The sequence below is a fragment of the Garra rufa genome, chromosome 14 (assembly GCF_049309525.1).
Source record: "Garra rufa chromosome 14, GarRuf1.0, whole genome shotgun sequence".
Taxonomy (NCBI): Eukaryota; Metazoa; Chordata; class Actinopteri; order Cypriniformes; family Cyprinidae; genus Garra; species Garra rufa.
In genome coordinates this window covers 43860791-43932879 of record NC_133374.1, presented here as the reverse complement: position 1 = coordinate 43932879, position 72089 = coordinate 43860791, and the positions used below count along the sequence as shown (strand labels likewise).

General features: G+C 43.2%; 2 protein-coding genes across 2 annotated transcripts; one reads left to right on the top strand and one right to left on the bottom strand.

Moving 5' to 3' along the window:
- Positions 1–52854: 52854 nt before the first annotated feature.
- On the bottom strand, positions 52855–54849 carry LOC141284464 (uncharacterized). The gene is made up of 2 exons (XM_073817431.1): positions 54083–54849; positions 52855–53235 (listed from the first exon to the last, which is right to left on the bottom strand). The coding sequence occupies exons 1-2, from the start codon at positions 54674–54676 to the stop codon at positions 52855–52857; spliced, it is 975 nt and encodes a 324-aa protein (XP_073673532.1). The 5' UTR covers positions 54677–54849.
- Positions 54850–66630: 11781 nt separating this feature from the next.
- Positions 66631–67731, top strand: LOC141284463 (uncharacterized protein F54H12.2-like). The gene has a single exon (XM_073817430.1). The coding sequence runs from the start codon at positions 66631–66633 to the stop codon at positions 67729–67731; it is 1101 nt and encodes a 366-aa protein (XP_073673531.1).
- Positions 67732–72089: the final 4358 nt, after the last annotated feature.

Genomic DNA, 72089 nt, shown 5'->3' with positions numbered 1-72089 from the left:
TTCTGGAGCAGTCACCCCTCCCTCCGATTCTAAATACAAACTGCTGAAAGAGTGTATCAGCTCTTGAACTGGCTCACGTCGGGTCGTGAAAGGCTCAGAGGTATAGTCTGGATCCATTTCGGGAATACAGTCGATGTTGTCTCATGCAGGAGATCCAGCCAAGACTTTAATTAAAATTCATCTCATTCTTTAAAAGGATCTGTTAAGGTGGTGATCAGGTCCCTGTTCGGGCGCCAAATTATGTAACAGTTACCTGTACTGAACCTTACATAAAGAAAAGAAGGGGGATCAATCACCATCAAACATCACATTATATTTTTCAAGAAGAGCATACAACTTCAACATTGAACATCACAACATCTGAACCATAAGCAATAATGTAAACAGTCCATTCGTACTGAGTGGCAAAAACCTTTTTAAATGTCCAACCAGCGTTGCAGACCCGAGTTACCATCAATGTCCTTGGTTCATCACATCATTGGAGAATGATGAAAAGGCTGATGAAAGGCTAAAGTCCAAGATCATCCGCAGCTTTAAAGTAGTTCAAAGGAAATTCCAAAGTCCAGGTGAATGGTACATCAGCGACGATAACCAGTTGAGATGCCCTCAACATTAAGCGGATAAAAGAAACCCTCTAAGCAAAACAAACCAAACAATACAACATGAGGCTCAGTAAACAAAATACATTTTCCACTAGAAACCTCTGATAAATCTACAGAAACAATAAAGCAACTCACGTTGAGATGTTGAACCCAAAAGTTCCTCAACAAGGGTTTGAAAAAGCATAAAGAGAGCAAACACTCTCAGCTCACAAGTGCCCTCATTCACACTTCCCACTCCTCTTATTCTCTGATCTAGAGAAACTTCCTTTGATACCAACTCCCTTGCACCCTCTCATGATCGGGAGTAAAATTACACTTAAAATACAAAAACAGGTAACAGTTTACCAGATCTGTTACAAATTAAACCTAATAAAGTGCTATTAAGGTTAAGAAAACATATGGAATACACTGCAAGTAAGCTATAATTACGTTTCAAATTGACTGCAACCAGTTTTTGCTCCAGTTCTGGTTAAGTTACTGTCAGGTTACTCCTAGGTTGTGGTTACGTTATGGTTACGTTGCTTGAAGGTTATAGTTGGGTTATTCTTCAAATTTTTGGTTTTAATCTGCAGTTATGTTGTCTCTCGGTTATAATTGGGTTACCCTTGGGTTGTGGTATAAGTTGTGCCTTGATCGCAGTTAAGTTATTCTTCATTTGCGGGTAGAATACGATTAGCTTGGAGCTGAATTACTGTGTTGGTTCGGGCCTAGATTTAGTTCCTGGGTCTACCAATGCTAGGTTTAGGCGAAGTGTTGGTTCGGGCCTTGATTTATTTCCTGGGTCTACCAATGCTAGGTTTAGGCGACGTCTTGGTCCGAGGCTAGATTTAGTTCCTGGGTGTACCAATACTAGGTTTAGGCGACGTCTTGGTCCGAGGTCAGATTTAGTTGCTGGGTCTACCAATGCTAGGTTTAGGCGAAGTGTTGGTTCGAGGCTAGGCGACATCTTGGTTCCGGGCTAGATTTAGTTCCTTGGTCTACCAATACTAGGTTTAGGCAAAGTGTTGGTTCGGGCCTAGATTTAGTTCCTGGGTCTACCAATGCTAGGTTTAGGCGACGTCTTGGTCCGAGGTTAGATTTAGTTACTGGGTCAACCAATGCTAGGTTTAGGCGAAGTGTTGGTTCGGGCCTAGATTTAGTTTCTGGGTCTACCAATGCTAGGTTTAAGCGACGTCTTGGTCCGAGGTCAGATTTAGTTGCTGGGTCTACCAATGCTAGGTTTAGGCGAAGTGTTGGTTCGTGGCTAGGCGACGTCTTGGTTCCAGGCTAGATTTAGTTCCTGGGTCTACCAATGCTAGGTTTAGGCGACGTCTTGGTCCGAGGCTAGATTTAGTTCCTTGGTCTACCAATGCTAGATTTAGGTGAAGTGTTAGTTCGGGCCTAGATTTAGTTTCTGGGTCTACCAATGCTAGGTTTAAGCGACGTCTTGGTCCGAGGTCAGATTTAGTTGCTGGGTCTACCAATGCTAGGTTTAGGCGAAGTGTTGGTTCGTGGCTAGGCGACGTCTTGGTTCCAGGCTAGATTTAGTTCCTGGGTCTACCAATGCTAGGTTTAGGCGACGTCTTGGTCCGAGGTCAGATTTAGTTGCTGGGTCTACCAATGCTAGGTTTAGGCGAAGTGTTGGTTCGTGGCTAGGCGACGTCTTGGTTCCAGGCTAGATTTAGTTCCTGGGTCTACCAATGCTAGGTTTAGGCGAAGTGTTGGTTCGGGCCTAGATTTAGTTTCTGGGTCTACCAATGCTAGGTTTAAGCGATGTCTTGGTCCGAGGTCAGATTTAGTTGCTGGGTCTACCAATGCTAGGTTTAGGTGAAGTGTTAGTTCGGGCCTAGATTTAGTTTCTGGGTCTACCAATGCTAGGTTTAAGCGACGTCTTGGTCCGAGGTCAGATTTAGTTGCTGGGTCTACCAATGCTAGGTTTAGGCGAAGTGTTGGTTCGTGGCTAGGCGACGTCTTGGTTCCAGGCTAGATTTAGTTCCTGGGTCTACCAATGCTAGGTTTAGGCGACGTCTTGGTCCGAGGCTAGATTTAGTTCCTTGGTCTACCAATGCTAGGTTTAGGCGAAGTGTTAGTTCGGGCCTAGATTTAGTTTCTGGGTCTACCAATGCTAGGTTTAAGCGACGTCTTGGTCCGAGGTCAGATTTAGTTGCTGGGTCTACCAATGCTAGGTTTAGGCAAAGTGTTGGTTCGTGGCTAGGCGACGTCTTGGTTCCAGGCTAGATTTAGTTCCTGGGTCTACCAATGCTAGGTTTAGGCGACGTCTTGGTCCGAGGCTAGATTTAGTTCCTTGGTCTACCAATGCTAGGTTTAGGCGAAGTGTTGGTTCGGGCCTAGATTTAGTTTCTGGGTCTACCAATGCTAGGTTTAAGCGATGTCTTGGTCCGAGGTCAGATTTAGTTGCTGGGTCTACCAATGCTAGGTTTAGGCGAAGTGTTGGTTCGTGGCTAGGCGACGTCTTGGTTCCAGGCTAGATTTAGTTCCTGGGTCTACCAATGCTAGGTTTAGGCGACGTCTTGGTCCGAGGCTAGATTTAGTTTTTTTTACAGCAGTAATTTGCATATGCAATTCAGCTCAGCCAATGTGTGTTTTTGGCAATGGTTGGTATTTTTGTTGCTGTGGCGCTTGTTTGCGGATCTATATCGTGTAGATATTCTGTTTCTGGTGCCAGTCCATTACTGCTAGCATGCTAATGCTAATAATAATCAATTAACTCTTAAAAGAACACCAATAAGGCTAAAATACTATAATTAATGAGCTTTAAATGTTAATCTAACTTGAGCTTAAATCCTCTCACATCCGCTTAGATCCCATCTTTCAGACGAGAGAATGGCTCAAGCTTTTATGTTAATTAAACCTAATAAAGTGCTATTAAGGTTAAGAAAACATATATAATACACTGCAAGTAAGCTATAATTACGTTTCAAATTGACTGCAACCAGTTTTTGCTCCAGTTCTGGTTAAGTTACCGTCAGGTTACTCCTAGGTTGTGGTTACGTTATGGTTACGTTGCTTGAAGGTTATAGTTGGGTTATTCTTCAAATTTTTGGTTTTAATCTGCAGTTATGTTGTCTCTCGGTTATAATTGGGTTACCCTTGGGTTGTGGCATAAGTTGTGCCTTGATCGCAGTTAAGTTATTCTTCATTTGCGGGTAGAATACGATTAGCTTGGAGCTGAATTACTGTGTTGGTTCGGGCCTAGATTTAGTTCCTGGGTCTACCAATGCTAGGTTTAGGCGACGTCTTGGTCCGAGGCTAGATTTAGTTCCTGGGTGTACCAATGCTAGGTTTAGGCGAAGTGTTGGTTCGAGGCTAGGCGACATCTTGGTTCCGGGCTAGATTTAGTTCCTTGGTCTACCAATACTAGGTTCAGGCGAAGTGTTGGTTCGGGCCTAGATTTAGTTCCTGGGTCTACCAATGCTAGGTTTAGGCGAAGTGTTGGTTCGGGCCTTGATTTATTTCCTGGGTCTACCAATGCTAGGTTTAGGCGACGTCTTGGTCTGAGGCTAGATTTAGTTCCTGGGTATACCAATGCTAGGTTTAGGCAAAGTGTTGGTTCGAGGCTAGGCGACATCTTGGTTCCGGGCTAGATTTAGTTCTTTGGTCTACCAATACTAGGTTTAGGCGAAGTGTTGGTTCGGGCCTAGATTTAGTTCCTGGGTCTACCAATACTAGGTTTAGGCGGCGTCTTGGTCCGAGGTTAGATTTAGTTACTGGGTCAACCAATGCTAGGTTTAGGCGAAGTGTTGGTTCAGGCCTAGATTTAGTTCCTGGGTCTACCAATGCTAGGTTTAGGCGACGTCTTGGTCCGAGGCCAGATTTAGTTACTGGGTCAACCAATGCTAGGTTTAGGCGAAGTGTTGGTTCGAGGCTAGGCGACGTCTTGGTTCCGGGTTAGATTTAGTTCCTTGGTCTACCAATGCTAGGTTTAGGCGAAGTGTTGGTTCGTGGCTAGATTTAGTTCCTGGGTCTACCAATGCTAGGTTTAGTGTCTGAAATCCTGGTTTGTCGACATTCTTGAATAGGATGAAATCTTTTGTATCTAAATGCTAAATGAAATTATTTACAGTGAACCAGGAGGCGATAGACCTGTCTGGGCCACACGCCCCCCCCCCAATAAGCCTGTCTGGGCTTAGGTTCACCTCCCCCTCCCATCTCCTCCCCGCACAAACAGGAAAGAGACGTCGGAGGGAGCGAATTTCAAATCGCATTCAAAAAACAAGCCCCTATAGAGGATTCTGTGCGTAAAATCTGGTATGTCAAGTCCGATGGCTCTGGCGAAGGTTAGGTTAGAAAAATTACAACAGCTCCCCCCAACCTAGCACCCGTCTAGGAAAGTTTGAAGTAGGGAGACTGAGGATAGTGCACGGGCCGACGCATGTCTGACTATACCAAGGAAGCCTTTATCTATCTCCCATTCCAGGAGAATAGCCTTAGTAGGCATGGGGCTAAGAATGTGGAAGACCAGGAATTCGGTTTCGGTTAGATTTAGTGCGAAGGTTGGTTCGAAGTTCGATCTGAACATCAATCGGCTCTGGGAACGCAAAGTTTTTGACTAAACTTACTCCGGACCAGCGAATCAGGCAGTAACCCGAAAGTCACTGCCCGATAATCCTGATCGGGCATTGCATTCCGTCAGCGAGTGCTGTTTAAGGTTTCAAAATTGACTGCGACCAGCCTTTGCTCAAATTGTGGTCAAGTTAACGTCAGGTAACTCTTAGCTTGTAGTTCCGTTGTGTTGGGAAGACTAGGGTTCAAGTCCATAGGGCTACGAACGGTAGGTTTAGGTTAAGTGTTGGTTCGGGGCTAGATTTAGTCCTTAGGTCTACCGATGGTTGGTTTAGGTTAAAGTGTTGGTTCGGGGCTAGATTAAGTCCTTAGGTCTACCGACGGTAGGTTTAGGTTGACAGTTGGTTTGCGTAGTGATAGATCAAGTAGAAGATGCGTATATTATTTCTTCAAAGAGGCAACTCTTGCCATACTTTCTCTGCTCCCTCAAAGTAGGGTTACGAGAGGGAAATGTTTAAGACACTTCATCGGTAGTGTACCTCAGATTCATCGGGTGTTTCGGCACTTTAAACACTAGACACCCTCCTCTGAGGCGGCCCGCCTTGGTTGATCATTTCCAGGCGAGTGTCTCATAGCCAATTGCTAATTGAGTTTGGTCAGGCCCACAATCGTGTAGTTGGGGCCAGGTTTGAGTTTTGAACGAATTTGTCCTTTAAAACGAGTTTTAAAAACATTAAATGCTATTACTTGCATTGAACAATAAAGCAGTACCAGTGTAGGTTGAAGTAAATTAGAGAGAGCAATGTAAAAGTCAAAGTTAGATGTCTAATAACAGAAATAAGGACTGAAATGCCGCCCTAAATGGCCTAAAACAACCACGTAAGGTCAAAGGTCAATCTGTAATTTGAATGTTTAGATAGTGGAGTCAAAAGGTTATGTAGCCATTGAGATTATTTAGAGGCCTTAATATAATAACCGGGTCTAAAATAGCATAATTTAGGACTGAATTTTCCACATAAGCGCCAAAAAAGGCAACGGACGGCGAAAGGTCGAAGGTCGTGACTGGCGGATGTCAAGCATCAAGCTTCTACCAGACCTCCCTCCTAAAAGTTATGGCAACGCAAACAGACATCACCCTCACACATGGATAACCGCTGGATGCGATAACTTCTGAAGAGGAATGGAAATTAATCCCTGGTTTTGTGTTTCGGCCTACCTGACTATACGACGGTGAGTAAAAAAATAATTTTGAGATGACTATCCTTTTGGAATCCTCCCGGTCCATAAAGTATATCTGCAAGTTTTCTTAAGTTTTTATGAAGCATAAGTAGCTTTTTTTAGCCTTTTTAAACCGATTTTTACAGCAGTAATTTGCATATGCAATTCAGCTCAGCCAATGTGTGTTTTTGGCCTGTTTTTTGGTGGAAAAAGGGTGTATTTTTGTTGCTGTGGCGCTTGTTTGCGGATCTATATCGTATAGATATTCTGTTTCTGGTGCCAGTCCATTACTGCTAGCATGCTAATGCTAATATTAATCAATTAACTCTTAAAAGAACACTAATAAGGCTAAAATACTGTAATTAATGAGCTTTAAATGTTAATCTAATTTGAGCTTAAATCCTCTCACATCCGCTTAGATCCCATCTTTCAGACGAGAGAATGGCTCAAGCTTTTATGTTAATTTGTAACAGTTACCTGTACTGAACCTTACATAAAGAAAAGAAGGGGGATCAATCACCATCAAACATCACATTATATTTTTCAAGAAGAGCATACAACTTCAACATTGAACATCACAACATCTGAACCATAAGCAATAATGTAAACAGTCCATTCGTACTGAGTGGCAAAAACCTTTTTAAATGTCCAACCAGCGTTGCAGACCCGAGTTACCATCAATGTCCTTGGTTCATCACATCATTGGAGAATGATGAAAAGGCTGATGAAAGGCTAAAGTCCAAGATCATCCGCAGCTTTAAAGTAGTTCAAAGGAAATTCCAAAGTCCAGGTGAATGGTACATCAGCGACGATAACCAGTTGAGATGCCCTCAACATTAAGCGGATAAAAGAAACCCTCTAAGCAAAACAAACCAAACAATACAACATGAGGCTCAGTAAACAAAATACATTTTCCACTAGAAACCTCTGATAAATCTACAGAAACAATAAAGCAACTCACGTTGAGATGTTGAACCCAAAAGTTCCTCAACAAGGGTTTGAAAAAGCATAAAGAGAGCAATCACTCTCAGCTCACAAGTGCCCTCATTCACACTTCCCACTCCTCTTATTCTCTGATCTAGAGAAACTTCCTTTGATACCAACTCCCTTGCACCCTCTCATGATCGGGAGTAAAATTACACTTAAAATACAAAAACAGGTAACAGTTTACCAGATCTGTTACAAATTAAACCTAATAAAGTGCTATTAAGGTTAAGAAAACATATGGAATACACTGCAAGTAAGCTATAATTACGTTTCAAATTGACTGCAACCAGTTTTTGCTCCAGTTCTGGTTAAGTTACTGTCAGGTTACTCCTAGGTTGTGGTTACGTTATGGTTACATTGCTTGAAGGTTATAGTTGGGTTATTCTTCAAATTTTTGGTTTTAATCTGCAGTTATGTTGTCTCTCGGTTATAATTGGGTTACCCTTGGGTTGTGGTATAAGTTGTGCCTTGATCGCAGTTAAGTTATTCTTCATTTGCGGGTAGAATACGATTAGCTTGGAGCTGAATTACTGTGTTGGTTCGGGCCTAGATTTAGTTCCTGGGTCTACCAATGCTAGGTTTAGGCGAAGTGTTGGTTCGGGCCTTGATTTATTTCCTGGGTCTACCAATGCTAGGTTTAGGCGACGTCTTGGTCCGAGGCTAGATTTAGTTCCTGGGTGTACCAATACTAGGTTTAGGCGACGTCTTGGTCCGAGGTCAGATTTAGTTGCTGGGTCTACCAATGCTAGGTTTAGGCGAAGTGTTGGTTCGAGGCTAGGCGACATCTTGGTTCCGGGCTAGATTTAGTTCCTTGGTCTACCAATACTAGGTTTAGGCAAAGTGTTGGTTCGGGCCTAGATTTAGTTCCTGGGTCTACCAATGCTAGGTTTAGGCGACGTCTTGGTCCGAGGTTAGATTTAGTTACTGGGTCAACCAATGCTAGGTTTAGGCGAAGTGTTGGTTCGGGCCTAGATTTAGTTTCTGGGTCTACCAATGCTAGGTTTAAGCGACGTCTTGGTCCGAGGTCAGATTTAGTTGCTGGGTCTACCAATGCTAGGTTTAGGCGAAGTGTTGGTTCGTGGCTAGGCGACGTCTTGGTTCCAGGCTAGATTTAGTTCCTGGGTCTACCAATGCTAGGTTTAGGCGACGTCTTGGTCCGAGGCTAGATTTAGTTCCTTGGTCTACCAATGCTAGATTTAGGTGAAGTGTTAGTTCGGGCCTAGATTTAGTTTCTGGGTCTACCAATGCTAGGTTTAAGCGACGTCTTGGTCCGAGGTCAGATTTAGTTGCTGGGTCTACCAATGCTAGGTTTAGGCGAAGTGTTGGTTCGTGGCTAGGCGACGTCTTGGTTCCAGGCTAGATTTAGTTCCTGGGTCTACCAATGCTAGGTTTAGGCGACGTCTTGGTCCGAGGTCAGATTTAGTTGCTGGGTCTACCAATGCTAGGTTTAGGCGAAGTGTTGGTTCGTGGCTAGGCGACGTCTTGGTTCCAGGCTAGATTTAGTTCCTGGGTCTACCAATGCTAGGTTTAGGCGAAGTGTTGGTTCGGGCCTAGATTTAGTTTCTGGGTCTACCAATGCTAGGTTTAAGCGATGTCTTGGTCCGAGGTCAGATTTAGTTGCTGGGTCTACCAATGCTAGGTTTAGGTGAAGTGTTAGTTCGGGCCTAGATTTAGTTTCTGGGTCTACCAATGCTAGGTTTAAGCGACGTCTTGGTCCGAGGTCAGATTTAGTTGCTGGGTCTACCAATGCTAGGTTTAGGCGAAGTGTTGGTTCGTGGCTAGGCGACGTCTTGGTTCCAGGCTAGATTTAGTTCCTGGGTCTACCAATGCTAGGTTTAGGCGACGTCTTGGTCCGAGGCTAGATTTAGTTCCTTGGTCTACCAATGCTAGGTTTAGGCGAAGTGTTAGTTCGGGCCTAGATTTAGTTTCTGGGTCTACCAATGCTAGGTTTAAGCGACGTCTTGGTCCGAGGTCAGATTTAGTTGCTGGGTCTACCAATGCTAGGTTTAGGCAAAGTGTTGGTTCGTGGCTAGGCGACGTCTTGGTTCCAGGCTAGATTTAGTTCCTGGGTCTACCAATGCTAGGTTTAGGCGACGTCTTGGTCCGAGGCTAGATTTAGTTCCTTGGTCTACCAATGCTAGGTTTAGGCGAAGTGTTGGTTCGGGCCTAGATTTAGTTTCTGGGTCTACCAATGCTAGGTTTAAGCGATGTCTTGGTCCGAGGTCAGATTTAGTTGCTGGGTCTACCAATGCTAGGTTTAGGCGAAGTGTTGGTTCGTGGCTAGGCGACGTCTTGGTTCCAGGCTAGATTTAGTTCCTGGGTCTACCAATGCTAGGTTTAGGCGACGTCTTGGTCCGAGGCTAGATTTAGTTTTTTTTACAGCAGTAATTTGCATATGCAATTCAGCTCAGCCAATGTGTGTTTTTGGCAATGGTTGGTATTTTTGTTGCTGTGGCGCTTGTTTGCGGATCTATATCGTGTAGATATTCTGTTTCTGGTGCCAGTCCATTACTGCTAGCATGCTAATGCTAATAATAATCAATTAACTCTTAAAAGAACACCAATAAGGCTAAAATACTATAATTAATGAGCTTTAAATGTTAATCTAACTTGAGCTTAAATCCTCTCACATCCGCTTAGATCCCATCTTTCAGACGAGAGAATGGCTCAAGCTTTTATGTTAATTAAACCTAATAAAGTGCTATTAAGGTTAAGAAAACATATATAATACACTGCAAGTAAGCTATAATTACGTTTCAAATTGACTGCAACCAGTTTTTGCTCCAGTTCTGGTTAAGTTACCGTCAGGTTACTCCTAGGTTGTGGTTACGTTATGGTTACGTTGCTTGAAGGTTATAGTTGGGTTATTCTTCAAATTTTTGGTTTTAATCTGCAGTTATGTTGTCTCTCGGTTATAATTGGGTTACCCTTGGGTTGTGGCATAAGTTGTGCCTTGATCGCAGTTAAGTTATTCTTCATTTGCGGGTAGAATACGATTAGCTTGGAGCTGAATTACTGTGTTGGTTCGGGCCTAGATTTAGTTCCTGGGTCTACCAATGCTAGGTTTAGGCGACGTCTTGGTCCGAGGCTAGATTTAGTTCCTGGGTGTACCAATGCTAGGTTTAGGCGAAGTGTTGGTTCGAGGCTAGGCGACATCTTGGTTCCGGGCTAGATTTAGTTCCTTGGTCTACCAATACTAGGTTCAGGCGAAGTGTTGGTTCGGGCCTAGATTTAGTTCCTGGGTCTACCAATGCTAGGTTTAGGCGAAGTGTTGGTTCGGGCCTTGATTTATTTCCTGGGTCTACCAATGCTAGGTTTAGGCGACGTCTTGGTCTGAGGCTAGATTTAGTTCCTGGGTATACCAATGCTAGGTTTAGGCAAAGTGTTGGTTCGAGGCTAGGCGACATCTTGGTTCCGGGCTAGATTTAGTTCTTTGGTCTACCAATACTAGGTTTAGGCGAAGTGTTGGTTCGGGCCTAGATTTAGTTCCTGGGTCTACCAATACTAGGTTTAGGCGGCGTCTTGGTCCGAGGTTAGATTTAGTTACTGGGTCAACCAATGCTAGGTTTAGGCGAAGTGTTGGTTCAGGCCTAGATTTAGTTCCTGGGTCTACCAATGCTAGGTTTAGGCGACGTCTTGGTCCGAGGCCAGATTTAGTTACTGGGTCAACCAATGCTAGGTTTAGGCGAAGTGTTGGTTCGAGGCTAGGCGACGTCTTGGTTCCGGGTTAGATTTAGTTCCTTGGTCTACCAATGCTAGGTTTAGGCGAAGTGTTGGTTCGTGGCTAGATTTAGTTCCTGGGTCTACCAATGCTAGGTTTAGTGTCTGAAATCCTGGTTTGTCGACATTCTTGAATAGGATGAAATCTTTTGTATCTAAATGCTAAATGAAATTATTTACAGTGAACCAGGAGGCGATAGACCTGTCTGGGCCACACGCCCCCCCCCAATAAGCCTGTCTGGGCTTAGGTTCACCTCCCCCTCCCACATCTCCTCCCCGCACAAACAGGAAAGAGACGTCGGAGGGAGCGAATTTCAAATCGCATTCAAAAAACAAGCCCCTATAGAGGATTCTGTGCGTAAAATCTGGTATGTCAAGTCCGATGGCTCTGGCGAAGGTTAGGTTAGAAAAATTACAACAGCTCCCCCCAACCTAGCACCCGTCTAGGAAAGTTTGAAGTAGGGAGACTGAGGATAGTGCACGGGCCGACGCATGTCTGACTATACCAAGGAAGCCTTTATCTATCTCCCATTCCAGGAGAATAGCCTTAGTAGGCATGGGGCTAAGAATGTGGAAGACCAGGAATTCGGTTTCGGTTAGATTTAGTGCGAAGGTTGGTTCGAAGTTCGATCTGAACATCAATCGGCTCTGGGAACGCAAAGTTTTTGACTAAACTTACTCCGGACCAGCGAATCAGGCAGTAACCCGAAAGTCACTGCCCGATAATCCTGATCGGGCATTGCATTCCGTCAGCGAGTGCTGTTTAAGGTTTCAAAATTGACTGCGACCAGCCTTTGCTCAAATTGTGGTCAAGTTAACGTCAGGTAACTCTTAGCTTGTAGTTCCGTTGTGTTGGGAAGACTAGGGTTCAAGTCCATAGGGCTACGAACGGTAGGTTTAGGTTAAGTGTTGGTTCGGGGCTAGATTTAGTCCTTAGGTCTACCGATGGTTGGTTTAGGTTAAAGTGTTGGTTCGGGGCTAGATTAAGTCCTTAGGTCTACCGACGGTAGGTTTAGGTTGACAGTTGGTTTGCGTAGTGATAGATCAAGTAGAAGATGCGTATATTATTTCTTCAAAGAGGCAACTCTTGCCATACTTTCTCTGCTCCCTCAAAGTAGGGTTACGAGAGGGAAATGTTTAAGACACTTCATCGGTAGTGTACCTCAGATTCATCGGGTGTTTCGGCACTTTAAACACTAGACACCCTCCTCTGAGGCGGCCCGCCTTGGTTGATCATTTCCAGGCGAGTGTCTCATAGCCAATTGCTAATTGAGTTTGGTCAGGCCCACAATCGTGTAGTTGGGGCCTGGTTTGAGTTTTGAACGAATTTGTCCTTTAAAACGAGTTTTAAAAACATTAAATGCTATTACTTGCATTGAACAATAAAGCAGTACCAGTGTAGGTTGAAGTAAATTAGAGAGAGCAATGTAAAAGTCAAAGTTAGATGTCTAATAACAGAAATAAGGACTGAAATGCCGCCCTAAATGGCCTAAAACAACCACGTAAGGTCAAAGGTCAATCTGTAATTTGAATGTTTAGATAGTGGAGTTAAAAGGTTATGTAGCCATTGAGATTATTTAGAGGCCTTAATATAATAACCGGGTCTAAAATAGCATAATTTAGGACTGAATTTTCCACATAAGCGCCAAAAAAGGCAACGGACGGCGAAAGGTCGAAGGTCGTGACTGGCGGATGTCAAGCATCAAGCTTCTACCAGACCTCCCTCCTAAAAGTTATGGCAACGCAAACAGACATCACCCTCACACAAGGATAACCGCTGGATGCGATAACTTCTGAAGAGGAATGGAAATTAATCCCTGGTTTTGTGTTTCGGCCTACCTGACTATACGACGGTGAGTAAAAAAATAATTTTGAGATGACTATCCTTTTGGAATCCTCCCGGTCCATAAAGTATATCTGCAAGTTTTCTTAAGTTTTTATGAAGCATAAGTAGCTTTTTTTAGCCTTTTTAAACCGATTTTTACAGCAGTAATTTGCATATGCAATTCAGCTCAGCCAATGTGTGTTTTTGGCCTGTTTTTTGGTGGAAAAAGGGTGTATTTTTGTTGCTGTGGCGCTTGTTTGCGGATCTATATCGTATAGATATTCTGTTTCTGGTGCCAGTCCATTACTGCTAGCATGCTAATGCTAATATTAATCAATTAACTCTTAAAAGAACACTAATAAGGCTAAAATACTGTAATTAATGAGCTTTAAATGTTAATCTAATTTGAGCTTAAATCCTCTCACATCCGCTTAGATCCCATCTTTCAGACGAGAGAATGGCTCAAGCTTTTATGTTAATTTGTAACAGTTACCTGTACTGAACCTTACATAAAGAAAAGAAGGGGGATCAATCACCATCAAACATCACATTATATTTTTCAAGAAGAGCATACAACTTCAACATTGAACATCACAACATCTGAACCATAAGCAATAATGTAAACAGTCCATTCGTACTGAGTGGCAAAAACCTTTTTAAATGTCCAACCAGCGTTGCAGACCCGAGTTACCATCAATGTCCTTGGTTCATCACATCATTGGAGAATGATGAAAAGGCTGATGAAAGGCTAAAGTCCAAGATCATCCGCAGCTTTAAAGTAGTTCAAAGGAAATTCCAAAGTCCAGGTGAATGGTACATCAGCGACGATAACCAGTTGAGATGCCCTCAACATTAAGCGGATAAAAGAAACCCTCTAAGCAAAACAAACCAAACAATACAACATGAGGCTCAGTAAACAAAATACATTTTCCACTAGAAACCTCTGATAAATCTACAGAAACAATAAAGCAACTCACGTTGAGATGTTGAACCCAAAAGTTCCTCAACAAGGGTTTGAAAAAGCATAAAGAGAGCAAACACTCTCAGCTCACAAGTGCCCTCATTCACACTTCCCACTCCTCTTATTCTCTGATCTAGAGAAACTTCCTTTGATACCAACTCCCTTGCACCCTCTCATGATCGGGAGTAAAATTACACTTAAAATACAAAAACAGGTAACAGTTTACCAGATCTGTTACACACCCCCCCTCTCAGAAGAAGGCCTGACCTGGCCGTAGAACCTTTTCAAATTTTCTACATGGTAGGTCTCGACCTGCTTGGGATCGGCGGACATCTCAACTTTGTAATTTACATTATTCAGCTGCTTTAAAATTTTGGCAGGCCCTTGCCACTTAGGAGCTAGCTTGGCTGTAAAAGCATCCCCTGCACGAGACAACGGATGAGTACGAACCCAAATCAATTCCCCTTCTCGGAAGGTCTCTTGCCGTCTCTTTCGGTTGTAGTACTTCCGTTGTTTGCTTTGGGCTTTTGCAACATTCCCTTTCACTTTTTCCAGAAGTGACTGCTGGCGCTCAATAACTTCATACGCAGATTGGTCAGGATCAGGAGAGCGATACTGGAATAGTTCAAGGGGTCCTTTCAACTTACGTCCTAGAGCAATTTCTGCTGGAGTATAGTCTGTACTCTCCTGCCAAGATGAATTGATTGCAAACCTGAACTCATGGATCCACTGATCCCAATTCCGATGATTATCCTTGACATATGATGCAATCATGGTCTTGAGAGTTCTGTTCACCCTTTCTGTCAAATTAGTCTGCGGATGGTACGCAGTGGTGAGTTTTTGAATTGCACCCCATTGTCGACAGGTAGCGTTCAGAAGTTGTGATGTAAACTGAGGTCCTCGGTCCGACACCAAATAAGTAGGTACCCCCCATCGGGTAAAGATATCCTTAATGAGAATGTTAGTTATCAAAGGCGTTTTAGCTGATCGCAAAGGGAATACCTCGACCCACTTGCTACAATAATCCACAGTGACCAGCAGATACTCGTTCAGTTTCGTGCTCTTCGGAAACGGACCCATAAGATCGACACCAATCATATATCCAGGTTCTTTCACAGGAGTAGATTGAAGAGTTCCAGAAAGTTTGGATATACGTGGCTTGTATTGCTGACAAATTTGGCATCGTCTGCAATAATCCCATACATCCTGTTGAACCCCTGGCCAATACACCACATTGAGCAGCCGACGCAATGTTTTCATGCGCCCAAGGTGCCCGCTCAAAGGATTATCATGTGCAAAATGGAGAAATTGCCGTCGTAGATCTTCTGGGATGATTACTTGCAAGGTATGTCCCTTCTGACCATCAGGGATACATCTAAACAGAAAGTCATTTTGTACAACATAGTGGATACGTTGAGGATCGACAGGGTTACGCTTTGCTTCATCCCACAGAAACTGCAACGATTGATCACCTTTCTGGCCTCGACCAAGTTCTTCCCAGTTAATTGGTAAATCTCCATTCACATCCTTTGTGAATGCTAAGGCATACACATGCTTTGCATACAACAATACACCCGAGTGGCTTTTCTTCAGGTATTGCTCGAGACAGAGAATCAGGTACTACATTACATCTTCCTTTCCGATACATCACAGTAAAGTCAAACTCTTGGAGTCTAATAGCCCACCTGGTAAGTCTTGAGGTCGGGCGAGGATGGTTGAAAACCCAAGTAAGTGCGGCATGATCTGTAAGCACTTCAAATGGTCTCCCTTCTAGGTATTGACGCCACTTCTCTACCGCCCAGACTACAGCAAGACACTCTTTCTCTGAAACTACATATGATTTTTCTGCTCCTTGAAGCAGCCGTGAGGCATAAGCAATAACATGTTCTCCCCTCTCTGAATCTTGAGTCAGTACTGCCCCAAGTCCAAGGTCGCTCGCATCAGTTTGCACTTTGAATGGTTTACTTGCGTCTGGAGGCATGAGAACCGGGGCTTTTTGCAGAGCATCCTTTAAGTCCTCCAAAGAATGCTGACACTCTTCAGACCAGTTCCAAGATACACCCTTCTTTTTGAGGGCATGAAGTGGGGCAGCCCGTTCTGAGAAATGCGGGATAAAACGGTAGTACCACCCAGCAAGACCTAAGAACCGCTCAACCTCCTTAACATTTTTAGGTGTAGGGAAATCCCTAACAGCACCTACTTTGGAATCCTCCGTCTTGATCCCTTCCTCTGAAATGACGTGTCCTAGGAAAGTCAATGATTTCCTTACCAGTTTGCACTTCTTAAGGTTAAGCGTCAGGCCAGCTGATTCCAACGCAGCAAATACCTTCTTTAGATCTTGAAAGTGTTGCTGGACATCCCTAGAGTATACGACAATATCGTCTATGTACACAAAACAGCACTTGCCTATCAACTCTTGCAGAACTTTATTCATCAGCCTCTGGAAAGTTGCTCCAGCATTTTTTAACCCAAAGGGTAAGCGAACAAACTCATACTGGTTGTACTTGGTGACTTTCATCCATCCCCACTTGCCAGTACCCACTTCTAAGATCTAAGGTACTGAATACTGTAGCTCCGAAGACAGACTCCAAAATATCTTGTATTTGGGGCATTGGAAAGCCATCCAAAGGAGTCTTAGCATTTAGTGCTCGATAATCCACACAGAAACGCATACCTCCATCTTTCTTGGGCACTAGCACTACTGGAGCAGCCCATGGAGATGTAGAAGGTCGTATTATACCTTTATCTAACATGGCTTTGACTTCTTCATCAATAAAATTTTGCTTATTGACTGAAACGGGATAGGCTCTTTTGCGTACTGGAATATGTAGAGAATTTTGGTTAGCTCAAAGAATTTAAGATGATCAATATATGTGTGTATATGCATGAGACTGTTCCTCTCATCACATATACACTGCAAACTCCACCAGGTCTTACGACCAATGAATAGGATGAAATGAGTTATTTAAAACATACATTTCAGTCAGGGAAAGTAGTTTAACTCACAGGAAATCGTGTATAATAATCGTCATTAAATATACGCAATTTCCAGTTTCTGATCAGTAACAGTAATAACGATATCGACTGGTTTCTTTGTCCAGCAAATTATTCAGCGATACCCATTACTCTGACGTTGGCCCGTCGTCACGGCAACGCGTTTTTACTAACCAGAACGGAGTTAAAACAATTGAACAGAATAGGGCTTAAGGTAGCAATATGAGATCGAAACAGTTTAAGTGACTTTGTAATGTAAGCATTCAGCACCGAGAATCATTATATGTGAATATATGGTTGTTTATTAAACTATTCTACTTACAAACGATCGCACATAGACAAACATACATAAAACACAAATAGACAGAGAACGCGTGAGAGAGAGAGAGTAAGAGAGAGAGAGAGAGAGAGAGAGAGTAAGAGAGAGAGAAAGACAGACAGTGAGTTTGCAAAGGGACAGGAATGAAACGGTTCTGAACATCCTGAAATCGTTTCTTTTATAAAACGCCTTAAACGCAGCTATCTACGTTTGTAGAAAGGACGGATACTTGCAAGCTTGTTGTTGTTGTGCATTGTTCCGTTTGTGTTCAGTTCAGAAAGTCCTTTCCAGTTCCTTGAGAGTATCGCAGGCCTCATCATCTCCTCCGCTAGGTGAGACCCCCCCCCCCCCCCATGGATCTGGGGGGAGGTGCGGGTGACGTGTCTTTGTGTCCCGAAGGCAAGAGCGAGAAAGTGAGAGAGATGAGGGAAGGTTTATAAACCTGTAGGTCGTTCACGCCCACAGTTGGACCTTGACCAATCCGGTTGATCTGAGTTTTGGAGGGAAGATTGAAAGTCTTTGTCTCTCACAATGGGGTTTCGCATGTGGAAGATGATTGGTTGTTTGGCCACAAAACTTTCAAAAGTTCAATAATACATATAAAGCAATGAGTTATTAAGATGCCACAAACATTAACATTTAGGGAATAATAAATGCTGCTCATAGACACCAAACATGATCTATGTATCTTCTCGTTTGACTGAGTGATTCTAAATGTGAGAGTCTTAGCATGCACAATAATTCACCTATTGCGGATTAATGTTTGAGGCCGACATACATAACAGAAACAACAATATAAGAAAAGGTAACACATTGATACGTGTACATTTCTATATAACTGTATGTGGGACTGCATGTCTGAATAAGGAAAGTCTATCTTTCCCTGCATTTCTGGTAGGAGTCTTATCTTGATGGTGGGGGGATGAGCTGGATAGTGAACAAAGGACTGGCTCATAGCACATAGGTGTTAATCGTGGGGGAGAAGTCATTTAAGGAATATAACTAGTTATTTCATGTCTGGTTGGCTCCATGCACTACAAATAGAATCGCTGGTTAGGATCTGGTGCTTAATAATAGATGTTTGGCCCAACACATCCGTACAGACAGTTGGCCAATTAAACAGCAATCCCTCTAAGCACCTTTTCTCTGCCCGAGAAGCATCAGCATGATCCACCAAATCCTTGATGGCACTTACGGTATCACTGCAAACTCGCACTATCGGCAGTGCACAGTATATGTTAACAGAGGGTGGTTGATCATAGCAAGAGAAAGGATGTGATGTTTCCTTCTGTCCAGGCAACGAATATGTGGAGGTGTCAAAATCCAAATTGATTCTACATGACACAAGGAACTCAAGGCCTAAGATGAAAGGAAAAGCCAAGTCTTCATCCTTCATGATGAACAGGCGCAATAGGTTTGTGCACCCTTGCAGGGTACATTCCCAGGTTACTTCACCTAATGCCCTCTGGACATGGCCGTTGGCAAGGGCAAATGTCTGTCCCCGACTGGACTGCCAAGACTCAGACTCATCCTTCCTTCTTCTCCACAGTGACTACTGGATCAATGAGTATGAGCTGCCTGTATCCACAATAGCTTCACAAGGCTGGCTACGCAAAATTACCGTCAAGGTAAGAAGTTTGACATTACCTCTTGTCAGCAATGCCATGCTGTGGCTCCCAGGCTTACCTCCACTGGATTTATCAGGGCCTCCTTTCTTAGAAGCTCTCTCAGCCTGCCGCTGCTTCCAGAAGGCCCTCTCCTCAGCAAGGTCCCTTTCCACCAAAGTTCCTGTGCGTACAAGGTCATCAAAAGTAATTACTGTTCCTCTTAAAATACTCGCAAGACGGGGATTACAGTTTCTCAATGTAGCCTGCAGAATTTCCTTCTCTGACATTGTTGGTTTAAGTCTAAGGCATAAGGCTCGATACTGAAAGGCAATTGATCTTAAATCCTCATCAATTCCTTGTTTTCTTTCTCTTATCCTCCTTTCCACTTCAACCTCATGATCATCAGGTAGGAAGGAACGCAAAAAGGCAGTTTTGAACTGGCTCCATGTTTTAACATGTGCCTTTTCGGCAACCCACCAATCCTTGGCTGTGTGTGTTAGCACAGATGGCAATGTAGCTAATATCTCAGCATCGCTCATAGGACGTACAGCTAAATACTCTGCACATTTCTCTAGATAAGCAATTGGATCTTCATCTATTGAGCTCCCAAACTTAGGGAATTCTATTTTTACAGCCATTTTACAAGGCAATTGGTGTAGCAGGGAGGGGAACTGTGTATGTGGTGTTGTTGTAGTAGTTGGTGTAGAAGTAGCTCCAGGTGTAAGACAAATCAAAGATCTGAGATGGTTGTCTCTTCTTTTCATGCAATCCATCACAGCTTTTCCCATGTCTTGCAATTGGTCCTCTAAAGATTTCTTCAGGAGACTACTCTTTTTATCTACTAAATCAGTAAGTCTCTCCTCCAATTTTATCAGACTTTGTGTGTCAAATGATGTCTGAATGCTCATTAGTTTAGCCAAATCTGGCATCTGTCCTTCTATAGCAGCCAAACGACTCTCTTTCTCCATTTTATCTATTCTGAGTGCCAGTTGACTCACCTTTGTTGCAATGGTCAAACTAATCAAACTTTCCTCATCCTCTTCCTCATCTGGTAGAGGTGGTGGAGGGGGTAGATCACTTAAGTCACGGTTCTCTTCTGGAGCAGTCACCCCTCCCTCCGATTCTAAATACAAACTGCTGAAAGAGTGTATCAGCTCTTGAACTGGCTCACGTCGGGTCGTGAAAGGCTCAGAGGTATAGTCTGGATCCATTTCGGGAATACAGTCGATGTTGTCTCATGCAGGAGATCCAGCCAAGACTTTAATTAAAATTCATCTCATTCTTTAAAAGGATCTGTTAAGGTGGTGATCAGGTCCCTGTTCGGGCGCCAAATTATGTAACAGTTACCTGTACTGAACCTTACATAAAGAAAAGAAGGGGGATCAATCACCATCAAACATCACATTATATTTTTCAAGAAGAGCATACAACTTCAACATTGAACATCACAACATCTGAACCATAAGCAATAATGTAAACAGTCCATTCGTACTGAGTGGCAAAAACCTTTTTAAATGTCCAACCAGCGTTGCAGACCCGAGTTACCATCAATGTCCTTGGTTCATCACATCATTGGAGAATGATGAAAAGGCTGATGAAAGGCTAAAGTCCAAGATCATCCGCAGCTTTAAAGTAGTTCAAAGGAAATTCCAAAGTCCAGGTGAATGGTACATCAGCGACGATAACCAGTTGAGATGCCCTCAACATTAAGCGGATAAAAGAAACCCTCTAAGCAAAACAAACCAAACAATACAACATGAGGCTCAGTAAACAAAATACATTTTCCACTAGAAACCTCTGATAAATCTACAGAAACAATAAAGCAACTCACGTTGAGATGTTGAACCCAAAAGTTCCTCAACAAGGGTTTGAAAAAGCATAAAGAGAGCAAACACTCTCAGCTCACAAGTGCCCTCATTCACACTTCCCACTCCTCTTATTCTCTGATCTAGAGAAACTTCCTTTGATACCAACTCCCTTGCACCCTCTCATGATCGGGAGTAAAATTACACTTAAAATACAAAAACAGGTAACAGTTTACCAGATCTGTTACAAATTAAACCTAATAAAGTGCTATTAAGGTTAAGAAAACATATGGAATACACTGCAAGTAAGCTATAATTACGTTTCAAATTGACTGCAACCAGTTTTTGCTCCAGTTCTGGTTAAGTTACTGTCAGGTTACTCCTAGGTTGTGGTTACGTTATGGTTACGTTGCTTGAAGGTTATAGTTGGGTTATTCTTCAAATTTTTGGTTTTAATCTGCAGTTATGTTGTCTCTCGGTTATAATTGGGTTACCCTTGGGTTGTGGTATAAGTTGTGCCTTGATCGCAGTTAAGTTATTCTTCATTTGCGGGTAGAATACGATTAGCTTGGAGCTGAATTACTGTGTTGGTTCGGGCCTAGATTTAGTTCCTGGGTCTACCAATGCTAGGTTTAGGCGAAGTGTTGGTTCGGGCCTTGATTTATTTCCTGGGTCTACCAATGCTAGGTTTAGGCGACGTCTTGGTCCGAGGCTAGATTTAGTTCCTGGGTGTACCAATACTAGGTTTAGGCGACGTCTTGGTCCGAGGTCAGATTTAGTTGCTGGGTCTACCAATGCTAGGTTTAGGCGAAGTGTTGGTTCGAGGCTAGGCGACATCTTGGTTCCGGGCTAGATTTAGTTCCTTGGTCTACCAATACTAGGTTTAGGCAAAGTGTTGGTTCGGGCCTAGATTTAGTTCCTGGGTCTACCAATGCTAGGTTTAGGCGACGTCTTGGTCCGAGGTTAGATTTAGTTACTGGGTCAACCAATGCTAGGTTTAGGCGAAGTGTTGGTTCGGGCCTAGATTTAGTTTCTGGGTCTACCAATGCTAGGTTTAAGCGACGTCTTGGTCCGAGGTCAGATTTAGTTGCTGGGTCTACCAATGCTAGGTTTAGGCGAAGTGTTGGTTCGTGGCTAGGCGACGTCTTGGTTCCAGGCTAGATTTAGTTCCTGGGTCTACCAATGCTAGGTTTAGGCGACGTCTTGGTCCGAGGCTAGATTTAGTTCCTTGGTCTACCAATGCTAGATTTAGGTGAAGTGTTAGTTCGGGCCTAGATTTAGTTTCTGGGTCTACCAATGCTAGGTTTAAGCGACGTCTTGGTCCGAGGTCAGATTTAGTTGCTGGGTCTACCAATGCTAGGTTTAGGCGAAGTGTTGGTTCGTGGCTAGGCGACGTCTTGGTTCCAGGCTAGATTTAGTTCCTGGGTCTACCAATGCTAGGTTTAGGCGACGTCTTGGTCCGAGGTCAGATTTAGTTGCTGGGTCTACCAATGCTAGGTTTAGGCGAAGTGTTGGTTCGTGGCTAGGCGACGTCTTGGTTCCAGGCTAGATTTAGTTCCTGGGTCTACCAATGCTAGGTTTAGGCGAAGTGTTGGTTCGGGCCTAGATTTAGTTTCTGGGTCTACCAATGCTAGGTTTAAGCGATGTCTTGGTCCGAGGTCAGATTTAGTTCCTGGGTCTACCAATGCTAGGTTTAGGCGACGTCTTGGTCCGAGGCTAGATTTAGTTCCTTGGTCTACCAATGCTAGGTTTAGGCGAAGTGTTAGTTCGGGCCTAGATTTAGTTTCTGGGTCTACCAATGCTAGGTTTAAGCGACGTCTTGGTCCGAGGTCAGATTTAGTTGCTGGGTCTACCAATGCTAGGTTTAGGCAAAGTGTTGGTTCGTGGCTAGGCGACGTCTTGGTTCCAGGCTAGATTTAGTTCCTGGGTCTACCAATGCTAGGTTTAGGCGACGTCTTGGTCCGAGGCTAGATTTAGTTCCTTGGTCTACCAATGCTAGGTTTAGGCGAAGTGTTGGTTCGGGCCTAGATTTAGTTTCTGGGTCTACCAATGCTAGGTTTAAGCGATGTCTTGGTCCGAGGTCAGATTTAGTTGCTGGGTCTACCAATGCTAGGTTTAGGCGAAGTGTTGGTTCGTGGCTAGGCGACGTCTTGGTTCCAGGCTAGATTTAGTTCCTGGGTCTACCAATGCTAGGTTTAGGCGACGTCTTGGTCCGAGGCTAGATTTAGTTTTTTTTACAGCAGTAATTTGCATATGCAATTCAGCTCAGCCAATGTGTGTTTTTGGCAATGGTTGGTATTTTTGTTGCTGTGGCGCTTGTTTGCGGATCTATATCGTGTAGATATTCTGTTTCTGGTGCCAGTCCATTACTGCTAGCATGCTAATGCTAATAATAATCAATTAACTCTTAAAAGAACACCAATAAGGCTAAAATACTATAATTAATGAGCTTTAAATGTTAATCTAACTTGAGCTTAAATCCTCTCACATCCGCTTAGATCCCATCTTTCAGACGAGAGAATGGCTCAAGCTTTTATGTTAATTAAACCTAATAAAGTGCTATTAAGGTTAAGAAAACATATATAATACACTGCAAGTAAGCTATAATTACGTTTCAAATTGACTGCAACCAGTTTTTGCTCCAGTTCTGGTTAAGTTACCGTCAGGTTACTCCTAGGTTGTGGTTACGTTATGGTTACGTTGCTTGAAGGTTATAGTTGGGTTATTCTTCAAATTTTTGGTTTTAATCTGCAGTTATGTTGTCTCTCGGTTATAATTGGGTTACCCTTGGGTTGTGGCATAAGTTGTGCCTTGATCGCAGTTAAGTTATTCTTCATTTGCGGGTAGAATACGATTAGCTTGGAGCTGAATTACTGTGTTGGTTCGGGCCTAGATTTAGTTCCTGGGTCTACCAATGCTAGGTTTAGGCGACGTCTTGGTCCGAGGCTAGATTTAGTTCCTGGGTGTACCAATGCTAGGTTTAGGCGAAGTGTTGGTTCGAGGCTAGGCGACATCTTGGTTCCGGGCTAGATTTAGTTCCTTGGTCTACCAATACTAGGTTCAGGCGAAGTGTTGGTTCGGGCCTAGATTTAGTTCCTGGGTCTACCAATGCTAGGTTTAGGCGAAGTGTTGGTTCGGGCCTTGATTTATTTCCTGGGTCTACCAATGCTAGGTTTAGGCGACGTCTTGGTCTGAGGCTAGATTTAGTTCCTGGGTATACCAATGCTAGGTTTAGGCAAAGTGTTGGTTCGAGGCTAGGCGACATCTTGGTTCCGGGCTAGATTTAGTTCTTTGGTCTACCAATACTAGGTTTAGGCGAAGTGTTGGTTCGGGCCTAGATTTAGTTCCTGGGTCTACCAATACTAGGTTTAGGCGGCGTCTTGGTCCGAGGTTAGATTTAGTTACTGGGTCAACCAATGCTAGGTTTAGGCGAAGTGTTGGTTCAGGCCTAGATTTAGTTCCTGGGTCTACCAATGCTAGGTTTAGGCGACGTCTTGGTCCGAGGCCAGATTTAGTTACTGGGTCAACCAATGCTAGGTTTAGGCGAAGTGTTGGTTCGAGGCTAGGCGACGTCTTGGTTCCGGGTTAGATTTAGTTCCTTGGTCTACCAATGCTAGGTTTAGGCGAAGTGTTGGTTCGTGGCTAGATTTAGTTCCTGGGTCTACCAATGCTAGGTTTAGTGTCTGAAATCCTGGTTTGTCGACATTCTTGAATAGGATGAAATCTTTTGTATCTAAATGCTAAATGAAATTATTTACAGTGAACCAGGAGGCGATAGACCTGTCTGGGCCACACGCCCCCCCACCAATAAGCCTGTCTGGGCTTAGGTTCACCTCCCCCTCCCACATCTCCTCCCCGCACAAACAGGAAAGAGACGTCGGAGGGAGCGAATTTCAAATCGCATTCAAAAAACAAGCCCCTATAGAGGATTCTGTGCGTAAAATCTGGTATGTCAAGTCCGATGGCTCTGGCGAAGGTTAGGTTAGAAAAATTACAACAGCTCCCCCCAACCTAGCACCCGTCTAGGAAAGTTTGAAGTAGGGAGACTGAGGATAGTGCACGGGCCGACGCATGTCTGACTATACCAAGGAAGCCTTTATCTATCTCCCATTCCAGGAGAATAGCCTTAGTAGGCATGGGGCTAAGAATGTGGAAGACCAGGAATTCGGTTTCGGTTAGATTTAGTGCGAAGGTTGGTTCGAAGTTCGATCTGAACATCAATCGGCTCTGGGAACGCAAAGTTTTTGACTAAACTTACTCCGGACCAGCGAATCAGGCAGTAACCCGAAAGTCACTGCCCGACAATCCTGATCGGGCATTGCATTCCGTCAGCGAGTGCTGTTTAAGGTTTCAAAATTGACTGCGACCAGCCTTTGCTCAAATTGTGGTCAAGTTAACGTCAGGTAACTCTTAGCTTGTAGTTCCGTTGTGTTGGGAAGACTAGGGTTCAAGTCCATAGGGCTACGAACGGTAGATTTAGGTTAAGTGTTGGTTCGAGGCTAGATTTAGTCCTTAGGTCTACCGATGGTTGGTTTAGGTTAAAGTGTTGGTTCGGGGCTAGATTAAGTCCTTAGGTCTACCGACGGTAGGTTTAGGTTGACAGTTGGTTTGCGTAGTGATAGATCAAGTAGAAGATGCGTATATTATTTCTTCAAAGAGGCAACTCTTGCCATACTTTCTCTGCTCCCTCAAAGTAGGGTTACGAGAGGGAAATGTTTAAGACACTTCATCGGTAGTGTACCTCAGATTCATCGGGTGTTTCGGCACTTTAAACACTAGACATCCTCCTCTGAGGCGGCCCGCCTTGGTTGATCATTTCCAGGCGAGTGTTTCATAGCCAATTGCTAATCGAGTTTGGTCAGGCCCACAATCGTGTAGTTGAGGCCTGGCTTGAGTTTTGAACGAATTTGTCCTTTAAAACGAGTTTTAAAAGCATTAAATGCTATTAATTGCATTGAACAATAAAGCAGTACCAGTGTAGGTTGAAGTAAATTAGAGAGAGCAATGTAAAAGTCAAAGTTAGATGTCTAATAACAGAAATAAGGACTGAAACGCCACCCTAAATGGCCAAAAACAACCACGTAAGGTCAAAGGTCAATCTGTAATTTGAATGTTTAGATACTGGAGTTAAAAGGTTATGTAGCCATTGAGATTATTTAGAGGCCTTAATATAATAACAGGGTCTAAAATAGCATAATTTAGGACTGAATTTTCCACATAAGCACCAAAAAAGGCAACGGACGGCGAAAGGTCGAAGGTCGTGACTGGCGGATATCAAGCATCAAGCTTCTACCAGACCTCCCTCCTAAAAGTTATGGCAACGCAAACAGACATCACCCTCACACAAGGATAACCGCTGGATGCGATAACTTCTGAAGATGAATGGAAATTAATCCCTGGTTTTGTGTTTCGGCCTACCTGACTATACGACGGTGAGTAAAAAAAATAATTTTGAGATGACTGTCCTTTTGGAATCCTCCCGGTCCATAAAGTATATCTGCAAGTTTTCTTAAGTTTTTATGAAGCATAAGTAGCTTTTTTTAGCCTTTTTAAACCGATTTTTACAGCAGTAATTTGCATATGCAATTCAGCTCAGCCAATGTGTGTTTTTGGCCTGTTTTTTGGTGGAAAAAGGGTGTATTTTTGTTGCTGTGGCGCTTGTTTGCGGATCTATATCGTATAGATATTCTGTTTCTGGTGCCAGTCCATTACTGCTAGCATGCTAATGCTAATAATAATCAATTAACTCTTAAAAGAACACCAATAAGGCTAAAATACTATAATTAATGAGCTTTAAATGTTAATATAACTTGAGCTTAAATCCTCTCACATCCGCTTAGATCCCATCTTTCAGACGAGAGAATGGCTCAAGCTGTTATGTTAATTAAACCTAATAAAGTGCTATTAAGGTTAAGAAAACATATGGAATACACTGCAAGTAAGCTATAATTACGTTTCAAATTGACTGCAACCAGTTTTTGCTCCAGTTCTGGTTAAGTTACCGTCAGGTTGCTCCTAGGTTGTGGTTACGTTATGGTTACGTTGCTTGAAGGTTATAGTTGGGTTATTCTTCAAATTTTTGGTTTTAATCTGCAGTTATGTTGTCTCTCGGTTATAATTGGGTTACCCTTGGGTTGTGGCATAAGTTTTTCCTTGATCGCAGTTAAGTTATTCTTCATTTGCGGGTAGAATACGATTAGCTTGGAGCTGAATTACTGTGTTGGTTCGGGCCTAGATTTAGTTCCTGGGTCTACCAATGCTAGGTTTAGGCGACATCTTGGTCCGAGGCTAGATTTAGTTCCTGGGTGTACCAATGCTAGGTTTAGGCGAAGTGTTGGTTCGAGGCTAGGCGACATCTTGGTTCCGGGCTAGATTTAGTTCCTTGGTCTACCAATACTAGGTTTAGGCGAAGTGTTGGTTCGGGCCTTGATTTATTTCCTGGGTCTACCAATGCTAGGTTTAGGCGACGTCTTGGTCTGAGGCTAGATTTAGTTCCTGGGTATACCAATGCTAGGTTTAGGCAAAGTGTTGGTTCGAGGCTAGGCGACATCTTGGTTCCGGGCTAGATTTAGTTCCTTGGTCTACCAATACTAGGTTTAGGCGAAGTGTTGGTTCGGGCCTAGATTTAGTTCCTGGGTCTACCAAAAGTCATAGCACACCATTCCCATATAGGCCGCACGATTTGACACCTGTTTCGAGGGTCTACGTCAAAAACTGCGGGACTAGTTACGCGCCGAAAATCTGTACGGAATCTATAATAATGGAATCTATGGCAAGCACCACTAACTAGATATGTACATTTCCTGAAGAAAATGTGAGTGGTGCTTGCGGTGGCAAAACTTGGCCCCGGTTGTTAGGGTGTTGATATGCAGTTGCTATGGCACCCATGATGGTTGCTAGGGCCGTTGCTATGGTACCTGGGCTGGTTGCTAGGGTGTTGCTATGCGGTTGCTAGGGTACACGGGGTGGTTGCTAGGGCCGTTGCTAGCTTACCCGGGGTGGTTGCTAGGGTGTTGCTATGCGGTTGCTAGGGTACCCAGGGTGGTTGCTAGGGTGTTGCTATGCAGTTGCTACGGTAACCATGATGGTTGCTAGGGTCATTGCTAGGGTACCCAGGGTGGTTGCTAGGGTGTTGCTATGCGGTTGCTAGGGTACTCAGGGCGGTTGCTAGTGTGTTGCTATGCAGTTGCTAGGGTACCCGGGGTGGTTGCTAGGGCCGTTGCTATGGTACCAAGGGTGGTTGCTAGGGTTTTGCTATGCGGTTGCTAGGGTACCCGGGGTGGTTGCTAGGGTGTTGCTATGCGGTTGCTAGGGTATCTGGGGTGGTTGCTAGGGTGTTGCTATGCGGTTGCTATGGTACTCGGGTGGTTACTAGGGCCGTTGCTATGCGGTTGCTAAGGTACTTAGGTGGTTGCTAGGGCCGTTGCTAAGGTAACAGGGCTAGTTGCTATAGCGTTGGTTTGCAGTTGCTACTTGTCAAAGATCATTACTATGGAGTGTTATAGAGGTCTTTGCCTGATTAGCCCTTAGCTAATTGCTATTAGCATGAAGCTATTGAGTGCTAGCATGTGTAGCATGTTGAGAGTTTACTAGCATGAGTCAAAAGTAGCAACTCCCATGTCTATGCGACATTCTGATACAAAAATATAGGTCTTGCTAACTGGTTGCTAGGGTACTCTGTTTGGTTGCTAGGGAGTGGCCAATGACGACACTGTAAAGTGTAGTTGCCAGTATGAGTGATATAAACCCGACTCAAAGGAGTCCGCCCCCTTGTCTCTATGGCACTCTGATCCAGAGATATGCATCTGGGCCCTTATAATGGAAGTCTATGGGATCAGTTGCTAGAGTGCCCTAAATGGTTGCTAGGGCGTGGCTTTACATCTTCATGATGATCCGTAGAGTCTGATTGGCCATTTGAGTAAAAATAGGCCAATGTGATTCTGAGTTATGCCCAATGCAAAATCCCTATGTTAAATTAACATGGGTTTTCATGGGACGTCCCTTCACCATTATAAGTCAATGGGGGAAATTTGGAGAGCTCTTGCACCCCAGGGGTAGAACTTTTACCCCATTGCGAGGAGTCTTCTCACACAGCTTGATAGCCTCTTCAGATGTTGCGAATCAGGTCTTTCTACGAAATTCACTCTCGGCGCTACGTCCCGTCAAAGTTGGCCGCAATGCATTGTCTATGGGATTTTGGGGGCGAATAAAAATGGGCTGTGACATCATCGTACTTATCTTAAAAAGTTCTCAGAATTTTTTGCTCAATGGGCCGCACAATTTGACGCCAGTTTCGAGGGTCTACGACAAAAACTGCGGGAAGTAATTTTTTTGCATAAAGGGGGCGTTTGCACCCCAGGGGTACAACTTTTACCCCATTGCGAGGTGTCTTCTCGCACAGCTTACCAGCCTCCCCAAATGTGGCGAATCACGTGTTTCTGTGAAATTCTCGCTCTGCGCTACGTCCCGTCAAAGTTTGCCGCAAGGCATTGTCAATACGATTTTTAGGGCCGCTTTTGCCCCCCGTGTGATGTCATCGTACCCCCGATCGCTTATAAAAGTCATAGCACACCGAATCTATATAGGACGCACGATTTGACGCCTGTTTCGAGGGTCTACGACAAAAACTGCGGGACTAGTTATGCGCCGAAATGTGTACGGAAGAAGTGGAATAATTATAATAATAACTAGATAAAAAGTTTGTTAGCAAACTTTAAGTTGGCTTGAGAAAGCCTAGCCAGTAAGTTTTAAGTAGTTTTAAAAGCTTTTAGTTTAAAGAAAGTTTAAAGGTTTTCAGTTTGAAATAGTTTTAGTTTGATTGATAAAGTTTGAAGATAGATAGGCTAGATAGATATAAATAGTTTGAAAATAGAAAGATTTATAGATATAAATAGTTAGAAGATATAGTTTGAATGTGAATAGATAGATATGAGGTTACTAGGGTACCCAGGGTGGTAGCATGATTAGCTAGTTGCTAGCATGATTTTAGTAAGACTAGCAAGTCGCTAGACCTTTCCACCGATGGCCACCAAACTCGGTCAGCATGATCTCAAGATATTGGGAATGCAAAATTGCCAGGGGATTTTTGGTATCTCGAACGGTTTGGCCGTGGCAGGGCGACAAATTATGGCGAGAAATGAGAAACAGGAAATGTCTAATAATTTTGACACACTTTATCTGATTTTGACCAAACTTTAGCAGTTTGTTCGTCGTATGATACCGATCACAGAGAGGTGACTATTATGAGTCAAAGTTATAGCGCCACCAACTGGCAGCAGGAAGTGTGTTGCTTGTAAAACGCTTTTAAATCAACCTCTTAATTTTACTCAATTTGCTTCAAACTTCATCAGAATAATATCAAAACACGGCCGATGAGAATCTGTGAAGGGGTCCTTGATACATCAAACGCTGTTGCCATGGCAACGTGTCAAACTTTAACATTTGTTTCCTGTGTTTTTAAATATAGCTGTGAATAAATTCATATCACTCATAGCAGAATCAGACAGTTCACACCAAACTTTGTCAACATGATGCCAAGATACTGAAGATGTTAAATTGTGAACGGCTTTGGGACATCTTGAACGGTGTTGATGTGGTGATTTATGAAAGTAACAATAAAAAAGATGAAGAGTTATTTTCATATATCTTTAAATTGCATTATTCTAACTCATCAAAACTTTTTACATATAAAGAACAAGAAATTCTTAGGAAATACGTGTAGTTTCAAAATGTTATCATGCTCAGAGGCCCCAAAAACATTAAAAGTGTCATATAAATTTGTCAGATTAAAGCTCTAATACCAGGGATGAACACTAGAGGTCCTCATAAGATAAGGAATCGTTTGACCTCTAATGCTATTTAGCTCATTGATAGTGTATAGGAATGACAATAATCCATAGAATCAGTTGATATGTACTGTACTGTCAGTGTACATAATTGTTTTGTATAGGTGCTTGAGCTTGTTTTTCTTTAGAAATCTCTATCTAATTATTACTCTCTGCTGTTTAAAGTATTTAAAAACAGTTTTACTCCCAACAGACTTGTGAAATTATCCGTCACACTAATCTGACCGCTTACTTTACCGGTTAACCGTGAGTGCAGTGAGCTAGCTAGCTTGCCACTTGCGGCTTACATTTTATACACGTAACGTTAACGTACTCCATTCGCGCATACTACCGCTCTCCTTTCTCTCTCGCTGATTGTTCGCTTTTATTTCAAAACCACGATCTGAAACGCGTTAGCATTCCGCTAATCGATTAGCTTGCAAATCGCGATTCCTTTTACATCCTATTTACTCCGTTGTTCCTCCTCCCATCCCGCTCTTCAAGTGCTCATCAAGTAACAGTGGTAAGTTGGGTCCTTTCTACATAAACGGTGAGTAATGGCTTCTTCTCTTGCTGTTGTTGTGTGCACCACATGCCACATGTATAGTTTATCTATCTCTGTCGGCAGTGAGTCTTATACATGTGATAAATGCAAGGAAATAGCTAGGCTGACAGAGAAGATCACAGAACTAGAGTCACGCATCCAAACTTTAATGGAGGACAGTAAGAATGTGAGGGACTTAGATACAGCTTTGGATGTGACTAGCTCAGGGAGTCATGCAAATTGTTCGGTTCCGGTAACAACGCCCGTGCAGCAGGGCAACTGGGTGACTGTGAGACGGCATAGTCGCGGGTCAAAACACCGCTCTTCCGTTCCAATCAGAACATCAAACAGGTTCTCCCCACTCAGTGAAGCACCCACTGAGAAACCTGATGAAAGTGCTCTAGTAATTGGCGATTCTATTGTACGGAACGTGAAAATAGAGACACCAGCCAACATAGTCCAATGTTTACCGGGAGCCAGAGCGCCTGACATCTTGGCAAATTTAAAAGTGCTGGCTAATGCTAAACGTAAATTCAGTAAGATTGTTATTCACGTCGGCGCTAATGATGTTCGACTTCGCCAGTCGGAGATCACTAAAAATAATGTTAAAGAGGTGTGTGAACTTGCAAGTACGATGTCGGACACTGTAATATGCTCTGGTCCCCTCCCGGCTTACCGTGGTGACGAGATTCACAGTAGACTGTGGTCACTCCATGGCTGGATGTGAGTGGTGACTGGAGTGGTGCCCGCGAAATAACATAGGTTTCATAGACAATTGGACAAGCTTTTGGGGCAGACCTGACCTGTTTAACCCTCTGGGGTCTGAGGTGTTTTGGGGCCCTGAAGAAGTTTTGACATGCCCTGACATTTGTGCTTTTTTCAGTATCTTAAAAACATATGAATGGTTAAAGTCAGATTACATTGTAATCAGCACATATTGGGCTACAATAATATGCAAGCAACATTAATGTGCATGTTTGTGTTTTTGAGAAAACTATGTTTATGCGTGGTTATTGAAAATCTAAAGTTTTGAAGTCACTGAAATAAGGCCATGAACGACTTATAGGACATTTCTTTACAAGACTTTAGATAATTGGATGTCGTAGGTTAGAATTTTTTCAACCAAATGATGTGAAAATCATCTCGTTCACTCGTTCAGAGAAAACAATATATTGATTTAAATTTTATAAAACATGTTTTGTGATCGAAAGGGATTATTCATAGGTGTGGCAATGGCCCATGAATATTTAGCAATTCACACCTGAGAGACAAAAGAGCCCTCCCTAATGGCCCCATCAATGCCTGACTTCACTAGCAGAACAAGAAACAATGTGAGAAGATTCAGAGAATGGAGTTTTAGATTATTTTTATTTTATTTACTACACTGTATAAACAAAACATACATAATGAAGGTCAAAGACACATTATTGAGCTTCCTGATCTGACCACACAGATGTGCACAGACTTTGTGGCATTTCTGAAAACTTCTTCTGAATTCTGTTCAACAAATGAAACAGGTAAATCTTACCTGCTATTTTGTGTGCACTTAAAAAAAATACAAAAAAAGTCAAAAACTTGTTTTACACTAGAATATCAGTGTAGTTGAACATCTCAAGTTTCTAGTGCTCTCAGAGGAATACAGTTTGAAGGCACTCAAGGGAAAGAGGGCAGGATTCATCTTTTGAGCAGGTTTGAGATCACTACAAAAACAAAACAAAAATCATATCAGGATCATCTGTCAGTATACAGTCATAGACTCTAGCATTTGTACTAATGTAAAAAAGGACATGTAATATCGTTTAGCACTATATTACTAATAAACATGATGTAAACATACATTCAGTGTAAGCACTCATATTACTTTTACACCCTACTGTTATACAATAAAATAAATAAATAAAGTATGATTCTACAGTCATAAACATATCGTCATAAATGCATCTCACAGTCATAATCACATCGTTTTTCTAGAACATTATAAATATCCTGGCATCGTGAGAGATGCAATGCAATCAAACGTACTTCATAATGTTTCATTTGATAAAGTCAGGAATTTTAGTTTGGAATAAGTCTAACTAGTAAAATGTGTACATGTTTTGCCAAAGGAAACAACAGCGAAAGCTAGTAGGAAAATGAAAGTAAGACTTACTCATGTAAATGTCTCCTCCTGTTGGGTTTGCGTCGCATCACGTCCTTCTTATGATCGTGGTAAATATAAATCTAATTCCTCACAGCATATCTTAATTCAGGAACAAACTGTAACCAAGATGAACTTGAAGTCATGTTGCTTTGTTGCGGTGATGTGGGAGTTTCCTCGCATACAGATACTCCGGTCCTTGCCGCGCCTGCAGCACATGGCTAATTTGCATGGCAAAAGATTTCGCGATAGTGGGCGCGGTCACATTAGAGATAATTAGTTGGAACTGGATAGACTAGACATCTCCTTGGTTTCATATAGATTAATTTATCACAGATTATTGGTTTTTGATCAAACTTACTTCGTTTAAAAGCATAAATCTCAAGCTTTCAGTAGATACCACTTTTCTGTTTGTGTGCTGAGTATTCACCGAGTTTGAATGATTTAAGTAACGCATTTCTAAAAGCAGTTCGCGGAGACAGAGAAAACAGAAATCACCCTGTTTGTTTTCTTTATTCTAAATAAAAAAGCACAACTTTCTGCTGTTCCTGTGAGTGTGCACAAATAAAAGTACACACTTTACAGTTTCCAATGATGTATATCTCTAATTTGTATGACTAAAACTGACAGAGCATTTTTAGTGTCTTTTGCGCTGATCTTAAAAAAAGTAGGTTGGTCACGCCGGCGTGACCGTCGGCCCCAGAGGGTTAAAAGAGATGGTCTTCATCCCTCCGGATGTGGAGCATCTCTTCTGTCTAGAAATATGGCACATAGTCTTAGTGTTTGCACTTGACTAACTGGGGCCCAGGTCAGGAAGCAGACAGACTGGCTAAACCGACCGTCTGCTAGCCGCCTCACGTCACAGAAATCAGTTAACTCTCAGCACATAGAGACCCTTTCACCTAGATATCACACTATAGAGACTGTGTCTGTTCCCCGAGCTCGAAAATACAATAAACTTCCAAAGCAATTTAAGAGTCACAATTTAATTGATGTTCCACAAATAAAAAATGTACATAATACTGAGAAACAAATGATAAAGCTTGGCTTATTAAATATCAGGTCACTTTCTACGAAAGCACTTTTTGTAAATGATATGATCACTGATCATAAGCTAGATGTGCTCTGTTTGACAGAAACCTGGCTAAAACCAGATGATTACATTATTTTAAATGAGTCTACCCCCCAAAATTACTGTTATAAACATGTGCCACGTGTAAAAGGTAAGGAGGGAGGTGTTTGCACAATTTATAACAATATGTTCAGTGTTTCCCAGAGAACGGGCTTTAAGTATAACTCGTTTGAAGTTATGGTGCTCCATATAACATTATCCAAAGAAACAAGTATTAATGCTAAATCTCCTGTGAAGCTTGTACTAGCTACTGTATATAGGCCACCAGGGCACCATACAGACTTTATTAAAGAATTTGCTGATTTTCTATCCGAATTAGTGTTGGCCGCAGATAAAGTCTTAATAGTGGGTGATTTTAACATCCATGTTGATAATGAAAAAGATGCATTGGGATCAGCATTTATAGACATTCTGAACTCAATTGGGATTAGACAACACGTGTCAGGACCTACTCATTGCCGAAATCATACTTTAGATTTAATATTGTCACACGGAATTGATGTAAATGGCGTTGAAATTCTGCATCAAAGTGATGATATCTCAGATCATTATCTAGTCTCATGTATACTCCAGATAACTAAATCTGTAAAATTAACTCCTCGGTATAAATACGGTAGAACCATTACTTCTACCACAAGAGACTGCTTTGTAAGTAATCTTCCTGATTTATCTGAATTCCTCAGCATATCCAATAGCTCAGAAAAACTTGATGATGCAACAGAAACTATTGACTCTCTTTTTTCTAGCACTTTAGATATAGTTGCTCCTCTGCGTTTAAGAAAGATTAAGGAAAACAGTCCGACGCCGTGGTATACTGAACACACTCACGCACTGAAGAGAGCACGACGAAAAATGGAACGCAGCTGGAAGAAAACAAAACTAGAGGTTTTCCGTACAGCCTGGCGTGAATGTAACATATCCTATAGAAAAGCACTAAAATCTGCTAGATCAGACTATTTTTCATCTTTCTTAGAAGAAAACAAACATAACCCTAGGTATTTATTCAATACAGTGGCTAAATTAACGAAGAATAAAGCACCAACAGACGTTGAATTTTCCCAACAGCACAGCAGTAACGACTTTATGAACTACTTTACTACCAAGATAGATAGTATTAGAGATAAAATTGTAACTATGCAGCCATCCGCTACAGTATCAAATCAGATATGCTATAGATCTCCTGAGGAAAAATTCCATGCATTTTCAACTATAGGAGAGGAAGAGCTGTGTAAACTTATTAAATCATCTAAACCGACAACATGTATGTTAGACCCTATTCCATCTAAGTTACTAAAAGAGGTGCTTTCAGAAGTCATGGATCCTCTTCTGAATATTATTAATTCGTCATTATCATTAGGATATGTCCCCAAAACCTTCAAACTGGCTGTTATTAAGCCTTTAATTAAAAAACCTCAACTTGATCCCAATGAATTAAACAATTACAGACCAATTTCCAATCTCCCTTTTCTGTCAAAGATACTAGAAAAGGTAGTGTCCTCACAATTGTGTTCTTTCTTAGAGAAAAATGGTATCTGTGAGGATTTCCAGTCAGGTTTTAGACCGTATCATAGCACTGAGACTGCTCTTATTAGAGTTACTAATGACCTTCTCCTGTCTTCTGATCGTGGATGCATCTCTCTATTAGTGCTACTAGATCTAAGTGCTGCATTTGATACTATTGACCACAATATTCTTTTAAATAGACTTGAAAATTATGTTGGCGTTAGTGGTAGTGCACTGGCTTGGTTCAAATCGTACTTATCTGACCGGCATCAATTCGTAGCAGTAAATGACGAGGTATCATATCAGTCACAAGTGCAGTATGGAGTACCTCAAGGCTCAGTATTAGGGCCATTACTTTTTACACTTTATATGTTACCCTTGGGAGATCTCATCAGGAAACATGGTGTTAGCTTTCATTGTTACGCTGATGATACGCAGCTCTATATTTCTTCGCGGCCCGGTGAAACATACCAATTTGGAAAACTAACAGAATGCATAGTTGAAATAAAAAATTGGATGGCGAGAAATTTCTTACTGCTAAATTCTGAAAAAACAGAGGTGTTAATTATTGGACCTAAAACCTCTACAAGTAATAACCTAAAACACAGTCTAATACTAGATGGCTGCTCTGTAAATTCTTCATCATCAGTCAGGAACTTAGGTGTCCTATTCGATAGCAATCTCTCCTTCGAAAGCCACATTTCTAGCATTTGCAAAACCGCATTTTTTCATCTAAAAAATATATCTAAATTACGACCTATGCTCTCGATGTCAAATGCAGAAACGTTAATCCATGCGTTCATGACCTCAAGATTAGATTATTGTAATGCTTTATTGGGTGGTTGTTCTGCACGCTTAATAAACAAACTCCAGCTGGTCCAAAATGCAGCAGCTAGAGTTCTTACTAGAACCAGAAAGTATGACCATATTAGCCCGGTTCTGTCAACACTGCACTGGCTCCCTATTAAACATCGTATAGACTTTAAAATCTTGCTAATTACTTATAAAGCCCTGAATGGTTTAGCTCCTAAGTACTTGAGCGAGCTCTTATCATATTATAGTCCTTCACGTCCGCTGCGTTCTCAAAACTCCGGCAATTTGATAGTACCTAGAATATCAAAATCAACTGCGGGCGGCAGGTCCTTTTCACATTTAGCGCCCAAACTCTGGAACAATTTACCTAACACTGTTCGGGAGGCAGACACAATCTGTCAGTTTAAATCTAGATTAAAGACCCATCTCTTTAACCTGGCCTACACTTAATACATTTTTCAATCCAAATCCGTTAAAGGATTGTTAGGCTGCATTATTTAGGTCAACCGGAACCAGGGACACTTCCCAAAACACCTGATGTACTCGTTGCATCAGAAGAAGAATGCCATCTACGCTAATACTAGTATCTTTCCTTCTTATTCCGAGGTCACCGTAGCCACCGATCATGTATCCAGATCAGACGTTCACTGCAGTCCCCCGGATCCAGTCTGTACCCATCAGCACCTAGAGATATCCTTTACAGCCCTGAATGTCAGCAGAGACCACATCAACTAGATGAGCCCCAGAGACAGATCATCAGTGAAGACCCCATCACCTAGACGGCCACCGACGCAAGACTGCGAAAACCAGATGAGTCCTCTCCAATCTGATTTTGTGGCAACTTGGAACTCTTGCATCTACATTAATATTAGTCTGTTTGTTTCTTATTCCCAGGTCACCATAGCCACCAGATCCAGTCCGTACCCAGATCAGATGGTCACTGCAGTCCCCCGGATCCAGTCCGTACCAAGAGGTGGATAAACACCTACAGCCGAATGTCAGCGGATACCGTGTCAACTAGATGAGCCCCAGAGACAGATCATCAGTGAAGACCCCATCACCTAGACGGCCACCGACGCAAGACTGCGAAAACCAGATGAGTCCTCTCCAATTTGACTTTGCTGCAATATGGAACTTTTGCACTTTTATTGACATTTTATCTTATTATTTTAATACTGTAAGGTTGCTTTGACACAACTTGTATTGTAAAAAGCGCTGTATAAATAAACTTGACTTGACTTGACTTGACTTAAAGAGCATTAAAATCTTTTTTTAATCTTTTAAGGAAAAATTATATGATTTATATACATATATAGACTCTCACTGATAGAACAAAAAATCTTATAAGTATGACACTATACTGCTCAGTTCACTTAATTAGAATGAGAAACAAATACATCAACATCAACATCAAGTTAATATGTATTTATTTTTAATATATTTGTTTATAATTATTTCACAGATGCTTATAGATAATTAAAATAATATTTAAAAATGGTTGTAGATCATAAAACATGGTAACTATTTAAAATAGGGTCTCTTTCGTTAACAATGGTTAATGAACTTACAAACACGAACGAACAATGAACAATTTATTTGTACTCGATTTTCTTCAAACTTCATCAGAATAATGTAAAAACACGGCCGATGAGAGTCTGTAAAGGCGTCCCTGATGCATCAAATGCTGTTGCCATGGCAAATAAATAAAAATAAAAAATACATTCAAATATTTGTTTCCTGTGTTTTTGAGGCAGATAGCGTGCTTAGAATTTCATTTTCCATTTTCAATTTTCAATGATTTATTATATATTTAAAGTGCAGCATCCTAACTCTTTGAAACTTTTTTCATACAAATAACTATTCATTCTGATCAAACACAGTTCATTTCATAATTATACAAAACTCCACGAATGAAAGAAAATTAAAAAAAACATATCTGATCTCACTCTGCTCTGCACTCTATGTGTGTGTGTTTGTGTGGTAAGTGGCTGAGTGTAAGGAGGGGGGATGGGTGGTAAGAGAAAGAGTCAGAGAGGAGGAGAGACAGTTAGGGTTAGTCCAAAGGGTTACTGTGAATGCATGTGCCAACTGGGCACCGTTTTCCTGATGCTATCGGGATGGCGACTGCACAGACGGCGAGGGCCCAGTCATCGCTGCTTGCAGCTTTAATTTTTTATTTTTTGTTAAACTTCCAGGCACTTAAGGGGGTCTTAACATACTCAAAAACTCTTGAAAATTTGCACACACGTCGGAATCTGCGGCCATCAGGACGCCACTGAGGCTGGTACCGGGGCTTGAATGTACACATATGAAACTCGGTACACATATAGAACTCACTGAGCTGAACAACTTTTGTACTCTGTCATTTTCTCCACGCAACAGGAAGTGAGATATTTAGGGCTGTGTAAAAAGCGCATGCTCTGGAATTTAACGTACTCCTCCCAGGGTTTCGATAGGATTGTCACCAAACTCGGTCAGCATGATCTCAAGACATTGGGGACGCTAAATTGCGAGGGGATTTTTGATATCTCGAACGGTTTGGCCGTGGCAAGGCGACAAAGTTATGGCGAGAAATGAGAAACAGGAAGTGTCTAATAACTGTTGCACACATTGCCTGATTCTGATGAAACTTCACCAGTTTGTTCCTTGTATGATGCCGATTCCATAAATGTGACTATTATGAGTCAAAGTTATAGCGCCACCAACTGGCAGCAGGAAGCGTGTCATTTTCAAAATGCTTTGAAATCAGCCTCTTAATTTTACTTGATTATCTTCAAACTTCATCAAAATAATGTCAAAACACGGCCGATAAGAATATGTAAAGGGGTCGATGATAAATCAAATGCTGTTGCCATGGCAACATCTCAAACTTTAAAATTAGATTCCTGTCTTTTCGAGGCAGATAACATGCTAAGAATTTCATGAAACTCAACACACACATCAATATTAATGATAGTTAGACACTGGCAAAAGGTCATAAATGGGCGTGGAGCAGGCACTCTATAGCGCCATCTTTTGACAAAAGTTGGGGGGTTAGTTTTTCCTACAGTCACCAAACTCTGTACATATATTGTTCTCATCAATCTGGACAACTTTCTAAATTAAACTCATTAGCTAAGACCAACAGGAAGCCGGCTATTTCCATTTGAATGTGTTTTTTTGGAAAAATCAGGCTGTAAACAAATTCACACTCCTTCTAAGAACAACCAGCTATTCACACCAAACTTTTTTAACATGAAGAGAAGATCCTGAAGATGTTAAATTGCGAGCGGATTTTGGATATCTTGAACGGTGTTGACGTGGTGATTTTTTAAAGATGTAGTAAAAATCATAACCGTCATTTTTTTTATATCTTTAAAGTGCAGCATCCAAACTCTTTACAACTTTTTTCACACAGAGATCTAATCATTCTGAGCAAGTGCTGGAAATATACATTTTATACAAGCTTCAATGAATTAATGAAAATTAAAAAACGAAATCAGAAACCTGCTGTCACTCTAGTGAATGTCTCTACTGTATGTGTGTGTGTTCAGTCAGGCTGAGAGAAGCTCATTATTGCAGGGGGGAGGGGTGAGAGGCAGAGAGGGTGACAGAGTAGAGAGCCATGCTACAGACCATCTTTGAAGAAGAAATGCACATATATGTACTTTAATTAAATAAATATGTCTGATCTTTGAGAGTCTGATATTTTGAGAAAATATAAAGGGTCATTAAGTCTTTCATTGTTTGTATTTTGCAGTTGTTGTTTTTTATTTATTTTTTACTGAACTATACCATGAACTTGTCCTATTCAGTCACATAGCAAAAGATTAAGAAAAATACAACTTTTAAGCATGAATGATTTATCTTCATTGTAGACAATATTTTCATAGTGTTATTTATTAAATATAAAATTATAATAATTAAAAATGTCAAGACAAACTTTGACAACAAAACAAACTTTGTTGTTATCTGTTCAAAACATCTGAAAACCATCATTTTAAGATCAGTTATATATATATATATCGCCCCATTAAAATACTCAACTTGATTTTTAAAGGTATTTTGAAAGAATTAAGCGTTTATAGAGCACTTTATTGTGTATTGCTGTACACAATGTAATGTTAAAAGATACTAATTTACCTTTAAACAATATATGAATACTTTTTTTAGCTTAATATTAATTAACATTAAATGCTGTTTAATTTTTGTTCATGTTAACTAATATAGTTAATGTTAACAAATGAAACTGGATGGCAAAATTGTATATATTGTGTGTATGTGTCTGTGTGTTGATTTTAAAGTCTAACCCTTTCAATTCTGTAACTTAAAATCCAAACTGGCTGAGGGTTACTGTGAATGCATGTGCCAACTGGGCACCGTTTTCCTAATTGATTCTTAGTTATGTAGCGCTTAAAAGTGATGTCTTATAACAGGAGTCACCTGCAAAGCAATATCCACACACAAATTGAACAGATAGGTAACAATGACATTTAAGCAGAAGTGGTGGACGTAAAGCAAGCAATAATAACATTTTGTTATCATCATGAATTACATGTTCTTATCATCATCAGAGTATAGGGAAAATGTAGCATATTGGTTCACAGTTGGCATTATCTGAAGTCCTTGCATTGATTGCATTTAATTAAATCAACATTATATTTGGTCAGTCTGATCTAGAGGCCTTAGAGATGTTAAATTGTGAAGATCTTGAGTTCCCCTTCAGTCGAATCACTTTGACGTTATATGGGATCTCGCCTGAGAGACCGATCATCTCTGAGCCTTATATAAAAAAGGCCAATTGCAAATTGGCGAGTGGACGTGCGAGTCGGCCACTCCCCCGTACATACGGGTATATAAGATGGCGGCGCGCATCACTCAAACAGACTTTCGCTTTCAGAGCCGGTATGCTCAAGCCTTCTCTCCTGAAAAGAAGAAAAAACTTCACGTTCCTGCTGCTCTCTCTGCTGGTGTGCGCTGATCGAAAAGAGATAAACTGAAAGAGTGAATTTCTCGACGCCGCCAGCGGGGTCCTGTGGGCGGCCGTTTTCACGGCCACAAAAAGCCTCCTGCTCTCCAGCGAGCAAGCCCCATTGAGTGCACAGTGGTGCCGCGGTCTCCTCCCTGGGCAGACCGGGACTAAAAGAGCAATTTCTCACGGCCGTGTAAAGACGTTCTTTTCAGAATGGCTTTCCGGCCGTGCGCTTCTGGGTGCGGCGGTTACCTCACCTCACTGGACGGACATGAAAGCTGCTTCGCATGTCTGGGCATCGAACATGCTGAGGCAGCTTTTACGGATGGTTCATGCATTCATTGCGAAAGCATGACCATGGGTATGCTGAGGACTCGCCGCTCGCTCGCGGGCAGGCCCCCCTTCGCGCCCCACGGCCGCTGCGTCAGAGGGAGAGTCAGGGAGCGAGGACGCTCTTCCGGCGGCGCAGCACCCCCTCGCGGTTGCTGCTCCGTCGGAGGCAGACTCCGAGCTCTCGGCTATGCTCCTCCGAGCCGCCAGGGGGATCGGCCTGGAGTTACTCCATCGCCCTCGGCCGATCCTTCTCGGCTGGACGACTGGTTCCTGGGGAGGGCTCCGGCGGCACCGCCTCGCCCCCCCCGGTGCCATTCTTCCCGGAGGTGCACGAGGAGCTGGTTAAAACCTGGCGGGCGCCTTTTTAATCTCGCCCGCTGCCCAGCTCCTCTCCCCTCGCCACCCTTGATGGCGGGGCGGCCAGGGGATATGTGTCGTTTCCTCAGGTCGAGCGCGCTATGGCGGTGCAACTTTGCCCACGTGGCGCTGCCACCTGGCGGGACCGGCCGCATCTCCCGTCCAAAGCGGGTGAGCGCTCGTCCGCCCTTGCGGGCCGCGCTTTTCATTCTGCGGGCCAGGCCGCCTCGGCCCTGCATGCGATGGCGACCCTGCAGGTCTACCAGGCCAAGGGGTTGAAACAGCTGCACGAGGGTGGTCCCGACCAAGGCACGATGCAGGAACTCCGCGCTTCGTGCGACGAAGGTCGCGGCGCGGGCCCTTGGTCAGGTGATGTCCACGGCTGTGGTCCAGGAGCGACACCTGTGGCACGCTTTCTCGACGCTCCCATCTCCCAAAGGTGCCTTTTCGGCGACTCTGTCGAGGACTTTGCCCTACAGTTCTCGGCAGCCCAGAGACAGACGGAGGCGTCTAAACACGTCCTGCCCCGCCGCGATGCTTCCATCCCGCCGCCGGAGGCACCGCCTCCGCCTGCACGTCGCCGAGGGCGCCCCCCTGCGGCCGCAGCGGCTCGCCCCCCCGCGGAGGCCCACGACGCCAGGTCGGCGAGAAGGGCCCGCAAGCGCAGAGCCAGCCACAGGAGAGTGGCACCGCCCGCGGCACAGGGATCGGCCCGAAACACCCGCAAGAAAACTGCGAAACGTCCCTGACGCGGGCCTCCAGAGGTGATTGAGACTGCTCTTTAGGGGATGCTAACATCGACGCTCCCTGCTCCCGGTGGAGGGCCGGGAGCCACTGTGTACTTCAATGCTGCCGTCGGCCCATCGGTCGACGGTACCCACATTTTCTCAATAAGAGCAAATTTCTCACCCCTGGCATCCGGCCTCAAGTTTCCTTCCTGAGCAGCACTTACACTCCTCGGAACCAGACTCGCGGCCGGCCTTCGCCAGCGCGGGATCCAGGGAAGAACGTAAGCACTGCTTAGTGCAGTTAGACACTTCCCCAGGACGTTCATCCTTCTGGGTTCTGTCTCCTTCCCTGTCTCCCCCTTAGGCTGCCCCACCACGGTCACGTCGGTCAACGTTCCCTTGATACCGCTACGCTGGTTGATACGGACGGTACGGCCCGGCCCCAGGCGTCCGCCCAGACTCAGAGGTACCCCTTACATTCTTATTCGGGCAGGCGTGCCTCTGTTCTGCCTGCGGAGGTCGCGTTCCTACTGGCGAAGGACGTGATCCAGCCTGTCCCTCCCCCGGGACGAGGTCGGGACCTCTCAGTCCTGACTTCACGTGTCCAGTTAATGTGGTGGGTTAATATCCGCCCTGGATGGAGCTCTGTCCCGATCCCTTTCAGGCTGTCGGCACACTCGCTCACGACGAAGCACATACAGGTATGTTTCCGTCTTCAGGGCTGGGTTGCAGCCATCTGCCTGAAGGGCACCCGCTGTCGCGTCTCGATTCTCCCCAATGCACACCCCCTCGGCGGTCTGCTCCGGGGGTCGAGCCCTTCAGCGTGAGGTGCTTCCATTTGGCCAGTCCCCCTCCTTCCTGCCTTTTTTAGGCCATGGGAGCTCCCCTGTCCCCTCTTCGGCAGACAGGACTTCGCATCATCAACCGTCTCTTCGACTGGTGCTTTGCCAGCCCATTCGTGAGTTCCGTTGTGCGAACTTGGGGACCTGGTGCTTCGGCACCCCCGCCATCTGGTCCTTCAGGCCAACCGAAGGATCGTTCCCGGCTTACCACAGGTTGGGTTGCCATGTACAACAGAGGCTTACAACCTCCCATCTGCTCCCATGGAGTCCAACGTGGCAGATTTTGCTACTTGCCATTCACCTGAAGCAGGGAAACTCAACCGTGCAGCCTATCGGCTCTCACGGCAGTCCACCCACCTGCAGGATGGCGACTCCACCCCGTGATGCAGCTAGTTTGGAGTATATCGGTAGGCCAGCCACATCCACTCGTCTTCCGATTCCTCTCATTGCCAGCTGCCTCTTTCAGAGTAACGCTGGCACACAGCTGACCTCCGGGGCCCAAGTACGCCCTTAAAAAAAAAAAAAAAAACCCAGCGAGCCTCCTTGCACAGACTCTGTGCAAGTCCAGGGAGGACGAGGAGTAAGTCTGTTGGTTGCGCTACAAGAATGGCCCACCCAGACTCAGGTCTTAGTAACCGTTCCCTCGCGGCAGTCCCTCCCTGTAGGGCACGGTTGACACCCCAGACCTCTCCGGCCTTCACGGGCCGTAATACAACTATCACTCAGTACCAAGCTCCCTTGACTAGGCAGGCTTACGCACTGAGATGAGGTCTATTTGCTGGCTTTCCACAGAGATACACGATTGCAGTAATGCTTCCCTTCCTGCAGGAGAGTGCGAGCGCAGGCTGTCCCCTCGACTTTCCAAGTATATGCCGCTGCTTCGCCACGTATCACATGCAGTAGATGGAGCTAAGTAGGTGAGCATTCACTGGCCGTGAGGTTTCGCAGAGGTGCCCAGAACGCACCCCACACCCTCTTGGGGCCTTCCCGTCGCCTTCAGAGCCGCGGGACGCTCCAATTGAGCCATTGGCCTCAGTCGAGCTAGCATTCCGGTCATTAAGACAGCGCTCCTGACCGCCCTGGCTCCCGTCAAGAGGGCAGGAGACCTACAAGTTTTCTCTGTCAAGTAACACCTCATACCCTTTTTGACTCCTGTCCTGTGGGTGTCGCTGTTTCGCTGTTTCCCTGCTTCCAGTCTGCCTTGCTGCAGAGTGGTCTGTTTGTTTGTAGCTCTCTGCAGCTTCGTTTTTCTACTGGATTTTCTACTGGATTCTCTATCTTATTGTTAATTCTGCCGTTTTAAATTGATAGATATAGCTTAACTTAATTTCTGGTCTTATCCATCAAACTAATCTGACTAATTTGATTGTTCGCCTTACTCTATAATCACGAGTGCAGCGCGTTAGCATTCCATAGCCGGTTAATTTGCCGCTCGCACTCCATTCACGCTTTTAACTCTTGTTTACTATTTTTAGCATTGCGCTGGCCGGTTAACTTGCCATCTGCGTTCCATTCACGTTTTTATTTTTTTTTTCTCGTGTTTAATATCGTTAGTACTCTTTTAGCCGGTTCCGTTCCGTTTTTTCCCCCCCTGATCTGTTCTTCAGGAACTCTAACAACATTGGTAAGTTGAAATCATTCTACAATCACGGTGAGTAATGGCTTCTTCTCCTACAATTGTAGTCTGCACTGCTTGCCACATGTATAGCTTATCTATCTCTGTCAGCAGTGAGCCTTATACATGTGATAAATGCAGGAATATAGTCAGGCTGACAGAGAAGATTTCAGAACTAGAGTCACGCATCCAAACTTTAATGGAGGATAGTAAGAATGTGAGGGCCTTAGATACGGTTTTGGATGTGACTAGCTCAGAAAGCCCTGTACATTGTTCGGTTCCGGTAACAACGCCCATGCAGCAGGGCAATTGGGTGACTGTGAGGCGGCATAGTCGCGGGTCAAAACACCGCTCTTCCGTTCCGATCAGAACATCAAACAGGTTCTCCCCACTCAGTGAAGCACCCACTGAGAAACCTGATGAAAGTGCTCTAGTGATTGGCGATTCTATTGTACGGAACGTGAAAATAGAGACACCAGCCACCATAGTCCATTGTTTACCGGGAGCCAGAGCGCCTGACATCTTGGCAAATTTAAAAGTGCTGGCTAATGCTAAACGTAAATTCAGTAAGATTGTTATTCACGTCGGCGCTAATGATGTTCGACTTCGCCAGTCGGAGATCACTAAAAATAATGTTAAAGAGGTGTGTGAACTTGCAAGTACGATGTCAGACACTGTAATATGCTCTGGTCCCCTCCCGGCTTACCGTGGTGACGAGATTCATAGTAGACTGTGGTCACTCCATGGCTGGATGTCAAAGTGGTGCCCGCGAAATAACATAGGTTTCATAGACAATTGGACAAGCTTTTGGGGCAGACCTGACCTGTTGAAAAGAGATGGTCTTCATCCCTCCGGATGTGGAGCATCTCTTCTATCTAGAAATATGGCACATAGTCTTAGAGTTTGCACTTGACTAACTGGGGCCCAGGTCAGGAAGCAGACAGACTGGCTAAACCGACCGTCTCATGTCACAGAAATCAGTTATTTCTCAGCACATAGAGACCCTTTCACCTAGATATCACACTATAGAGACTGTGTCTGTTCCCCGAGCAAAAAAATACAAAAAACGCCTGAATCAAATCAAGACTAACAATTTAATTGATGTTCAACAAATAAAAAATATATATAATACAGAGAAACAATTGATAAAGCTTGGCTTATTGAATATCAGGTCCCTTTCTACGAAAGCACTTTTTGTAAATGATATGATCACTGATCATAACCTAGATGTGCTCTGTTTGACAGAAACCTGGCTAAAACCAGACGATTACATTATTTTAAACGAGTCCACCCCCCAAGATTACTGTTATAAACATGAACCGCGTCTAAAAGGTAAAGGAGGAGGTGTTTCTACTATTTATAGCAGTATTCTCAATGTCTCTCAGAGAACGGGCTTCAATTATAACTCGTTTGAAGTTATGGTGCTTCATATAGCATTATCCAGAGAAACAAGTACTAATGATAAATCCCCTGTGACGTTTGTGCTAGCTACTGTATACAGGCCACCAGGGCACCATACAGACTTTATTAAAGAATTTGCTGATTTTCTATCCGAATTAGTGCTGGCCGCAGATAAAGTCTTAATAGTGGGTGATTTTAACATCCATGTTGATAATGAAAAAGATGCATTAGGAACAGCATTTATAGATATTTTGAACTCTATTGGGGTTAGACAACACGTGTCAGGTCCTACTCATTGCCGAAATCATACTCTAGATTTAATACTGTCACATGGAATTGATGTTAATGGCGTTGAAATTCTGCAGCAAAGCGATGATATCTCAGATCATTATCTAGTCTCTTGTATAATCCAGATAGCTAAAACTGTTAATTCAATTCCTTGCTACAAATACGGTAGAACCATCACTTCTACTACAAAAGACTGCTTTGTAAGTAATCTTCCTGACTTATCTGAATTCCTCAGCATATCCAATAGCTCAGAAAAACTTGATGATGTAATAGAAACTATGGACTCTCTCTTTTCTAGCACTTTAGATACAGTTGCTCCAGTGCGCTTAAAAAAGATTAAGAAAAAAAGTGTAACACCGTGGTATAACGATCATACCCGCGCCCTAAAGAGAAAAGCACGAAAAATGGAACGCAGCTGGAGGAAAACAAAACTAGAGGTTTTTCGTACTGCTTGGTGTGAATGTAATTTATCTTATAGGAAAGCATTAAAAACTGCCAGATCGGATTACTTTTCATCTCTTTTAGAAGAAAACAAACATAACCCTAGGTATTTGTTCAATACTGTGGTTAAATTAACTAAAAATATAGCAGCAACAGGTTTAGACATTTCCCAAAAGCACAGCAGTAATGACTTTATGACGTACTTTACCTCCAAGATAGACACTATTAGAGATAAAATTGTAACCATACAGCCGCCCGCTACAGTATCGCATCAGATAGTGCGTTGTAGATCTCCTGAGGAACAATTCCATTTATTCTCTGTAAGGATTAATTAGCTCAAATTTATAATGATTCAAATAAGGAATCGAATCGAAAGATTCGAAACTTGATTAAATTGATTCAGAATTAATAGATTACACTTCTTAACCATTCGTCCAGCAAAGTGGTCAATTCAGCATAATGTATTAACTCAAAAGGTTTATATTATGTTCCTGGCCAAGATCACAAATAAACCAAAATATTACGTTAGGAAATTTTAAAGCTGAGGTAGCTTGATCTAAACACAGATAGAACTTTTGTGAACATAAAGTCAAGACACTTCTTTTAATGAAACAATGATTTATTGACTACTCTAAGACACAACACTAATCTCTACTAAAACACAAAACAAACACACACACACACACACACACATTCACACTCACACTCATACAGTTCCGGGGATGAGAAATTACTGAGTTGAGGAGAACCCCAAATGTTCTAGTATCTTAACTAGTTCTTAGATCGCAACCTTAGAAAATCACAAAAGCAGAGACTTAGCTTTTAACTACTTAGGGAGTATTTTGCACCAGTTTCAGCGAAGTAAACAGAGATCTTGTTACTTGCGTTTGTGCTGGGAACGGGGGTTCCGGGGGCTCGTCTGAGCGAAAGTTCTGGTTGGTTGCTGGTCGATGACGTAGTTTGGGAAATCCCTCGACGTGGAGGAGTGGTTTTCTGGAGCCGATCTTTCGGTTGCCTGGTTACGCAGGTTGATGCGCTGGAAGTTCTTTTGAGTCGGCGTTGCGAGACTTGGAAAAGTTCGGCAGTCACGAAACTTCAGTTCTGTAGAGTTTTGATGGCACCGTTGCGTGCTTGGTCGAGTGGTCGAGCGCAGATGGAAAAGCACTCAAACCACAAGAGGCGAAAGGCGTGAGGCGAGAGCTGAGAGCTCTGAGTTCGCTGAGTTCTTGCTGAGTTCGCCTAGTTCGCTCCGTTCTGTTAGGAACATGAAGTTTTAAACGGGCCGCTAGGGCACGTCCCACGATGCTGGGATCCAATGGCATTGCTGAAGGGGCGGGTCACGCCAACCCCTTTCTGTCCTGTAATTCCTTCTGGTTCGTGACTTATTAGGATATGGATTTCTCTGCAATTTTGTTATTAACTTCAATAAACTATTTAAAGTATAAAAAAGAAAGTATAACAAAGTATACACAATCATTTTCTCATTCATCCAGACAAACTGCATCCATCATGATATTTCATCGCATATTACCCCATGGTAAATTGCTTGCATGCTAAAACATTTGTCACTGCTAAAGGCATATAAATGCATAGATTAAACTCCAACGATCACATAAAACACATCGAGCATATAAATGAAAACATATGATACTGTTTATAAGCTGATTGTTTCTTAAAGATTGTCTCTGCAGTGTACGTATCTCTATTGAGAGACGGGGTGTTTTGGAATGTCAGGGGGAGAGGGGGACAGGAAGTCCGAAAAACCATGTGAGTCACGCTGGACGCATCATGTGCCATGCCAGCTTTATTTCAGAAGACTGGAGGTTTGTTTCTTAGGTGCTTTGAGACAGAGAGCGTTTTCTTCTCTCTGGATGCGTAAGACGCAGATCTCGACAAAAGCGGTCCATACAATTAGCGTCTGGTGATTATCATGTGATGGTCATGTTAAAATTTTATGGCTGGGAGGAGGATTCTTTTTGATTAACAGAAATGTGAACACTTCTGTTTGGGTGCTTTGTTCCGCATTCCTACACATTCCCCCTTTTGGCTGGCGATGTTTCTGGTGTGAACATCGGCAGGCACTGGAACAAGAGGCAGAGAGAGAGAACAAGGCACACACAAGACACAAACAAAATCTCCATCACTAGCTGAATACTGGTGCAGGGATTTAGTTATTTGGCCTGGTACAGTTAGAGGCACTTGAAATGACGTAGGGCCGCATCGGTGAGAATTATTGTTAATTTGGCGGTCTTGATTGACCGGAGTATCGGGAGTTCAACGAGGCGGTGTAGACGTGTGCTCGATCAGGTGCTACGTCAGACAGTGCTTGGGATCGTATTCAAGGCGGGCTATCCATTAAGGAGTCTCTTTCTCGTAGCGCATGGGCCATGGGAGTAACTAGGCGTTGCGTTTGAGCGTAACCGTTTTGGTATGACTGTGAACCGTTCGTTAAGATTTATGACGTTGCTAAATCGTAATTCAGCTTGGAGTTTGTTCGCATGTCGTTTTAAGGTGGCTAGGTTTAGAATGTTAAACAGAGTGCCTACAGCCGCACCAGCCCCAGCAGAGCGCCCAATAATCGTTTGGGACGCCGGTTGTACCCGCTTAATTCAGCCTGGGTTACGATCATTTTCTGTAATTAGCGCAGCATGTGGTTCACATCTGCCTGCATGTGGGCAAGGGCTTCCCGTGTCTGACGGGTGTCGGCCCAAGACTTTTGGGGGCTGATAGGGTGTAGTTTGGTCTGGAAAACATCATAGGGTCGAATCGGCCATACACCTTTAGAGGTAGACTTTGCGGTTAGCTATTGGTAATCCTGATTACGCAGAGACACAGGGTGGCGAATCATAATGTCTACCTGGAGATAGAAAATAACAACGGGACAGTTAGCCACGAAGATCATGGTTTGGCGGGGTTGCTCAAATCGTAAACGAAATTTCCGGCAGTGATTTGCAACTAATTTGGTGTACTGAGTCAATCCCATCTTCAGGGGGCCTAGACTTAAAAGAAAAGTTAGGTCAGTTTCTGATGAGGGCTAGAAGGAAGGGACACATAGAGAAAGGGAGAAAAAGGAAAAGACAAAGAGACACAATGACACTGACTGAGGTTAGACAGTAAGGATAAGTGTCACATGTGTGGAGCAGCTCCTCTCTGCTGGGTGGAGGTTGGTCCTAGCAGTGCGGCAGAGGAGAATGTTTAGGTGATTTGTGTTGTGTTTAGGAGGTTAGCTGTGTGTTTACCTAGAAGGATAGAAATCATGTTAATGTGAGGCGGGGTCAGGAGTTGTCGGTCTGTGTCAGTGGGTTTGGTCTTCCCCCTTTTTCTGTTAGTTGGAACCCCAATGTCTCTTTATCTGCTTTTGGTGAACCCATCGAAGAACTGGCTCGCTGCGCCCTTGTCCGATTCTGGTTCGGTCGGTAACAGGCGAGAACTTGTGGGATTTCTTTCAGTGGGGTAAGGACTTTCTCCGACTGGCACTAGGGAGTGTTCTGCCAAGGATGGCGAAACCGTAATACCACACTTTGTTTCCGACACTGAGTTCCTTGTGCGAAGGAGGTGGCTAGCATGGGGCTTTACATCCACATGTCTCTATATTTCCTGCATCATTTCTTTCAATTTTGAGTTATGCTCGGTGGCTTGGGTTTCTTGGTTGAAGCTGGCAACACATCAGGCATCCTTCTATGTAATCTGCCACATCTTGTTGTATGCCAGGCTTCTGTGCCACATGTTTGAATGGGTTGTAGGTGGTTTTGGCACCACAGTGCACTGCGCATGGTGCATCGTATGCATGCCTAAGCCTCATCCCCCTTTGGCTCTGAGGGACTACAAGCTTTGGCGCAGTGAGGGGCTCAGAGACATATGTGAGGGCACCATTTAGCGGATGCAGCATGTTCTTGACGGATTGGAGGGTGCGGAGGTCTGAAGACGTGGATTAGTCAAGTGTGGAACTCATAGGAGAGTAAAGTTCGAAGATGTGAGCAGAAATGGGTGGGTCTGCTGATGTGGGAGTAGGAGGGGTTTAGCATGCCAATGTTATGTTGGTGGCGGGTAAGAGCTGTAGCCATTGGGATGGGTGGGAGGGCATGAAATGTATTGAATGGTTGTGATGGGCAAGGGTCGCTGTTGAGCCGAACCACGCCCGCTTTCAGATTGCCCTGGTGATTGTCTGGGCAGTCATGGACTTACGCTGTGGGCATCAGTTTCATTGGGCCACAGTCCGGGACGTCCTTTGCAAAAGAGTCCCTGTACTCATGTAGAATTTCTTTAAGTCTTTGGTGGTCTGCTTTCTTGAGTCTGGTGTCCTTTGGTAGGCTTTGGTGTCTGTGCTTCGTTGCTTTGAAGAGATTCAGGCTGCCGGCTGAGTTTTCCTGCCCAGGGGCTAGCACTGCGACAGATACTAAAGTGTCTTGGACATTTATGGCAGTTCTGAGTTGAGGGGGACCTGAGTCCCACGCTTGCAGTGAGCAGAGGGAAGGGCCTTGTTCTTTGCTGCTTGGCGTTGAACTTGAGCTTGGCCTTGACTTTGACACTGCATTGTCACTAAGCAAATTGAAGGCAACGTCTGTGGCTTGACACTGCGACTCATTGGAGACTACTGACTGGAAGGGCAATGGCTTATGGACTTGCGTCCACAACTTCAGGTGTTTAAAGTCTATCAAGGGTTTGAAGCGATTTAGCAGATCCTTTCCTATGAGGAGCGGATAGTTGTTTAGAGGTGAGATGTAGACTGGGTGGATGAGATTCATCGGTCCCACTGTTAGGTGAATTGGGGCCACATGTTTCAGCTGTAGGCCCATGTTTGAGTATGCTTGCAGGTTCAGTTCGCACCTTTGGAGTTTGAAAGTTCCATCAGTTATAGTTCTTTGAATTTTCTCAAGGAGTTCAGTTGACATTAGAGTGATGTCGGCTCCTGTGTCTAGAAGGGCTTCCGCTTTGACATGACCCTCGATGGTGATGGGAAGGTAAAACTTTCTCGTTGTACCTTTCTCGGTGAGATCGCCTAGGAGTTGAGGGACTGGCGTTTGAGATGAGATAGGTAGGAGTTCAGGACTGGTTCGGTGTTCTTCAGAGGAGTGGCAGACGACCAGGACAGCACTTTCGGGTGATTGAGTTGTTATATCAGCAGGTGTTTGTTGGAATCTTCTGTGATCTGACGTGTCATGTGTTGAGTCAGTTTCTGTCTCTTGCTCTGGATGTTTAAAGAAGCTTTCTTGTCCATCTGAAGTTATGACAGTTACAGTGTTCTTGGGGTAAGGAAAAGAGGTGCTGTTCTGTGTGGTTTGTTGGACCAGGTGGTCGTTGCCTTCTTGTCTGGCCGCTAGTCAGGCCGCAGTGGGTTTTTCTTTCTTTTCCCACTTCCGATCCTCCTTTTTGCGTTTGAAGAACTCTTGCATCATCATTTTCATCAGTTCTTGTGAATCAAAACACGGCAATGTCTCTTCTTCATGTGTAGATTCAGCTTGAGCTTGATCAGTGTGGAATCTTTGTAAGTTTTTTCGTCGATTTGTCGGACTGGTTGCATTAGATTCCCACGAGCCATTTCCTGAACTTCCTGATGAGGTTGGCTGACTCCATGATCTCTCCCATCGATTCTCACGAGGTCTTGGATGGTACCAGGATTTTTCCCAGTAGCGTGAGTGTGAGTGTTGTCGTCCGCGTGGTCCATCCCAGCGGTCGTTTCTTTGTGTAGGTCGGGCGCCAAAGTGAAAGTCACGTTCTCTGTTGAATGAGGATGGTCTCCATTCTCTAGGAGGTGGCTTGAAGCTTTCTTGGTGTTGGGCGCCCTCTAGGGTCATTTCTTGACATTGTGTGTTAAAATCAAGAACTGCAGTAGACTTGGTGCCTTTTTCTGACGCCATCTTTTGCTTGCCGTAGGCTTTGTGCGCCAGGTCTCGCAGCTGTTGAGACGTCATTGTTTGTGGGCATGCAAGGACGCCAAGGTGGTGGCTTACCGCAGGATGGAGATTTCTCAGAAAGAGAGTCTTAAAGTTCATGTCCTGCTCCATGTCAGGTTTGTTGCGAGCTCCGAAGTATGCTTCTCTAAGCCGGCTATAGTATGCCTGGGAGGATTCATGACGACCCTGTTTTGTCTCCAGGGCGGCCACCAGTCCTTGCTCTGATTCCGGGACTGCAAATTCCTTGATGAGGGCTTGGCGGAGCGATTGGTAGTCATTCTTTGTGTGAGAAGGCTGTCGGTCCAGGAAGCTCCGCACTTCAGGGCTGGATGTCGTTCGCAGCAGATAAAGTCTGTCTTTGTCAGTAACGTTGGGTCTCATTTCTAAGTGAAAATCGACATCATTCAAGTAAGAGTGGACGTCTTGACCATCTGGCACACTCGGGGTGAATTTGCTGATGTTTCGGGTCAGCTTGTCAAGGTCTTTGAGGTCCATGCCATGTGATGGGTTATGGCTGGCCTTGGGGAGTTCTCGTAGCTTGGGTGTGAGGTAGGTTTCTTCAGAAGGAGCTGGCGAGGGTTTCTGAGTCGCTCCCTCCCCCTTTTGCTCACGTGACATTCCAGGAACATGGGACCCGGGCCTGCTTGGCAGGGGTGAGGGCGGGGCCCGTTGCGTCCTGGTTGGCTCAGGGCGCAGTTCATAAGCATGTCTGAGTTCATTTTTGACACTGTCAAATACCTCTTTCATGTCTTCAAGTTGTTGAGTGAGGTAACCTATCTCAGTTCTTGCCTCGTTCAGATGTGTTTCGAGGGCTTTAATTCTGCTGTTCTTGTCTCTGAAGTCCAGCCTTGCCTTTTCCAGTAGCTGCTCGACGTACTGTAACTCGCCGCTGAGTTCGGCGCGGGCTGACTTTGCTTGCTCCATTTCTTGTGTGTTGTTAGCAAGAGTTTCTTGTAGTCTAGCAATCTCCTCAGTTGCTCTGGGATCCGTCTCGTTGGACCCTTCCCGTTGATCTTGATCCTCCAGCTCTAGCTGCTCGATGCGTTGCTGTGCGCGTTTCAGCTCCTGCTGGAGATAGGCGAAGCGTCTGTCGCTCCGTTTGAGGGAGGCGATGAGGGTGTGACTCAGGGAGCCAGTGATCTTTGCTAGCTCTTTGTGTCCGTAGCTCTGACCTGGATCATGTTTCATGATGCCTGTTATGTTGTTGTCCAGTTGGTCTTGTGTCTGGTGTTTGACAGCTTCGGCGGCTTTGGGTAAGAGGCTGTCCGTCACGGCGCTTAGCCAGATTTCCAAGTCCTCCCAGTGACCAACGGGGTCTGTTGGGCGAGGCATGTTTTGATGCCGTGAGGAAAGACCAGACCACTGACTGACACAGACCTGTAGAAAGAAGAACAAACAAACAAAACAAACAAACAAAACCAAAACAGTGGTGTGAGTGTGGTGGTGTCGGGTGTAAGTGGGTTTTGGGTGTGTTGTGTTGAGGTGAGTGTGGTTCTCCCCGCAGGTGGTTCACTGGTGTGCACGCCTCCAGCTAGCGTCGCTATGGAGGAGGCGAGGGGGTAACCACGGGTGTTGTAGCTAGAATAGAGAGAGGAAAGAGGAACAAACACCCACAGCAAAGAACGGCGTAGTCGTCGGCTGCTTCCCCCTTTTTCTAAAGAGAAGAGAGAAAAGAGACAACAACAAAAGGAACACTTTGGGCAGAAGGTAGAAAGAGAGAGATTGGGAGAGAGAGGGAAAGTGAAATACACCTTTCTGGCCCCAGAATGAGTACAGTCAAGTTTTTTTTTTTTTTTTTTTTTTTTCACTTGATGTATGCTTCTAGATACGGTGCTCAGAAATGGGAATTCCAACACGCCAGGACTATGATTGTTATTATAATCCCCTCCAGGATGAGGGAATATACAATAACAATGACAGTATTGGCTTTGCAGCTGGTAGGATTGACACTGTACACCAATCAGAGCGTTTCTGGAAACGGGTTCACGACTGGCGCCTATCAGTCCTCGCTGGATTCGTTGGGACCTTGGCTGTAGGGTTCCACGATGAGAGGGGAAAGTGAGAGTTAGACACAAGTTTAATTGGCGTTTTCAAGTTGTATGAACATTGATTAAATGTCTTTTAAACAACCAAAATTCTCTGCTTTTATGATTCTCACAGGCACAATCGAGGAAATAGCAGCAGTAGTCGAATCAAGAGGAGGACAGCTAGGTGAAAGAGAGAGAGTGAGGAGAGAGACAGCCAATTGGAAATGAGGTTTCGCTCCCAAGTCAGGGAATATGACAAGACTTGATTATTACAATTACAATTAAAGCCTTGGTTTGCAAATTAAAATTGATGTTTCCATTCAGTAATGATTGTGGGAGAACTAAAACTGTAACGCTTTGTTAAAGTTTTAGTCAGCAGTTGTAATCAAATGAATCAACACAAACCATTGAGGTATGGGAAAAGGAACAACTATTGATTGTAAAAAGGAGTCGTTTTCAAATCAATAATGATTGTTCCTGGTTATAATTTAGAAGTTTTCATTAAAAATTGGTCAAGGAAATTATAATTTCTCTATTCAACGTGTATCATTGCCGTCTGAAAAGGGGAAATGTGATTATGATTAAACTTAAAATTAAAATGTTCAATTAAAATCAAAAAATTTTTAATTGGAATCAGAAGTTTAAATTAGAGATTAAAATTTCCAAATAAAAAAATGTTTAACATAAATTATCACCTTGGCAATGAAAGTTGGTGACCAAATTAAAATGATGCCTCCTTAAAATTGACTACAAATAATCAATGTTAAATCAATCACAGAAATTGCGGTGTGGCAAGGAGATGTGATTATTTATTAAGATTGATCAAAGTATTCAGATTGATCAGCTTAAAAATAGTATTTGATTATAAAGCTTGTAACAGTTTAATCTGGCAATGCAAACAGTCAAAAAGGAGAGAGCCTTAAATCGAAACAATAAAATGTTTTAATTTGAGATTTATGATAGGGCTTTAATGGTTTGTTACAATCGCATCAAAAAGAGATTTAAGTTTAAAATTGTCAGTATTCCTGTCACATGGGAGGAGGGAAGAAATACAAGGAATAGTGTACAGAGATATGAAGTAAAGAAGTTTGCAGAATGAGCGTTAAAGTTCAAAGCTTGTGATTGAGTCACCCAAACAACGTTACACACACTGAGTTCAAACACAATGGATCACCCTAACCGATTGCGTGCTAACTGCTATTTTTCAAGGCTAATGGTTTTACATAGGCTTCAATGCACACGCGTTAGCTTTAGCTAGGTTAGCTATACCACTTGTTGTTTACAATATGAGCAGGCGGACTGCGCCTGCACAACGAAACTCTGCCCCGGAAAAGGTATGTTAGGATTTCCGGGTCACAGCGTTTCTATGGCAACCACCAGCGTGTGGTTCAGCAGTCTTAAATACAATGCATGAAATGACAGGACATTTCGGAATTGCAAAGCAAATAAGCACTATTTAGATTCTTGTCTCAACTCGTTAGAGTGAGGCACATTTATCCACAGATTTACTGCGATTAATACAACATATTTCACAGGTCTCGGCGGACCTTAATTCTGTGCTTGTCTGTTAAACAACACCACAGCACATATGGACTCAGCCACACAATTTTAAGATCTCAAAATTTCTCCCATAAAGCAACGTGTGGGTGCTCGCGCTGAGCGCCACGTCTTAACTTCACTAACGTTAGTTTTAAGTGAATACTAGGTAAAAGAGCATTAGGTCGCGAGCCTAAAGATCTTAAACCGGGAGTCAGCTTAAGTTTTCACTCTGGAACACGCAGTGTAAAACACTAGCTGCAAGGCCTTTTGACAGAGAGGAAAAACAAGGAACACGCTCGTTTTTCTTCTTTTCTTTGTCTCAATTTCTAAAACTTTACTGCAGTTTAAATTCTTTACACAACAACTCAAAGTTATGCTTTCATTCATTCCAGACTGGCAGCCACAATAAAGCATACAGTACACAATAAACTGTTTCTCTGTCTTTGAACTATTTCTACCGGATAAAATAGAACAAATACCATATAGAATGACTTGTTTTATGTTCAAATAGTTAGATGTGTTCGCGTTATCTTCTCCACCATCTGTAAGGATTAATTAGCTCAAATTTATAATGATTCAAATAAGGAATCGAATCGAAAGATTCGAAACTTGATTAAATTGATTCAGAATTAATAGATTACACTTCTTAACCATTCGTCCAGCAAAGTGGTCAATTCAGCATAATGTATTAACTCAAAAGGTTTATATTATGTTCCTGGCCAAGATCACAAATAAACCAAAATATTACGTTAGGAAATTTTAAAGCTGAGGTAGCTTGATCTAAACACAGATAGAACTTTTGTGAACATAAAGTCAAGACACTTCTTTTAATGAAACAATGATTTATTGACTACTCTAAGACACAACACTAATCTCTACTAAAACACAAAACAAACACACACACACACACACACACATTCACACTCACACTCATACAGTTCCGGGGATGAGAAATTACTGAGTTGAGGAGAACCCCAAATGTTCTAGTATCTTAACTAGTTCTTAGATCGCAACCTTAGAAAATCACAAAAGCAGAGACTTAGCTTTTAACTACTTAGGGAGTATTTTGCACCAGTTTCAGCGAAGTAAACAGAGATCTTGTTACTTGCGTTTGTGCTGGGAACGGGGGTTCCGGGGGCTCGTCTGAGCGAAAGTTCTGGTTGGTTGCTGGTCGATGACGTAGTTTGGGAAATCCCTCGACGTGGAGGAGTGGTTTTCTGGAGCCGATCTTTCGGTTGCCTGGTTACGCAGGTTGATGCGCTGGAAGTTCTTTTGAGTCGGCGTTGCGAGACTTGGAAAAGTTCGGCAGTCACGAAACTTCAGTTCTGTAGAGTTTTGATGGCACCGTTGCGTGCTTGGTCGAGTGGTCGAGCGCAGATGGAAAAGCACTCAAACCACAAGAGGCGAAAGGCGTGAGGCGAGAGCTGAGAGCTCTGAGTTCGCTGAGTTCTTGCTGAGTTCGCCTAGTTCGCTCCGTTCTGTTAGGAACATGAAGTTTTAAACGGGCCGCTAGGGCACGTCCCACGATGCTGGGATCCAATGGCATTGCTGAAGGGGCGGGTCACGCCAACCCCTTTCTGTCCTGTAATTCCTTCTGGTTCGTGACTTATTAGGATATGGATTTCTCTGCAATTTTGTTATTAACTTCAATAAACTATTTAAAGTATAAAAAAGAAAGTATAACAAAGTATACACAATCATTTTCTCATTCATCCAGACAAACTGCATCCATCATGATATTTCATCGCATATTACCCCATGGTAAATTGCTTGCATGCTAAAACATTTGTCACTGCTAAAGGCATATAAATGCATAGATTAAACTCCAACGATCACATAAAACACATCGAGCATATAAATGAAAACATATGATACTGTTTATAAGCTGATTGTTTCTTAAAGATTGTCTCTGCAGTGTACGTATCTCTATTGAGAGACGGGGTGTTTTGGAATGTCAGGGGGAGAGGGGGACAGGAAGTCCGAAAAACCATGTGAGTCACGCTGGACGCATCATGTGCCATGCCAGCTTTATTTCAGAAGACTGGAGGTTTGTTTCTTAGGTGCTTTGAGACAGAGAGCGTTTTCTTCTCTCTGGATGCGTAAGACGCAGATCTCGACAAAAGCGGTCCATACAATTAGCGTCTGGTGATTATCATGTGATGGTCATGTTAAAATTTTATGGCTGGGAGGAGGATTCTTTTTGATTAACAGAAATGTGAACACTTCTGTTTGGGTGCTTTGTTCCGCATTCCTACATCTCTATTATAGGAGAGGAGGAATTGTATAAACTTGTTAAATCATCTAAACCCACAACATGTATATTAGACCCTATTCCATCTAAGCTACTAAAGGAGGTACTTCCAGAAGTCATAGATCCTCTCCTGAATATTATTAATTCGTCACTATCATTAGGATATGTCCCCAAAACCTTCAAAATAGCTGTTATTAAGCCACTCATTAAAAAAACACAACTTGACCCCTATGAATTAATTAACTACAGACCAATTTCGAATCTCCCTTTTCTGTCAAAGATACTAGAAAAGGTAGTATCCTCACAATTATGCTCTTTCTTAGAGAAAAATGGTATCTGTGAGGATTTCCAGTCAGGTTTTAGACCGTATCATAGTACTGAGACTGCTCTAATTAGAGTAACAAATGACCTGCTATTGTCAAGCGATCGTGGTTGCATCTCTCTATTAGTGCTACTGGATCTTAGTGCTGCGTTTGATACTATTGACCACAACATTCTTTTAAATAGACTTGAAAATTATGTAGGCATTAGTGGTAGTGCACTGGCATGGTTCAAATCGTACTTATCTGACCGTCATCAGTTTGTGGCAATAAATGAAGAGGTATCATTTAGATCGCAAGTGCAGTATGGAGTACCTCAAGGCTCAGTGCTTGGGCCATTACTTTTTATGCTTTACATGTTACCCTTGGGGGATATCATCAGGAAACATGGTGTTAGCTTTCATTGTTACGCTGATGATACTCAGCTCTATATTTCTTCGCAGCCCGGCAAAACATATCCATTCGAAAAACTAACAGAATGCATAGCTGATATTAAAAACTGGATGGCGAATAACTTCTTACTGTTAAATTCTGAAAAAACAGAGGTACTAATTATTGGACCTAAAACCCTAATGTAATGCCCTAAAACACAGTCTAATACTAGATGGCTGCTTTGTAAATTCGTCGTCATCAGTTAGGAACCTAGGCGTCCTATTCGATAGCAATCTCTCCTTTGAAAGCCACATTTCTAGCATTTGCAAAACCGCATTTTTCCATCTTAAAAATATATCGAAATTACGACCTATGCTATCAATGTCAAATGCTGAAACATTAATTCATGCGTTCATGACCTCAAGGATAGATTATTGTAATGCTTTATTGGGTGGTTGTTCTGCACGCTTAATAAACAAACTCCAGCTGGTCCAAAATGCAGCAGTTAGAGTTCTTACTAGAACCAGAAAGTATGAGCATATTAGCCCGGTTCTGTCAGCACTGCATTGGCTCCCTATAAAACATCGTATAGATTTTAAAATCTTGCTAATTACTTATAAAGCCCTCAATGGTTTAGCTCCTCAGTACTTGAACGAGCTCCTATCGTATTATAGTCCTTCACGTCCGCTGCGTTCTCAAAATTCTGGCAATTTGATAATACCTAGAATATCAAAATCAACTGCGGGCGGCAGATCATTTTCTTATCTAGCGCCTAAACTCTGGAACAATCTACCTAACACTGTTCGGGAGGCAGACACAATCTGTCAGTTTAAATCTAGATTAAAGACACATCTCTTTAACCTGGCTTACACATAAAATCATTAACACATTTCTATAACTCAAATCTGTTAAAGGATTGTTAGGCTGCATTAATTAGGTCAACCGGAACCGAAAACACCTCCCATAACACCTGATGCACTCGTTGCATCGTAAAAAGAATGGCATCTACGCTAATATTAGTCTGTTTCATTCTTATTCCGAGGTCACCGTAGCCTCCAGACCCAGCCTGTATCCGGATCAGATGGTCACTCCAGTCCCCCGGATCCAGTCCGTACCCAGCTTAGCTCATGGATCACCACCTGGAGATGACTTCAATAGCCGTGGATGTCAACCAGATGAGCTCCAAGGCGGATCATCAATAAAGACCTCGCCAACCTTGACGGCCATCGGCGCTACACCACAGGATCCTGATGAGTTCTCTACAATCAGACATTGGTACAAACTGTTGTTTGGTCTGGCCAGAGGAGAACTGGTTCCCCGACTGAGCCTGGTTTCTCCCAAGGTTTTTTTCTCCATCTCTGTCACCTGTGGAGTTTTGGTTCCTTGCCGCTGTCGCCTCTGGCTTGCTTAGTTGGGGACATTTTCCAGCGATATCGTATACTATTTGAACTGAACTGACGATGATATCACTGAATTCATTGATGAACTGCCTTTAACTGAAAATTGATTGTTACAATAATGCGTTACTTACACACTATTGTGCTGTTTAAATACTGTGCAGTTGCTTTGACACAATCTGTATTGTAAAAGGCGCTATATAAATAAAGGTGACAGTAGTGATAAGATGGTGTCAATGTCAAGATGATTAATGACTTTGACCTTTGACCTTTCCCCCTCCCCCTTCGTGACCTTTTGTGCCCTTTCCCCTCCCCCTCTGTGACCTTTTGTCCCCTCTGACCTCTGTCTCGTGACCCCGGATATGTATGAATAGCCATAATTAAAATTCCTGAGACGACCCCGTGACCTGCTAATGACGTCTTTAGGGGTTTTTAATGAAGATTAATGATGGTTGAACTCTGACTGGTGATGTCTTTAGGGGTTTTTATGAAGATTAATGATGGTTGAACTATGACAGGTGAAATTTTAGCAATGAGGGGTCTATTATTTGAAGTTTTCAGTGACCACACGGTGACCACATGACAGGGACGTGATCAAACATATAAATACAGCATAGCATATCTGTAGAAAATCGAGAAGAGCTGTCGAATACATAGACATGGATGCGATACACTCACCTAAAACCACCGCGAGAGGATGGGATGAAGAGATGTTAGAACGTCTGACTTTGGCTCCAAGAAAGCCATTCAGACGAAATGCATATTTGAAGTCTCTCTGTAGAAATACAGCCAGCTTGAGAGAGGAATTTTACCTGAGTAGTGAGGAGACCATATTCGGTTACATATTTCACGTGCGGTCGCAATCGGTTACGCTCTACACAGCAACTGGTATAAGCGAATTTGCGTTGGGGCAGGAACGCTGTTTGGAATTATCCGTCAACGACTGGAAAATGTTTTTCTATGATGTTTGGTTAGATATGCGTGAAAGTAAAAGACGTCCGTGGTATGCTGTTGATTGGAACGGAGATGTGCCAAACACACGGTACCGTCTGCTCGGAGACCGTAATGAAATGAATCCGGATGACTACTTGTACATATTCTTATGCGAAGACGAGACAAAGGTCCTTGAGGGTTCATACGATGAGACGAGTGAGGAACCTCCAGATCCATCTGCCCCACGAGTTATGTTCAAGGGTCGTGATCTACAACTACTGAGCAGAATTTTTTCTACCATAAACAAATTATTCAAGTGGAGCGTCAAGCAGACCAGATACAGCGGAATTAAAAGACGATTGTTTCACGTAGAGGATAGTCCCCAGCATTAGGCACCGCCCATTAATTTTGGACGCTATAAAGACCAGTAAGTAGCGCTACCTCACATCGCATTACCATCATGTCTCAAGAAGACCAAGGTTTATGCTGCGATTGTGGCTTTCACGACCGCAAATCTCCTTTCAACCTCAAGGATCACGATGACAATGCTCGTGATCAATTTTCATCAAGCAACGATCACCCGCCCGAACGCCACAAAGAATGGTTAGATAAATTCTGCACAGAACTCGGATATCGCAACATTGCCTACCTATCAGATCAGCGCACCGCAGGATTTGATGCCACAGACGGATGCTTCAGCGCCATAGGGTTTAAAATTATAAAAGCCCTGATCGTACTGCTGCTGCAACACATCATCGACAACAAACTGAGAGAAGAGTGTGAGGGTTGTGCAACGGATCACCCGAGCCAGTTGCAACATTCCTGTCTGTTTGAGCCTGCTGCATACTACTTCGACTCCCGCTTTGACGAGTTGTGCCGTAAACTCTTCAAACCTGATTTTCAGACCATTATAGACTTCACCCTACGCCGCTGCGGCTTAAAGACCAACAACAATCAGAGGATTCAAGAAGCTACCGGAGCTATCCTGAACGAATTAAGAGAAGAGCCTTACATCGTCGCAAAGCTGCAAGAAATCAGGGAAAAGGTACTGGACAAGTCCTACAAGAAAGTCGTTTACGACGCCTTGGATCTCTGGCAGAGCAGCGTGTCAACCCCAGGGGTCTGAGTGTGACGGCTAAGACATGGGGTGTGCGTGTGGCGTAATGAATTTTTTCAGAGACTTTTTGATCATCCCTCGTTATAAACATCAAATGATTGAAATGCTACTTATGGTCATCGAGCTAGAGAGCGATCATGAGAAAGATTACGAGGGACAAACAATACGTATAAAAAACCTCAAAATGACTGGTATAAGAAGATCTCTAGATACATGGGGTGAATTGACCGATATGTGTCTTAATGGTGAGAATTCCCCCAGCATAATGATCGTTAAAATTCTAGACGAGTTAGGCAAAGCTGATGAAGGAATAAGAGTTTCCGAGGTCCTGTGTATGTGTACATATTTAACCGATGTGTGTGTAAAACTTGTTAAAAAAGACGAGAAAAGCAAGGTTTGTGAAATGGTTGACACAATGGTTAACTACATACTAGGTCGTAACTTTATGGCAGCTGTAAATTGTCTTTACTGGTTAGACCATCTGTAAAGCCGTTATATCAGTCTACTCATTATTTTTTCTGTATGCATGCGTATTTTATCCTATTCTTTTATCACATTTGTAAACAATTTGATCTCTATACTTTTGATGTAATCAATTTGAAATGTATATAAGAGTGGACTCGAGGTTACTAAAGCGTTAAAAGTCTATCCTCGAAGAGGGACGCGTTCCGAAGAAATTGCAGACGGATAAAGTAACCGAATTTTTTAACAAACATTTTCAAGTTTTAATGAATAACCACGACATCCATCATTTTGCGACAGCTACCGAACTTAAGGCCAGTATTGTGGAACGTTTTAACCGTACTCTGAAAAGCAGAATGTGGCGCTTTTTAACTGCTACGAATTCGCGGAGATACGTGCATGTTTTGCAAGATATCGTGCAAGGATACAACTCGTGCTATCATAGGAGTATTAGGATGAGACCTGTGGATGTGGTCAAGGAAAATGAAGCTACAGTGTTTGAAAACCTGTATGGAAGTATGAAAAAGAATGAGAATCCTGTATTTAAATATAAAGTAGGAGATGTTGTCAGGATTTCAAAAGTGAGAGGACCATTCGCAAAGGGGTACGAACAGAACTACACTGAAGAATTTTTCACTGTTTCAGCGTGTATTCCTCGTAATCCCCCCGTATACAGGCTGACTGATTATGATGGCTACTTTATGATGTTTTACGAAGAAGAGATACAAAAAATTATCGTCAGCAAAAACAAAGCGTTTAACCCTCCTGTTACCCTAAAATCCGCTAACACCTTTGTTCCACTGGGGTCAATTTGACCCCAAATTTAAAACCTCTAGAATATGATATTTTTTTGCTAAAAGGTTAGTGTCAGGTAATTGATGTCTTTGTTGACTACTTAACAACACTCTGAAACACACACCCCCACTTTCACTGTCAAACACCTGTGACAAAATCTCACTGACAGAAAACCTTTGCGTAGAGGCCATTTTCAATTGAGAGAGCAATTCAATTGACAGTGGTTCTCGCAATACTACAGGTATGGTTGTGTTAGGATTTTTTTTTTTTTTATTATACTTAACATATAAAATTATAGTGCATATTATAAAATCATAGCATGTTATAGTGACCTCAATATCACCCAAAACAAATGTGTGTAAAATTTTTTATATTTCTTATGTTTTATACAGCTAAAAGAACCTGGGGTCAAATTGACCCCAAAGAACACCGATGTGACAAAATGTGTACAGGGCATTAAAAAAATAATATCATGTTAATTTTATGTTTACCAAGTTTTCCCCATTAAATTAGGAAAAGTCATTCAATCTGAAGCAAAAAAAAAAAAAGTCAATTATATATGTACATACGTTAAACATTGAATGGGGTCAAATTGACCCCAAGGATAACAGGAGGGTTAAGATAGAGAAGATTTTAGGCGAGAAAAAACAGGGTCGCTCCACACATGTTTTAGTGAAATGGGTAGGTTGGCCTCCGAAATTTAATAGTTATATAGACAAAAAGACTTTGGTAGACTTACAAAAGCCTTAAAACATACAACCCTGGGCTGTAAGAGATCATACGTGTAAAGGACTACCATGGACGACGACGGTTTCTATGTCACTCTGCCATGCAACGCTTCTTTATCAGTTTACCCCGAAAATCGTATATCTAGTTATACAACAAACTATAAACCTGAAAGGCGAGTGGCAAGTAGGTCTTGTTGAAATTGAATATCCTAGGAGCTGGTATGCATTTAATGACAACGATGGGATTTTCAACCTAAACATCTCACCGGCTCCGCCCCAGAAACACGCAAATAGACCCGGTGAAGCCGTGTTTAAGCAGTTATCAGGACTTTTCATGGCGAGGAAACTTCAAATAAGCGGCGGATACTACGAGGATGTTCGAGCCGTGATCCGGGCTATAAATGAAGTTCTCGCACCGACGGGGGTGATGGGGTATGATCAAATAAAAAACAAAACACGGCTGGTCGCGAAACCCAACATTTCGGTTACCTTCTTTGGTAAACTCGCCACTGTTTTAGGACTTGACCCCGACGAAGCTTTAGGGCGTTCAGCCTATCATGAAAACGCAGATTTTACAATAAGCGCTATTACCGACTCACCTCACCAAGCCGACATCAACGCAGGCTTCTATACGATGTACGTTTATACCGACATTATCGAATACCAATCCGTGGGTGATTCGTACGTCCCCCTTTTAAGATGCGTTCATATAACGGGGAAAAACAATGATACCGTCAGTGTTAGATACGACAAACCGCATTACGCATCGGTCAACAAGTCGCTCATCACAGACATTTCTATAGAATTAAAGGACGACCAAAACCGTGAAATACCCTTTTCTTACGGGAAAGTCATCGTAAAACTACACTTTAGACCCAAGAAGCAATCTGTACTTTAGGAATGGTCTATTATAACCATCGCGAGATGAACGCTGCCGATTATGTCGACTATTACCGAAATCAGGCCGGTGGGGGTCTACCCGGATATGCCGGTGGGGCTGTTATGTACGGGGCTGGTCTGGGAGGCCTTTTCAGGGGTCTGTTTAGGATGGCAATACCGTTGTTAAAAAGAGGGTTCAGTATCGCTAAACCTCACCTTAAAGCGGCTGCTAAAAATATAGTATCTGATGTCGTCTCAAATGCGATGTCAAGATCGCATGACTCTAAATCTCAAGACGGATCAGGTCTCATGGTTATGGCTCGTAAGAGAATGTCTAAACCACCCGGTGTAAGGAGGCGTGGTCATTCGATAAAGAAAACAAGGAGCAAATCCAAGAAGTTCTCAGTCAAACGCAGAAAGGTTAAGAAGACCGTGAAGCGAAACATTGCCCGTGAAAAAACATGGCATGGCGTTACTTCACCGTATGTCGGGGGAATGTATTAAGTCCGAGCTGGATTTATTTACGGTCCCGCTGACGCAGACGGTTATTGAGAAAAACAACTATTTAGAAGTACCGCCTTTATCAGCCATATCCGACTCTTCCCCGTTGGAGTTTTTTATTGCCGGGACCGGTGAAGACTACATAGACCTAAATAACACATTATTGTTTCTACGGCTTAAAATAACAAAGCCTAATGGCGATAACATCCCGGACCCTGCAAAGGTGGTCCTAATAAATTACCCCGGAGCCACTATATTTTCACAAGTTGACGTGAGTCTCGGCGATCGACTGATATCTCAGAGCTCCAGTACCTATCCCTATCGATGCATCATCGAGAGTCTTCTCAACTACAGCAAAGATGCTCTGGAATCCCTTTTCTCAGCAGGTCTCTTTTTTAAAGACACAGCGGGGCACATGGACGAAACCGATCCCGTGGGTCGTAATGCGGGCCTAACTAAGAGGTCCCTCTACACAACCGGTAGTAAAGTTGTGGAGTTGTTGGCTCCTATTCACAGCGACATTTTCTTTCAAGAAAAATTAATGCTAAATGGTGTCGATGTGAAAATAAGAATGATCAGGGGTAAAGACGAATTCTGTCTGATGAAGAGTGGCGACGATGCCTACAAATTAAACATCGTGTCAGCATCCCTATTTGTCAAGAAAGTATCCGTTTCACCCTCTGTGAGGTTGGGGCATGCCCAGGCGTTGCTCTCAAGCACAGCCAAGTACCCCATAGACAGGGTCTGTCTGAAAAATTTCTCCATACCTGCTGGATCCCGCGTTTCAAATCAGGAAAATTTGTTTTTGGGGACGCTACCAAAATCTATCGTCCTGGCCATGGTGGATAATGACGCATTCACCGGAGCCTACGACAAAAACCCATTCGCATTCAAACATTACGATTTGGAGTTCCTAGCTAAACAGTTTCCTGCTAAACCTCTACAACCAGACTTTGCCGGGGGTTCCGCCGTGCGTGAATTTTATCAGCTGGCGACCGCGACCGGGAGACACCTTAAAAATCAACCCCTATCTATTAACAGGGAAGACTTTCTGAAAGGCTACTAACTCTATGCCTTTAACCTCACACCCGACGAAGACTGCGGACAGCACATTTCGCTCATCAAGTCCGGAAATATCAGACTCGAAGCACGCTTCAAACAGCCGCTAGAGCGTACCATCAACCTTGTGGTTTACGCGGTTTTTGACAGTATAATTGAAGTGTCTAACCGGCGACAGGTCCTGGTCGATTACTATTGAACCTAAAATGAACACCGTACAACTCACAGCGATCATGGAAAAAATTTTGTGTAACACCCATTTTCTCGGAGTCCTACCCCGCCATCACCTTCCAGAAAGACCGCTAAGGAACTTTCCTGCCATGTGTATAATTAACACACACCCTTCTTATTTACCTGGGGAACACTGGGTTGCCGTTTATCTAACTCAAGAGGGAACCGGATGTTTTTTCGACAGCTTCGGCAATGCTCCTGATGATGAACGCTTTCCAGCGTCTTTCAAAAACTTTTTAATAACCAACTCATCCATGGTACTATATTCCACCAGACGTATCCAAGAATTTACAACGGATACATGTGGACAGCACTGTGTGTTCTTCCTATATCATTTAGCCAGGGGGAGGGACTACAACCATGTGTTAAAGTTGTACAGTAACGAAAATATTAAAAATGATAAAATGGTGTCGCTCTTTGTGAAAAGACTAAGTTCTAATGTTTGTAATGGAAAAATGTCTGCTTGTATTCATTATGTACAGTCTTGTAATACGGCTATGAAATACACTTAAATACCTATTGTATTATTTGATGATAAATAAAGAGTGAACATCAGATGACGGTTTCAATTGTTTTATTAAACAATTTACAAATGATACACATACACATCATTACACACCTCAATACATCAATCAGTACAACTGTTACAAAAAAAAAATAAAAATAATAATACACCATTAAAATTCTAACCATTGTCTACGGTCGAGAGTCGGTGGTTTAAACAACGGTTTATCCGTACTCGAAATCCTCTTTTTGAAGGTCTTTTTAGTAGGTCGTACAGACTCTGGTGTGTAGGATGAAGACGCGGATTTTGTTTTTAAAGAACTAATCATGCTCCTAACACGTTGATTCGGTACTGTAGAAAACGGTATGTTTAATTCCGCAAACGCCTGTAGAAACTCTGACCATCCTGGGGGTCTTCTGTCATCGCGGACCTGGTGCGACGCTGTAACATTTTTTACCAAATCTACCATATGCGACCCCGGTATGGTTTTTCCCTTAAAGACAAATTCCCCTGACTCGTCCCAAGCGCTGAGGCCTTTAGCTTTAGACATTTTGTCTAATATATACTGAGCGTTTTTGAGACTTCTTGTCGGCACGTTCTTCAAAACTTCCGCTATGATGTCTTCTGATCCCCCAACATCTTTGGCGTTAGTAGTAGCGACGTCGTGGCCATCTTTATGATCGGGGTCAGGACGTAGTAATGAGAGTGTTAAAACACTACCCTCGCGATCACCTTGTTTAACGATCGTTAAAAACCTGGTTAGGATGCTGGAGTAAAGTTTGGCCTTTTCACGCTGATCCAAATCAGACCTGAGTAAAATATTTCTTATGGCAGAGTCCAGATCGTTCTCTACGACCTGTTGAATGTTTTCACGGGGGTTCCAGATTGTAACTTTTCCAGCTGGCTGTGGGGAACGAGATACAACTTTTCAGCGTGCTGCATCCTCAACTCTGCCTACTCGATATCAGGCTGGAAATAAAGGGGACCGCTATGCTTAAAAGTGGTAAAAGAAAACCACCGGTCTGGTTGAAAACGCGCTTCTTGGTCGCTAGAGCTATTTTCTTATTGGCAACGAGTTTAATTTCGGCTTTCCTCCTCTTCAGTCTTTGGTATTGCTGATGGCTGATAGGAATCGTTCCGTAAAGGACGTTTAGAGCTACTTCGCAAAGCACTAAAATGAGTTCATCAGAAGCTCCCTGTAAAATAAGCCGTCGTTGTTTAGGAGTCGCTTTATGTAGTACCTTCAGCAGAGGCAGATGCTTGCAAAGTCTGGCGGACATGACAAATGTTCACGAGAGTCTTTTTTTCGGAAGGTAAACCACTTGGTGGTCAGAAAGAAAACCTGTTCTGAGTCGATAATGTTCGGGTGTTTTTGCTTTATAGTCTATCATGAGATAACCGTAAGGTTGACTGGTGGCATCTTGATAGCATTCCATAAAGTATTTTGCATTCGAAGGGTACATCTGTCTCGCTAAAACCGTCACTTGATTTGCGTCGCGTGGATTTTTAAACAAGATTAAATAATTGGTGTTCAGACTAATGGTTCTGCTCGATTTACCCTGCGCGAATAAATTTTGTACAATATAAATAGCGCTAAGATTACGATGATGTACAAACTGTGTGAAGACCTTTTGAACTTGAGCATTCCCGCTAGCTTCACTCATCATATCATCCAGAATCAGTAGATTAGTTTTGCTGACAGGGAGTAAATGATCATCATTCAGAGACTCGGGGATTCCTTCAACAAATTTAATGTCATACAATTTAAGCAATTCATCATACAGAGGTTGCCAACAATTGTAAATATATACAATGTTTTCAATTTTTTTAGAAATCATATTTAACCCATTTTCCATCAATCGTTTTACAAAGTAGGACTTGCCGCTATTAGATGGTCCGCTTATCACGCATGAGAAGGGATGCTGAAGTCTGAAGTCAAATTCAGAAGCATCCCGTACCCCTCTATGCATCATCGAATCAGAACCCATAAGGAAGAGTGTTAAAGTCGGGTAAAAGTCGACGCTTATTATACACCACCTTGAACTTTTTGTCGACTGTCTTGTTGTGCAATGTAAGATGCCTTTTATCCCTCACAATGTTTTCGGCACATGCCATGATGCATTGCGTATTGTCTCGTGATGTCACATAGCTGTTAACCAGACCAATCAGGGAATCTAATCGGATAGCTTTGGAATTTTTTGCGTTTAGAGTTATACCCTTAGCTTTCATGCATACTTTTCCATCCGATGTGCGATACCCATACGATTTTGGACCGCTAGAACAGAACTCTGTGATGTAACTACCGTTCCCTATCTCATCCGTCAACTCCCCAAATGATCCCCCAGAGACGGCATCCAGTCGCCGTCCCTGGACACAAAAATAACGCTGTCTGTGTCTGAATACAGCAGACGGTCTCCGAGTCTATCCATCAGGTCGTACAATTCCAGGCGAGCATGAGGCGTTGTAAATGCACCTATAAACACGTTAATGTCGCGGGTTTCGTGGACATCCCCGTCGGCGACGCGACACTGGACAAGCGCAACATCGTCTGAGACGAACGTAAAAAATTTCAGGGTGTCGGTTTTACCAAAAATGATTCTGGTGAAATCTTCAGGGTCCTTCACTAACTCGGTATAGGGTAGATTCTCACGCATCGAGAAGCGTCCCCATAATGAGTTTAACAATAACTTGTTTATAGACCTCTGAGCGGGGTTGTGGCAGATCTTTTCAGGGTCTAGACGAATCCCCTCTTTTTCATAATATTCGCGGATGTATGTCGCTTTGTCGGCATCCGTGACGACGTTTGGGGGGTAGCCTGACGCTTGCTGTTTTAAACGTAAAAAAGTCTTTACGTAATCGCGAAACAGTGTATCCGACCGTTGTGGGAAATGCCATACTTCATCAATCTTTGCCACTACATACCCCTTCTCGATCGCTTTCAAAAGTTCAATGCTGACCCAGCACCCTGAGAGCGACCGTTCGTCATCCGTATGACTACAGATCGTCGTCTGGTTTTCAGCATGTGCGCAGGTTCGGCATAATGGGAACATGAGCTTGCCACCGCATCTATAGGGAAGAACCGGGTGGAGTAATTTGCGGAGTGGATACACCGTCGCCTTGATAAGTCCGTAATATTCCTCGACCGGTCCAAAATCATTTAAAATGATTTGGGGGTGTCCGATCGGATAGCTTTTTCTAGCCTGGCAGAAAGGATATAAGCTCGTAAAGTCCACGTAACTTATTTTCTCATCGTCGACTGTTTTGTGGTAAAGTTTATAGGCGTTAGTTCGACCCCCAAAGAGTGCGTCTCTCGGCTTCAGTCTTTCGGGCGCTGAATAAGTACTCATAAATTCTATCACGGCAGGGTCTGTCCTCTTCATTTTGTTCCATTCACACTCCCAGAGGACCTCCATTTTCAACCCGTATGCGTTTTGAAGAATATCGAGCTTTTCATCAAACTGTCTTCTAAGAACTCCGAAAGGTACGACAGACAAGGGGTGGGTATAATGGGGTTCGAAGCAGCGCTCGCATCCGTGCCACAGACATCCATTGAATTCTAGCCCGTACCTCGTCCCATTCTGTTCGTAGTAACCGTCTAAAAAGTAACGACCGATCTGCACCTCGCCATG

What these genes read in the sequence shown, in the direction of transcription:
- LOC141284464 (XM_073817431.1), bottom strand. Translation starts at nt 54,676, where the DNA reads ATGCCTCGCCCAACAGACCCCGTTGGTCACTGGGAGGACTTGGAAATC. An exon ending in AACTTGAAGACATGAAAGAG is followed by an intron (nt 53,236 to 54,082) that starts GTATTTGACAGT and finishes AAATGACCCTAG; the next exon opens with AGGGCGCCCAACACCAAGAA.
- LOC141284463 (XM_073817430.1), top strand. Translation starts at nt 66,631, where the DNA reads ATGGCGTTACTTCACCGTATGTCGGGGGAATGTATTAAGTCCGAGCTG.